The 72,089-nt window shown below is 40.8% G+C and overlaps 2 protein-coding genes across 6 annotated transcripts in view; one reads left to right on the top strand and one right to left on the bottom strand.

Annotated features, from left to right (window-relative positions):
- Positions 1-14,232: 14,232 nt before the first annotated feature.
- On the bottom strand, positions 14,233-45,850 carry LOC132761254 (visual pigment-like receptor peropsin). 2 transcript variants are annotated; one of them, XM_060753967.2, is made up of 7 exons: positions 45,542-45,606; positions 43,419-43,539; positions 41,905-42,110; positions 22,367-22,466; positions 20,912-21,016; positions 17,940-18,163; positions 14,233-15,963 (listed from the first exon to the last, which is right to left on the bottom strand). In XM_060753967.2, the coding sequence occupies exons 3-7, from the start codon at positions 42,103-42,105 to the stop codon at positions 15,520-15,522; spliced, it is 1,074 nt and encodes a 357-aa protein (XP_060609950.2). In that variant the 5' UTR covers positions 42,106-42,110; positions 43,419-43,539; positions 45,542-45,606; the 3' UTR covers positions 14,233-15,519. The 2 variants fall into 2 exon arrangements, with proteins under 2 accessions (XP_060609950.2, XP_060609949.2); XM_060753966.2 differs by lacking the exon at positions 43,419-43,539 and having other exon boundaries at positions 45,542-45,850.
- Positions 45,851-66,254: 20,404 nt separating this feature from the next.
- Positions 66,255-72,089, top strand: part of LOC132761252 (microtubule cross-linking factor 3-like) — a 44,608-nt gene continuing 38,773 nt past the window's right edge. For all 4 annotated transcript variants that reach the window (XR_009629947.2, XR_009629948.2, XR_010909334.1 and 1 more), the window contains exons 1-2: positions 66,255-66,929; positions 70,843-71,067. Coding sequence is in view for 1 of the 4 variants with exons in the window: in XM_060753965.2 (XP_060609948.2) it covers positions 66,270-66,929; positions 70,843-71,067 (885 nt within the window). In the remaining 3 variants the exon portion in view is untranslated. The remainder of the gene's footprint in view (positions 66,930-70,842; positions 71,068-72,089) is intronic.

A 72,089-nucleotide genomic window follows, 5' to 3' on the forward strand; every position in this document is an offset into this window, starting at 1 on the left:
TTCAAGCAAATGTGTTTGGAGAAAATCTGATTTTTGCCTTCAATCTGTCTGTATCTTATCTGGTCCTTTGGAGGCTTGGCACTTTGGGCCTCAAACCCACAGTTGTAGCAGAGCTGAAATTACATAACAGATGGAGACTCCACCACACTCCTAAGTGGCATAATACACAGCTGACCAGCTCTTACCTTTAAGATGATTTTCCTAATATTTAGTCCCTGGACAAGTTTGGAGAAGAATCAGGCTAAATCTCCATAGCCAGACATGAAATGATTATGGCAAAACAGAAACCTGCAGTGGACTTTGGTGGATATCTGTGTTAATGTAATCACTTTGTGTCTGGCTATGGGGGCATAAGTTGCCTCTCTGACCCTTCTTGAGGTACAGAGTAATCATACAGGGAGGCTTCAGAGGCTGCATGTGCAGGGGGTGGTGGTGGTGGTACCTAATGTTATGTCCATAGGGATACTAAGGTACTTGTTTATAATGCTAATGTCCTCCTAACCTTGCTATATGCCTGTGAAACGTGGACTATCTACAGACATCACATGCAACTCCTGGAATGATTCCATCAGCGTTGCCACTAAAAATCCTGCAAATCTCTTTGGAAGACAGTGGATAAATGTCAGCATGCTGGAAGAAGCAAAGACCACCAGCACTGAAGCGATGATCTTCTGCCATCATCTCCACTGGACTGGCCACATTGTCCAAACGCCCGATCACCGTCTCCCAAAACAGTTGCTCTACTCTGAACTCAAGAATGGAAAATGGCATGTTGGAGGACAGAAAAAGAGATTTTAAAATGCGCTCAAAGCTAACCTTAAAAACTGTGGCAGAGGCACTGAGAAGTAGGAAGCCCTGGTCCTTCAGCGCTCTAGCTGGAAGTCAGCTGTGACCAGCAGTGCTGTAGAATTTGAAGAGGCACTAATGGAGGGCAAAAGAGAGAAACGTGCCAAGAGGAAGGCATATCAAGCAAACCCCGGCTAGTAGCGCCTTCCATCTGGAAACTGATGCCCTCACTGCCGGGTAACATGCAGGTCAAGAATAGGGCTCCTTAGACACTTACGTCCCACCACCACGACACCGAACTTGGAGGACAATCTTACTTGGACAATGAGGGATCGCCTAAGTAAGTAAGTTAGTAAGTAATGGGGGCCTTTCTGACACTCCTTGAGGTACAGTCAGAGTAATCATATAGGGAGGCTTCAGAGGCTGCATGTGGGCGAGGTGGTGGTGGTGGTACCTAATGTTATGTTTGCATGCCAAACTACTACACTACATTACACTGGTTCATAAAGGGTTGCACCTAATGCCTTGTAGTCTCCCAAACTAACTTTTACAACATTGTGGATGTATTGATGACTGCAACAAATTGCTATCTAACCAAGACATTGCACACATCTTTATTTGCTAACCACAAATTTATTCTTCTAGAGTATGTTCTTACTTTGCCAAAGCTGTACCATTTATGAGGAAGATAGTATTTGTGTTTGAAACCTTGGTCATGTTGTGCTACTTTTTCTTGTAAGTCTACATTTAAGGAACATTCTTAATTTTCATTAATTTTCCATGACTAATTTTAACTATCCTAGACTTTGATATCATTGCTGTGATATGGTCAGATTTTGACTCATATTTGTATTTATATTGTTATATACATTGCTGTGTAAGCATATACTCTGAGGAGATCTGCAAATAAGTGTGTAGATCAATAAAAATTCCAGAGCCCTGTGGAAATACTAGACATGCCCTGGCAAGCTACACTTGTTGAGATCTAACTCAGAAACTATGAGAATGGCTAGCAGCACTCAGAAAATACAAAGCTAATTATGTAGGCAGAGTGGACATGAACAAAGAGTGTCACCTATTCTCAATTTAAATTCCACGTAAGGTGCTTAAAGGGATAAAAAAAGAGTTTGAAAGCCTTATTGGAAAGCTGACTTTGAAGATACCTGTTCCTTTGTTAGGTTTAGAAAGACTGAACACAGCGCTCCAAATCTTGTTAAAGGGATAAAACCTTCTAAATATGGCACCGGCCGACCTGTTCTGGCACTGGTCTCTGGGCTGACCGAGTATGTTAGACCAAGTGTCTCCTCAATTACAGTGTTCTGATAAATGCACTATCCCTGTCCTACACTGAAAGACTAATACAGATTGACACCACTTTCCTACTATTGCTTGATTTTATGGATCCTAGGATTTGTAGTTTGGGAAGGTAGCAGAACTCTTTAGAAAAGAAGCCTAAAGACGTTGGAAAGCAACAACTCTCATGAATTCATAACTGAGAACTTGTAGTTAAAATGAACAGCATTGGTTCTCCAATGTAGATGCACCCTTAAGCAACGAGAGAAGTCTCAGGTAGGATCAGACCTACAGCCTCAGGTAGCTAATTCTGGATATTGTATGGCAGGGCAATAATTTGCCAGTTAAAATACAGAGCTTGGAAAAGTTACTTTGTTACTACCAGAATCTTCCAGAATGACCAAAATGAGCAATTCTTTACAAACTGTAGGTGATTCTTGTCACCTACAGTTTATGAGTGGAATAACCACTCATTTTGGGTTTCTTCTTTGCATGACAAAAGAAAACAGCCAGCATTGGATATTATGAAATACGTTGTTTGACTGAGAGGTGACATTTGATGCTTTGCCTGAAGCACTAACCTGTCCAGCCCTGCTGGCATGCCCTCCATTATTTCACAGATGAAAATTGCAAATCAAGACACTTACAAATTGCTAAAGACCTTTAGCTGATAACCTACATGACAGAAAAAGTTTGTGGTAGGGTTGTTTTTCCCCCCCTTAAATCACATTTAAGAATTTTAATATTATTTTAATCTTGTTCTGAATTGTAATGTCATTTAATTATTTGAATAAATAATATTTTAGTTGTATTTTGGTTATTTTAAATGCTGTATCCTTTAACCCTTCCATCTATCATATGGAGAAAGGTGGGATATAAATAAAATAGAATAAATAATGATTGCAGCAAGTAGACCAATTGAATCAATTGTTGGATTTAGGTAAATCCAATTGGTGTAATGGTTTTACTCTTTTTTTAAAGCTTAATACAAGTACATGAACCCTGTTTACTCACCTTTAAACGCTAGTTTTAGGGCTACAGGAACCCTAGAAAAGTGGGAAAATGTAAAATAAAAATTCTGTTTCTTTGTGACAGAATATCACTTTAAATTATTCACAGAGTTGTACCTAGAGTCCTAGAGATATCATATTCATCAAATCCTTAAAAAAAGAACCAGAAAATGTGGAGGACCAACTGTACATCCATTGCACATGGGCCAAAACGTACAACCAGAGGTTTCACATATGTGTATGACAGCAATAGGATTCTGATCATTTTTTTTTACATGTGTGCTATACTTTCAATGGCCTTCAATGGACTTTAACAAGATCTACTGTCATTGATCTTGTGAATTCATAGAATCATAGAATCAAAGAGTTGGAAGAGACCTCATGGGCCATCCAGTCCAACCCCCTGCCAAGAAGCAGGAATATTGCATTCAAAGCACCCCTGACAGATGGCCATCCAGCCTCTGTTTAAAAGCTTCTAAAGAAGGAGCCTCCACCACACTCCGGGGCAGAGAGTTCCACTGCTGAATGGCTTTCACAGTCAGGAAGTTCTTCCTCGTGTTCAGATGGAATCTCCTCTCTTGTTGTTTGAAGCCACTGTTCCGGATCCTTGTCTCCAAGGAAGCAGAAAACAAGCTTGCTCCCTCCTCCCTGTGGCTTCCTCTCACATATTTATACATGGCTATCATATCTCCTCTCAGCCTTCTCTTCTTCAGGCTAAACATGCCCAGCTCCTTAAGCCGCTCCTCATAGGGCTTGTTCTCCAGACCCTTGATCATTTTAGTCGCCCTCCTCTGGACACATTCCAGCTTGTCAATATCTCTCTTGAATTGTGGTGCCCAGAATTGGACACAATATTCCAGGTGTGGTCTAACCAAAGCAGAATAGAGGGGTAGCATTACTTCCCTAGATCTAGACACTATGCTCCTATTGATGCAGGCCAAAATCCCATTGGCTTTTTTTGCCGCCACATCACATTGTTGGCTCATGTTTAACTTGTTGTCCACGAGGACTCCAAGATCTTTTTCACACATACTGCTCTCGAGCCAGGCCTCCCCCATTCTGTATCTTTGCATTTCGTTGATTCACACAACTGCTGTTGTGTGCTTCTCTTTGATCTCTCCATGGATGGAATGATAGTATGTTGAACGCACCTCCTCAAGCATCAGCCTCAAAGAGTGCTTTACAATATTTGCTGAGGTCATTCATTCACGATAACGTAAATGCCAGCTAATCCAGCCTTCTTTGCAATTTGTTACCAGCTCTCCTGCACAGCGGGAGATTTTCTAAATGGCATTCATGTGAAGTCTTTCACGTTGCTTCAGTGTAATTGAAAATCCCTCCCACTCCCTTAACCTCAGCTCCTCCCAACCCTTTTCACAAGGATAACAGCACTATGGACAAGCCACAGAGAGAAAAATGAAATGAATAATTCTGCCTTTCATTTACAAGATGTCTTGAGCTATAGTTATAGCTTTCAAACATTAGACACATGTCAGGCGAAATCATGGCAGAATCCTCGTTGGAAGGTGATCTGGAACTTCCTTTGCGAAGCTGCACAGAGGAAAAACCACCTTCAGATATTGGGAACATAGAAACACAGAATTGAAAGGGACCACAAGGGCCATCCAGGCCAGCCCCATACCACACAGAAATACACAATCAGTGCTCAAGGAGGCAACCAATATTACTTCCACAATACCCCTTCCCCTTCTTCGTATAATTGTAGCCAGTGGACATCTGGGTGCACACCAAAGCCAGTCAGTGATTGGGCAGGGTGCAAAGCAGTAGCTAAGCATTCCTCCATGGAATTTTATTCTGCCAGGAAGTATACCACAAATGCAGCTGAGCAAAGGTTGTCTGTTCAGCTGTAGTCCATGGGTGTCTGGATGTAGCTCTGTTACCTGGCAGCAGACTGATCATGGCTGGATGCATCTACTTGACTTCTTTCTAGGGCTGCACAAATAGGAGAAGCAGCAGGTGGGAGCACCAGAGGCAGTATTCTGGGACAGTTATGCACTCTACCAGTAGTACAATAGTAGTACTGCCTTAGCCTTGACTTGATTTTTCTGAAGCTGTTCCATTCTGTCATCAGTACTCTTGGACAATTCTACAGTGCTTTCAGTGCAAATATCTGGCCCCAATTCCAATTTGGACCATGACAGATGTCTCTCATACCTAATCCATAGTCACATTCTGTCTCTCATACCCAATGTCTCTCATATCCAATCCATAATCACACTCTGTGTCAACTCGTAACTGAGAAAAAATTACTATGCCAACTGATGCAATTGTATGTCTTAAAGGTAGGTGGGTTGAGAGGCACAGCCATCATGCCCTTCATTATCTAAAGGTGAAGGCTAAGAGAGACTTGGCAAGATGATATGTCTTGGAATCCCTGAAGCAAAACAATCAGCAGCCAAAATGAGATACATTTCATGGAAGTCTTTTCATGCAAATAGTACCCATTGATATCAAATGATAGAAAGGGAATATAATATTTATTTGTGTACTAATGCATAACTGTGCATTAAAATGCTCTGTAAGTAATCAAAGATAGAGACAAACATTATTGCATAGTAAGAAAGAATTGAGTGAAACTCTGTAAAAGAAAAAATGTGAAGCAGCCAAGCAAGAATGCTTGATAATGAAGTTCCTGTCTTTTATTTGTAGTTTGTTATGCAGAAAGTTGGATGTCATTCACAGTGTCAAACATTACTTTCTGACTTCTAGGAAAGCCAAACACACACAGAAAGAATTGTTCCACCTGTATGGTCTGTTGGCCTATCTGTTGCTTAGTTGTGATGCTCTTTGCTGCGCTCCATTAAGAAGCCTGTTGAGTGTGCTTGATAAAGCTTTTCCTTGGGATCTATAAGTAAATCAGTACAGGTCAGGAGTGCTTTCCCTACTTAACCTGGACTCCTGCTGATTTTTTTACACAGCTGGGCAGACAGCCCTGTCACAACATTGTAAGGCCAATTAACATCCCTGCTGGAGAGTGCAAGATATCATGCCGGGGCTTTTTCATCAAGCAACAAAAAATTCTTACAAGGCATTTGGAGGTTTAGTGAAATGATTGTATTGGGAGAAAGGATTGCAAAGACCTCTTAACGTGTTATGTGACTAGATGTTGCCATTTTAAAAACAGTTTTGGACTACAACTCCCAGAATCTTTCATACCAAGTCAGAGAGGCTGTGAACTGGGAATAAAAAAAAATAGTTCCAAGGTCCAAGTTCAAGTATGAAATTTAACTGAGGTTATGAGTAAAAAGACTGTGAAGCCCAAATCCTATTACTAGTCAAAACAAGAGTAAAACTGTTAAATCAATTGTTGAATAATAATTCAAAGCTTATAAAAAGTCTGTTCCTACTTTATTATGATCATCTTGAGGCTGCTGTGGCTGCAAAACACAAACTGCCAAAAAGTCTGCAATTTGTATGAAGAGTGATACAGTGCTTTAAAAAAGTCCCAGGAAAGTCCAAGTTCAGCCAAAAATGTGTTGAAGCTGATTCCTGCAAATTGGTTTGGCCTATGATAAATGTAATCACTTTCTCAGCCTCAAATTTGTTTCAGGCATGGCAGTTTGATCAATCTGCAACAGGCTTGAAGCTGGGTTTATAGTATCAGCACAGAAATGCCTTTGCAGACAGTTTCATTGTCCAAAGGTGGAAGGTGCAAAAAGGGGATCAGGTAGTTTAGATGTGCTTCTCACTCACAGTGATAATATGGTTAATCAGGTGTAAGTAGCAGAATCTTTAGGTGGGAGTGACCATGTCTTCCTGGAGTTTCTTTTACAATGGAAAGGGAAAGCCAAGTAAAGAATCTACATGATAGATTATAAGAAAACTGAATTCAGTAAAAATAGGGAAACACTGGATGGCCTATGATCAGGAATACCAAAAGAAAAGGGAGTTCATGGTGATGAGCATTTCTTAAGACTATGATACTGAAAGGCACAGTTTCAAACAGTTTGAGTGAGGGGGACAAATTGAAGGAAACTAAAGAAACCAGAATTAAAAGGACATGTACAAGAAATGGAAAAGTGGAGGGATCATCAAATAGGAATTCAAGCAAATAACCAGCATATGTAGGGAAAAAGTCAAAACAGCTAAAGAGAGATGGAAACCAAGAAAAAGGACGTTTTCGTGTCTGTAGCAAAAGGAATAACAAGAAAATGTTAAGATCACTGCATGGAGAAGATAGAAAAAATGCTAAAAGGGGACAGAGAAAAAGCAGAACTATCTCTTGCCTCCTTTGCTTCAGTCTTCTCACAAAAGGAAAATAACCTGAAGAAAACGGAGCAGATCATGTAATAGGGGAAAATGTAGCATTTGAAAAGTTCAGGAAGTTTAGGGCTTCTCCATATGAATTCTTCGGGGACAGATGAAACATATCCAAAGGTAATAAAATAACTGGAAGAAGCAATATCTGAAGCACTAATAATAATCTCTTAGAATTCCACAAGAATAGGAATGGTCCCAGCAGATTGGAGATCATATGTTGTCCTCATCTTGACATAAATACCAGGCTTACAACCCTGTCTCCATTTTCCACAATATTGAACAAAAGCTGTGGTTCACAAAAGCTGGTATTTCTTAGTAGTTTACTAGTGGCCATTGGCTTGAATCTTTAGGGGGGAAAATGGAGTCAATTGCTGTGAATTGTTGAACTGAGAGGAATGTGACTACTGGGGTTTGTCTGATTAAAGTTCAGCACATCTACTCCTCCTACTTTGTTTTTGACTACCAGAGAAATGTAATGGCTTTGCCTATTGTGGAAGTCAAACAGCAGCCACACTGTTAAGTTAAATAAGGAAGACTTCTCAAGTAACCTTTTTCCAGGGATTCTTTCCACAAAGGAGGTGCTACTCCATTCCCAAATACTCCCAAGCACTTTTACACTCTGCTTCTCTCATTAATTGGATTATTTGTTTTCAAGCATCTTGCTGAGAGAGTCAAGTTGTCCCACGCCTGGTTAGCAAAAGCCAAGCATTAATTTGCAGTGGGTTCAAAATGGTCTTAAAGAGGGTGAGTAGCCAACGCAGGAAGGCTTGCTCTGGTTCCAGAGCCTGCTGTGTCCATTTAGATCATGCTGAGCTCATCCAGAGGCCCGGACATCTGAATCAGCTGTTCAGTGGCTTAACCATCATGTATGATCAACATGAAGACCCAGTTCTAAAGAGGAAAGGAATCCAATTGAACAGCTACTGGGAATTCTAGAATTAACTACTTCATGGAAGAAAAAGAAATTCATGAAATGGAGATGGTGGTCATGCTAAATCAATGTCAGCAATGGATCCTGGAATGTGAAAATAGAAGGCTGAAAACTCCAAAACAAGGTTAAGTGTTGTGTCACCCCTCGTCTGGTTGAATTGGGACACAAGACCCTGTCCACTTTTCACGAGGACCTAAAAACGTGGATGTTCCATTGTGCCTATGATTAAATAGTTCAACAGATAATTGGTCCCTAATTGTAAGTTACCATAGGTTCCTGTACTTTATCACTGCCCCTGCCTTATAGACCTGGTGTTAAAATGCCAAATGACATTACCTTTCCAGACCTAACTATTATCGGCTTTTGCACTTCTCCACCAGCCCCTGTCCTGAAATTATCACACAAGCTCTCCAAGCTCAGTATTTATTACTGTTCAGACTATGGATTGTTTTATGATGTGTTGTGTTGCATTATTGTGATGTGTTTATTTTATTTTTTTATTTTATTGCATCGTGTTTCAATCTATGTTTGTCCAGGTTCATCACCATGTAAGCCACCCCAAGTCCCTTCAGGGACATGGAGGCGTGGTATAAAGATTAAGTTATTGTTCTATGCAGTTGTCAGCATTTTCAAACCCATAATGGCAAACAACCGTCGAGATCCTTGATGGGAAAACATTGAAAAGTTCCACACAGGTGGACTGATGGAACACTTCCCCTCTCATCAAGCCTCGCTTTTTAACAGATGCTGGCCTCTCCCCACCATGCCTACTTATTGGCTGATGTGAAAGTGGGAAAGCAGCAGAAGGCGTTAAACTGGGTTTCTGTAGCTGGGTACACAACGACAAGTAATTCCCTATCACATCTTGAGTTCTGGATGGAGATGTTCTGGATGAAGATGTTAGGCCTGTATGTCCACATACTGCTGCTGCCCAGTGGTATCAATATGGTTGATGTCACCCTCCATGTCCTCTTCCCATATCAGAACATATCACAATAATGATTTAAAATCAGGCACTTTCTCACAGGACATAATGAGACTATGATTCCACTTTAGCTGCCATTGTTCTGTCTTTTGGAATCCTGAATTTTGCAGTTTAGGGAGAAGTTTTTAGAATCCTCAGATAGAGAGCTCCAGTGCTTCACCAAACTATAGGCCTCAAGATCCCATAGGATGTTACCTTCTCGTCTTTTCATGATGTTTACGGCATCCTTACTACCACTGTTACAACCTTAAAACTCACTGCACAATCAGGGTTGCTTTGTGCTTTTCTTGCATGGCAGGGGGTTGAACTTGATATCCCATGCAGTCTCTCCGATTCTCCCCTTGTCAGGGCCTAAAGCAACAGAGCCCCTGCTTTCTATCCAGAGTTTTTCCTGCTTTGGGTAGTGGTAATTGCATAACAGGGATGGTAGTGGTGCTGGTTTTTAGCCTTGGGGATAGGTATCACTGATGACACCAAACTCTTTTTTATGTTGTTATTGTTGTGTGCCTTCAGGTTGTTGAGACCCTAAGGTGACCCTATTATATGGTTTTCTAGGGTTGAGAATGAGACTCACCCAAGGACACCCAGTGGGTTTTCATAGCTGAGTGAGGACTCAAACCCTGATCTCTAGAATTACAAGCAAATGCTCAAACCACTATACCACTCTGGTTTATTATTTTTCTTATTCCCATCTAATTCCAAGGAAGCTATTTCAGTGCTGAAGTAGTGTCTGCTGTCAGTAATGGACTGGATGAGGATGAATCCACTGAAGTTTAATCCACACAAACAAGATGGTGAGGCTCCCGGTCAGCTGAAAGGCAGATCAGGGAAAAGAAATTCAATGTATTGTCGAAGGCTTTCATGGCCGGAATCACTGGGTAGTTGTAGGTTTTTCCGGGCTATATGGCCATGTTCTGGAGGCAAAGCAAAACAACAGAGGGGAAACAAACAGGCACATAAAATCACTCTCAACAAAAGATTCCCCCCAGGCACTTCCAAGCCATTGAATGCTAATCAAGGTGATCAGCTGAAACATTCACACCTAGCCCCAGCAGACAAAAGTCCTTTGTCTCACCCTGGTCATTCCACAGATATATAAACCCATTTTTCCTACTTCCAACAGACCTCACTACCTCTGAGGATGCTTGCCATAGATGCAGGCGAAACGTCAGGAGAAAAATTGCCTCCAGAACATGGCCATATAGCCCGGAAAAACCTACAACAACCCAAAAGAGATTCAGTTTGTGTTTGAGAAGGTTATATTTTCTCTGAAATCTCAGGCTTGCAGCTTGAGTGAACTCTTGGATTCAGCCCTGAGTCTGGATGCCCAGGTTGAAGCACTGGCCAAAAGTGCATTTGCACAGTCAAAACTAGGACAGTTAAGAATACGTGCATTGATTACAACCCATTTGGATAACTGTAATGTACTCTTCACAGGGCTGCCTTTGGAAACTGTTTGTAAATGTCAGTGGGTCAGAATGCTGTCGGGGCCAGTTACAGAGAACACATAACACTCCTGTTGAAACAGCTTTACTGGCCACCAGCTCATTTCTACAGGAAATTCAAAGTACTTGTACAATTTAGTCCAGACTATATGAACAATCTTGTCTCAACTTTCCATGGTGCTGGACTCTGTTCCTCCAAGCACAATAACTCCCTTTAAAATTCAGGCTAAACCTGAAATGGATTCACTATTCCACAAGCATAGGAGACACCAAACATCATTGCTACTAGAATCTCCTTGTTGAGATCTTACTTCGGTGAAGGACAAGAGTTGGCTGTTGCTGCCACTATGGGTTCCATTAGCTCTTGATATAATCATGGGCAGCTCCAACTAGGAAGAAACATGCTATCTATTAGTTTTTCATTAGTCATGGTAATTAAGGCCAAGAAATACAGAAACTTACATTACATACATGCACACGCAGAGACAGGGACATTTTCCGCCAAAAACTAAATATGCTTCCAGTCTGTCTATAGCTATAAATGAAAGAAATCAGTAGTTCTCTTTCTTATTGCTTAGAAAGTTTATTTGTTTAAAATTGAAATTAGAGATGATAATCTCAGAACAAATATGCCAAGGGAGGAAAAGAAGGTGGGTTTTTTTTTTGTAACCATCCCAACAAATACAAATTGAAAAAGGTTAATTTTGCAAAAACAGATTAGCCTGCCTCCCTCTTTGGAGACTGTAAAATTCCACAGGTTTACAAAAATGTTAGCAACTTCCCCCCCTCCCCACCACCCCTCAATTAATAGCCAAAGGCAAAAATGTCAGTCCTTGGATACATATTTCCATGCAAACAATACAGTACAAGCCATGTATCTGAAGGATATATGTTCCCAGACTTCACATGGAAACGCCAAATCTCAGAAAATAGTGACCCCTATTGAAATGAAGGCCTTCTGGTTGAAGGATACTGTAGAATTGTGCTAAAAGACTTAGAAAATGTCTAGAGTAGGAGATATTTTGTACAGCATGGATAAATGAAATCACAGATACTGATCCTGCAAATACTGGGGCCTACTGTATTTCAGAGAGCATATCTTTTTCAGATATACCTCTTCATTTATACCAGGCATGGACAAACTTTATAACTTGGGGGCTGCATGATGGGCCAGAGAAGGGTGGGTGGGCCAGAAGAGAGGAGGTTCTCCCCAAGTCCCCTCCCTGCCCTTTTCACCCCTTCCTCTTCTCTTTCAGAGGCAGAAAGTGAAGGAAAGACAGGAAAAGTTTGGATCCTAAAAAGGATGGTCTTGGTTAGGATGAGATGGTGGACAGGAGAGAAAAAGTGTATCCATTAGACCCCGTATTACCTAGAATCCGAGAATTGGAAGAGACCCTCAAGGGCCATCCAGTCCAACCCCCCTGCCATGCAGGAAGGCACAATCAAAGCACTCCTGATAAACAGCCTCTGCAGAAAAGTCTCCAGAAGGCTCCACCACACTCTGAGGCATCCTACACAGTGGTAGGAGTTCCAACAGCTCTTACTCTTAGGAAGTTCTTCCTAGTCTTTTCAGTCAAATCACTTTCTCTGCCATTTGAACACATTGCTCCCTTGTGCCCCGCTCTCTAGAACAGCTGAAAACCAGCCCCCCCTCCCCCATCCTCAATGGGACATCCCTTTAAATTTTGAAACATAGTTCTCATGTTCCCTCTCTACCTTCTCTTCTCCCAGCTAAACATCCTCCCAGGAGGAAAAGCGGAAGGAAAAAGAAAAGGAAGGAAGAGAAGGATGGATGGAAGGAGGGAAGAAAAGGTGGAAGGGAATGGAGGGAGAGAGGAAAGACAAAAGGGAAGAAAGGAAGGAGGGAGAAAGAGAGACAGGGAAGGAGGGAGAAAAGAGGGAAGGAAGGAGGAAGAGAGAAAGAGGGAGGGAGAAAAGAGAGAAGGAAGGAAGGATAGGTTGGTGTGAGAAGAGGGGCTGAGAAAAGAGTCGAAGGGGCTGCATCCGGCACCTGGGACTGGGTTTTCTCATACCTGATTTATACTGTGATATTGTGGAAGCTTTGTATGAATTCTCTAAATGGAGCAGGCAATGTAAAACACTGAAATATTTCTTTTCTCTCTCTCTATGTATATTGCAGGGACATACTTTTTGTTCCTTGGGACTTGGCTTAGATTCTTTGGCTTAGAAGAGTTTTCAGAAAGAAGGGAAAGTACCAGAAAAATACGTGTTTCAAAGAAGTTGGGTATTATTGCTGGCCAACTATAGTAGTTGTTCCTACTAGTCTTAGCACCACTTGTAGAACTTGGAAAAAATGTAAGTTATTTTTGTACTACAACTCCTATTATCCATCAGCCAGAATGACCATTTTTTAGAGCTCCATCTCTATGTTTTGGTTACTTCCCCACCCAACATGAGTAATGCTTTCCTTTTAGATGAATGCAAGATCAGCCCTACTATTGGGCAGAGTGAGGTAAGTGCCTCTGGGGGTAAATGCTGCCCACCTCCAGCTCTTTCTTTTGAGCTCTTTGTTCATTTTCCTATTTTGGAGAGCAATATCTACTATGTCCCCTACGCTAACCTTCAAGTAAGATTCAGCTGTATGTGTGTTTTTCCATTTTGTCCTTTGCCTCATGCAACACATTTTCTGGGGATGGCCCAAGCTAAATAGATGAATTATATAAGACCCAGACACTCATAACTAGGAATATTATGGCCTTGCCCTGCTTGGCAAAAGAAAGTGTAAAAATAAATCATTCCCCCCATCACGGTTTGCTATGAATCAATTTCTTCAATCAGAGCAGGAATTCCTTTTGCTTGCCTGTATCTGCCATTTCAATCCCTGTTTTAAAAATTAGCATGGTAAAGGAAGAAGCCAGTGTGGCATAATGGTTTCAGCCTAGGACTACAACTTTGTGGAGACCAGGGTTCAAACCCCGGCTTGGCCATGGAAACCCATTAGAATCATAGAATCATAGAATCAAAGAGTTGGAAGAGATCTCATGGGCCATCCAGTCCAACCCCCTGCCAAGAAGCAGGAATATTGCATTCAAATCAGCCCTGACAGATGGCCATCCAGCCTCTGTTTAAAAGCTTCCAAAGAAGGAGCCTCCACCACACTCCGGGGCAGAGAGTTCCACTGCTGAACGGCACTAGGACAGGCATGGGCAAACTTCAGCCCTCCAGGTGTTTTGGACTTCAACTCACACAATTCCTAACAGCCTACTGGCTGTTAGGAATTGTGGGAGTTGAATTCCAAAACACCTGGAGGGCCGGTTTGTCTATGCCTGCACTAGGAGATCTTGAGCAAGTAAGGACAAACCCCCTCTGAACAAATCTTGCCAAGAAAACCTTGTGATAAATTTATCTTAGAATTGCCCTAAGTCGGAAATGACTTGAAGGCACACAACAGCAACAACAAAAGGAAAGTATACTTTTGATTTTTCTTCAGGAGCAAAAAAACGGGATGCCAGAAGGCATAAAGAAGAATGCCAGAAGGAATAAGGAGCATCAAGGCTGTACCTTTATTACTGCCTACCCTCTGCTGGCTGAATGTGAAGCAGCATCCCTGTGTTATTGGGGAAAAACTTGCTTTTCCAACTAATTGTCCCTTGACTATATACTAGTCATGGGCCTGAAATTTGTCCCAGCCATTTGATTTGTGTTTCTGTTTCATTCCATCCATTCGGATGACACAAAATGGGAAGGCCCATCCTGGAATGAAAATAGACTCAAAATGAAAGGCAGCCAGAACCAGGTACCGGCTCCAAGCTTGCTTTTCTGATCAATTGCCTGGGCCTGGCAGGGCTTTCAGCTGAGCGCCAAGTAAGGAGTGTTCCTTACTCAGCACTCAGCTGCAGGCCCTGCTAGGCCTGGGCACGTAGTCCCAAAGCCTGCACCTGTTGGACCAAAGTGTCGGGGAGTATGGGTATAGGCTTTAGGTCTATGCACGTGGGCCTGGCAGGGACTGCACCCAAGCGCCAAGTAAGGAGTGTTCCTTGCTCGGTGCTCGGCTACAGGCCATGCCAGGCCCGTGTGCAGAGGCCCAAATCCTGCACCCATAGGCTCGGACACCCCCCCCCCCCAATAAAGGGCCAAATGGATCTTTCAGCCCCGAAAACAAAAAAACAAATATTTGACCTCTCTATTTCAGGAGGCTCAGATGAAACAGATCGGGGGGCCCATCGAAAGCTGGGACACAAAACGGATGAAGCTAAGTCCCGAATACACATGACTACTAAATACACTGTTTGAGAGCTGAGAGAAAACTGAGTGAAGTCAGAATTCTGGGTGAGGAATAGAAATTGTAGAAAAATATATAACTTCAAATTATATTATTAGATAGGGAAATAATTAGTAATTTCTTTTACATGCCAACAGGTGGATTTTCTACAAAAGTCTTTCAGGCTTGCAGCTGGAAAGGGGAAAATGAATCCCTATGCATACAAGGTATTCCACCCTCCTTCAGGTTTAATCGTCTACATAGCAATTTTATAACCCTCCTACATACTCTGCACATGTGTTTTTTTTCCATTTCCAGACAAACTAGTGTATGTCATATTCATACCTATGGAAGAGATAGAGATGAAAGGTAATTTTTGGCCAATCAGTACTCCAGCCAGAGGATCTCCAGATGTGTTGCACTACAATTCCCATCACCCAGACACTGATTGGTGTGGGTTGATGGCTACTGTAGCCCAACACACATGTAGGGGACCTCAACTGGAGGAGGCAAGCATGTTCTATTGGATGTATTCCCTGGGTGGACCATATGAGAAGAGAGTGCGCTCACAGTCTATCACATTCAACATCAGGATTGTTGGAAAAGTTATCAAAAGCACCGAAATACACTTCCCTGTTTACTGGAGGAGGAGTGTTTGAACGACTCCCTACCCCAGAATCAGGGCTTAGAGCAGGCTGGACATCTGCAGCGTATTTTTCTTCTCTTTGAGAAGGTGAAACTTCCTGTTTCTGCTTGAGGTTCTTGAACCGTTTGAGCTTCACAGGATCCTTGATCTCTTTGGCACAGTGGAGCAAGACAAAGATGTCCCTTCGGAATTTGGAGCTCATTCCAAAGTAAATGATGGGATTGTAAAAGCTGGCAGACTTCGCAAAAAGGCTGGCAAGGATGCTAGTTAAATTGGGCACAGCGTAACCATAGGCAGACCACATGGAAATGACAGCATACGGGGACCAGGCCGTGATAAAGGCAGTGCAGATCACGACGGAAACCTGGATGAGATGAAAAAAATTAGGTGTGAGGCTTCTTTGTTTCCATTTTAATACTCAACAGTTGCAAAGAAAAATCAGAGTTGGAAATTAGAAGAATTGGACAATATTTACAAATTACTTATTGATCTACTGATAAAATCAATTATGGATTTCAACCCTTATGAATTCTCTATCTCTCAACTAATATGTCATTATGGACAAGCTAAACATTGCCAACATATTATATTAGAGATCAGCAACCAGAGGCTTTAAGGCAAATATCCCCTATTGAATACTATGGGTTGCAACCCAGATGGCTTATTTGCTGCCCTGACATGGAGGCTTCTTTTCAACATATCTGTACCATGATGCCAATCTATGGGACAGAGAACTGGCTGGTGAGATTTTCTGATGTACATGAAAGCACACATTCGGCAGCTGTGCCATTGGAGCCAATGCCTCCTACACATTCTGTTGTTATTCGATTACTCTTTACTCATTACTCTTTGCAGCAGACTGCATTGACTATGTTGGGCATGAAAATCTGAAACAATGCTTCAGATATGGAAGTTTGAATTCAAACAAGAAACATGTGAGGAATAATTGTGGCTGCATGGGCAGGGACCACAGAGCTGATCTAAGACAGTTTGCTGCCTGAAGAAGAGCAGCATATGGTACCTGCCTCCACATATAACAATCAAGATCATGGTATATAACATATGGGGTTCAAGCACTTCTCATTTGCCCTGGCAGTAAAACTCCAGCAAAAAACAAAGCCATCCAGCCATTTGCTTTATTTACTCTACTTAATAATTGAACTGGCCCTAGGAAGTCAGATTCAGAGGGAGAAATCCCACTGATTGTCTATTTGAAAAAGGACTCCTGCTTTCCTTTTGAAGAATTACATCGCTTTCTCTTCTTGAATAGGTGGGATCTTTTCCTCACTCTCCATTTTGTAAGAGCTTTGGCAGTTGGATCAGGAGGAAAACTGTAGGGCAGTGGTTCTCAATCTGTGGGTCCCCAGATGTTTTGGCCTTCAACTCCCAGAAATCCTAATATTTGGTAAACTGGCTTGGATTTCTTGGAGTTGTGGGCAAAAACATCTGGGGACCCACAGGTTGCAAACCACTGATGTAGGGGAGGACAAATTTCTGGGTGCCATTCAGAGATTTGGCTCTAGGAGGGCAACATGAGGGCATTGCCCCCAAACAAGAATTCTGCCCTGAATTTCTTGCACTGAAGTAACTCAAAACTTCAGTGGAACATTTAGAAATACAGCTTAGGTATTCAAAGAAAATGGCAGGAATGTATAAATGTTCTAGGTGCTGATGACTTTCAATGTTTGATCACTGTGATGCTAAAAACTTGAGGATTGAAGAAAAATCAATGGGGAAATAAAATGTTTCTGGAGAGGAGGGGATCCCCTGGTACCATCTAGCTAGTGCTTACCTCCTATCCTTTTGGGTCCCATAACTATAGGTCAATTAAACTCAATCGGAGATAGTTTAAGCCTGCTGCTGATAATCCGATGGAATGTTATGTTGTTCTCTCGCATCTTCTTTTCTCAACTCACAATTTGTCTCTTTTGTGTGTGTGTGTTTTGACTTACGTCCACCTTGCCACTGTGACTTAGACTCAAAAGTAAAAGAGTTGCTTCTACCCCCTCACCATGCTATCTCTGCTATTGCAGTAACCCCTATGTAAGCACAGGGTCAGGAGCGTGAGCTGTGGATTGTACATTGCCTTTAGACCCCACTTTTGTGGGTTTCAAAGTCCCCTGGAAATTGGAAGTTGTAGACACCATATAAAAACATAGTAAGCCATCTCCCATCCTTCCCTTTGATTTCTCAGTAAGGGAAGAACATGTTTTATTATGATGACTTGGCAGCCACTACAGAATTTGAGTGGTTGTTTTGCATCCCCTGCTACATTCCATGATGTTCGGTGCTGCCTTCCCCAAATCCTGGAAGACACCCTCAAAAGAAGTTCAGACTGACCCTTGTGACACTTCGTTCCATACGCCTCTGCCTCTCTGTTGGATCACCCACTCCACTTAGAGTGTGGCTTGACTTGACTGTATTAATGATGGATACATAGGAAAAAACCATGACAGACACAGGTAGGAAAAAACAGCAGATGAATATGGACACAATGTAAGACTTGTAGATTGTTGAGAAGTTGGCTTTTGCCCAGTCGATTTCACAAGTTCCATACATGCGATCTACAAAGCAAAGGAATTTAGCCATCAATTAATTTTTGTTTTTAAAAAGCAGATTGCTATATTTTTGCAGTTTTAAAACAATTTCAGGGAGGCTTCTCATTAGGATTTTAAATTTGTGTGTGGAAAGGGCAATGGCATTTTTACTATCATCTTGGTTTGATTCAGTTTCTTTCTTTGCAGAAGCCTATTCTCTGCTTTGATCAAGATAGAAATGGCAACTCATTTGGTCACAATAAATAACAAAGTAGCACTTGCAGACACATTAGTATCACAGTATGGAAGTAACTCATTACAAATAATGTGTTACAAGTAATTACTTTTTTGTAATAACTGAAACATAAAGAACTTGCATTAAGGTTGCAATGCAACAAGAGATAACTTTATATATTCTCTCTATTTTAATTGATGTATCAATGTGTTATGCAGCCTTGCACTTTATCCCACACCCTTATCCCATGGGAGCCCCTGGTGGCACAATGGGTTAAACCCGTGTGCTGGCAGGACTGAAGACTGACAGGTTGCAGATTTGAATCTGGGGAGAGCGCAGATGAGTTCCCTCTGTCAGCTCCGGCTCCCCATGTGGGGACATGAGAGGAGCCTCCCATAAGGATGGCAAAACATCAAAACATCTGGGCGTTCCCTGGGCAACGTCCTTGCAGACGGCCAATTCTCTCACACCAGAAGAGACTTGCAGTTTATCAAGTCACTCATGACCACAAAAAAAAAAAAAATCCCATGGTTACAGCTCTGTACTTTCCCCATTCCCTGGCCCTAGTGTTTACAGTCTGGCCAAGTTTGCATTAGCTATCACTACTGACAGATGTGCGCTGATTCGTTCTGAGTTTTATCTTGTTGTTACATGTTCATATGTTTTATTCAATTGCATTTGTTTTATGTCATGTGTTGTTTTAGGCATTTTGTGCCTTGTGTAAGCTGCCCCGAATCTCTTTGGGGAGATGGTGGCGGGATATAAGAATAAAGTTATTATTATATTATTATTTTAGTTACTTTTGCATTTGCATGGCATATGTGACCTCATTGTCTAGTTTATTTTGTTCCAGAGGGCAACAGTTTTGCTGCTCTAGGATTTCTTTAAAAACCCTCATTACCTAAAACCCAACTATCCAGAGTGCAATTCTGTCTAGCGAAGATGGCTAAGAAACAGATGAACCAATAGTAGGTTCGCTGATGCTAGACTGACTCCCCCAGTTTAGGACTATCCTTACTTTGCCTTGGTGCCAGAATTGGATTTGACATAAACCAACTTTTTTCTTCCCTTGCCCTTCTTTTCTCTCTTTTCAGCAGTTCTACCATCTGCACAGTTCTGCTAACAGATTACTCTATCAGCAGAGCTGTCAGATCAGTGAGCAAAAAAATGACTCTGACAGCAGGAGGAAATTCCTGCTAGCAGAAGGGGATTATGCCTAATCCTGGCCCTTATGTTTGCAGCATCTTTGAGTGAAGATAGTCTTGCATGTTACCCAGAAATCTCTAGTTCCTCCAAAACAATTCTATGTTAACTTCAGCTGCTTGACAACCTACAAATGTGTTCACTCTGGGAATCTGTACCCCCCCCCCCCCGGTACAGCTCTATGGCCAGAAGTTGACCATAGAGTTTTGCTGGAGGATCTGGAAATTCTTAGAGAAAACATAATATCAAATTCATACATATTTAAATCTGCAAAGGTCAAACCTGGAGGGCTGATTGAATAGGATCTAGTCTATATAAATGGACTAAGTCTGCAGTTTCACATCATCTGTTTTCAACAAGGTTCTGCTGTAACATAACTACATGGGGAGGGGAGGCTGTGAAGTGATCAATTGGCATCATTTTCAAGGCACAACTTTTTTTGTCATGTCAGGAGCGACTTGAGAAACTGCAAGTCACTTCTGGTGTGAGAATATTATGCGAGAAGTTGCCCTGGGGATGCCCAGATGTTTTGATGTTTTACCACCCTTATGGGAGGCTTCTCTCATTTCCCCGCATGGAGAGCTGAAGCTGATAGACGGAGCTCATCCATGCTCTCCCTGGATTCGAACCTCAGACTTGTCGGTCTTCAGTCCTGCCGGCAGAGGGGTTTAACTGACTGCACCACCGGGGCTCCTGATGTGCATCGCATCAGTCCTGGATTGCAATAGGTGCTAATGCTCAACTAGCAATCCTATTGCAGAACAATAAGGTGCTGATCAATAGAACCCAATGACATTGGCAAACTCTCATTGATGCCACGATACACATCTCCACAATTCACTGGAAAGGTTCTATAGTCCCTCTATTATGAAGCTAAAAATTTTGACCAATCAAAATTAAATTGAGTACTTGATGAAGATATGAGGGCTATTTTTATAGCAACAGTGCAATCTTACACACATCTATTTTGAAATAATCCCATTGCATTCAGTGAAGTTAATCGGATTATTTTACCCTTCAAATCTTTGAATGCAGTAAGACCGTTCTTAGCAGCGCCTGTGGAAAAATTGCCTTTCTAGGCATTTTCTAGATTCTACGGATACTTCTATGGTTTGCCTCTCACAGAAATTGACAGTTTTGCATTGGAGGACCTAGCAAATTCCAAGAGGAGATGTCTCTCTGTTGAATGCAGGGACCAGTGATGAGGCAACTTAATGATGTTGGTAATATCCTCCATTTCACAGAGAGAGATCCGTTCAGACAGGTAAGCTGGGCCAAAACTGTTTAGGCCACATTCCCATAAATACCTAGTTCAAGCTGAGAGAAAACTCTCTTACCTGTATAACTGCCCCATCCCAGGACTGGAGCCACCGACCAGAAGAAAGCTGCAATCCATATCAGACAAAGGGCCACAGAGATGCTGCTATTGCTGATACACTGTCCTAGAACACACATCAGGAGAGAATGGCACTTAGCATGTTCCAAAGTTAGATGATGAAGATATACCATTGTATTTGCACCATGAAGACACATAAGAAAATGGAGAGCATTACCACACCACAATGATATGTTGGTTGTTTGTTTGTTTGGTGTTACATTGTGATCACAGTGTGCCTTACCATTCTGCTGTCACAATGAGAATAAATAATCATGAAGCAACAGGAGGGTATAATCAGTAATGATGCCATTAATGACTACCACAATTGCCTATGCAATTGTGGTAAAATTGCATAGGCAATTTTTGTAGTAAAATTGCTACAAGGATGTGATAGAGAGTCAACAAGCAGCTATCCTCATGAGGAAGTATGGAGAACTCCCCAAACTCTGGGGAGGCCCTGCTCTCGATCCCACCAGCATCGCAGGTGCGGTTGGTGGGGACGAGAGAGGGCCTTTTCGGTGATGGCCCCTCAACTCTGGAACTCACTCCCTCACTCACTAATGTGACATGAAAGACTGATGTGGTAAAGGCCTGAGAAAGTTAGAGGACCAGGAGTCCATTTGCTCAATTACGCTATATACTCAAATATAAGCTGAGTTTTTTAGCCCTCTTTTTAGGCTGAAAAGGCCCCCTTGGCTTATATTTGAGTCAATGTTATTTATTATTTTACTTTGTTATTATTATTTTTATTACATTTATTATTTTTATTCTATTTCTTCTTATTATTATTACATTTACATTATTTTACTCTATTATTATTACATTTATTAGTTTATTCCATTTATTATTGTTATTATTACATTTATTATTTTACTCTATTATTACTGTTACGATTACATTTGCATTATTTTACTCTATTATTATTATTATTATTATTACATTTATTACTTTACTTTCTATTATTATCGCAATGATACATAAGCACATTTACATTGAAGAAGGTTAGAATAATGGTTTAATCAGAGTTGGACAGTCTTATCTTAAATTAGTTTTATGGAAATATTCAAAAACATTTAACCTACTGATGCCACAATTAATGGAAATTTATTGGTATCTATTTTTGTTTTGAAATTTACTAGTAGCTGCTCAATTTCCCACCCTTGGCTTATAGTCAAGTCAATAAGTTTTCCCAGTTTTTTGTGGTAAAATTTGGTGCCTCGGATTATATTCGGGTCAGCTTATACTCGGGTATATATGGTAAATACCACAATTTCTTGAAAACCAAACATATTTCAGTTTAAAAGACTATTAGAAATATAGGTTGTTATTCTGGTTATTATTCTGTGGCTGTGAGAGAGATATTAGACCCTAACAGAAAGAGAGCCTGAAGTTTGTGTTCTCCAAAACATCTTACCTCGGTCAGGATGGCATCCTTTTATATACCGGGTCACACTAATCACTGTCAGTGTATTAATGCTTGCAAGACCAAACAGTAGTGTCAGAAATCCATCCACCTGGAAGAATAAACAGCAAAGGAGTTGTTACCACAGCTCAGCTTCAGAATGCCAAGAGCAACAACAAATATTGGGATTGTTCCAATGATTCCTTATTAATATTCTCTGGAGCGTAGAAGCATTTTACATAAGTATCAGTGAAATATTACATGTCAAAGGGAGTTATCATCTACATGATCAGTGAATATGTAAGCATCTGAAAACTCAGGGGTGCATCCTGTGGATGAGGTGCAAATGAAATGAACAAGTAAATGCATGCATAAACACACACCCTCAACTGTTGAAATAAAGATAGATTTTTAAATAGAGCATGAAGCAGCTAAAGCTAAACATTTTTTTCCAAGGATGGAAACTGGTTGAGTCAATGGAACTTCCAGGGCTTAGCCTTGGATGGATTTTCACCAAAATAAATAATCAGACAGAAATCAAACTGTAAGTGAAACAATCCTTTTCTCTGTATTGTTGAAGGCTTTCATGGCTGGAATCTCACAACCTCACAACTTCTGAGGATGCTTGTCATAGACACAGGTGAAACGTCAGAAGAGAATGCCTCTAGAACATGGCCATATAGCCCAAAAAACCTACAACAACCCAGTGATCCCTTTCTCTTATCCCTGCATCGGGAAAAGATTTGCCTACTAAACGCCTCCTGCTCAAACCACAAGGAAAGCCCTGTGAAGCTGAGACTGTCCTTCCAGAATACATCCAGGTTTTGCACCTCTGATAGAGCAGCTATTTCCCTTTTCATACACTGCTCATGAAAATGTAATTTAAATAACCAAATAACCAAACCATATCTAAAGTTGACCAAAAACTAATTCGTAACCCTTTTGGTACCAATGTTGGAGAGTGGTCCCTGGTCAAAATGGTCTCTGGTCAAGTAGTCTCTGGTCAAAAAAGATTGGGAACCACTGCTCTATGAGATTGCAAGGACCCAATCCCATACCTTAGCTTTGGACCCTGAATCCTCAGGAAATGGGATACTGGTGAATTGGGAACTCTGCTCTGTGAAAGAGTTAGAAACATCTAAATAAGACTTTGCAAAGGAGAACACTAATGAGCATGTATGAGAAGCTGAAACAAATAAGGAGATAAAACCCACATGTTGATAGATTGTCACTTGCTTTATTTGTACGGGTGCAACTGGCGCAATTGGCGCACATGTTTTAACTGTGCAAATGCTCCCCTGGTCACCGCTGAAACCTGAGGTTCCAGGCTCAGCGATGAATCCAGGATCACACCCAAGACACAGGTTCACACCTTGGGCGTGATCCTGGACTCATCACTGAGCCTGGAACCTCAGGTTTCGGTGGTGACCAGGGGAGCATTTGCACAGCTAAAACGTGTGTGCCAGCTGTGCTTGTACCTTGGGAAGTCTGGCCTGGCCACGGTAGTCCACACTCTGGTTACATCCCATATAGACTACTGCAATGCTCTCTACATAGGGTTGCCTTTGAACACTGCCCAGAAGCTTCAAATGGTCCAACGGAGAGCAGCCAGATTGCTAACAGGAGCGGCGCTCAGGGAGCATACAACTCCTCTGTTGTGCCAACTCCACTGGCTACCAATTTGCTGCTGGGCACAATTCAAAGTGCTGGCTTTAGCCTATTAAACCCTAAGCGGTTCTGGCTCAACCTACCTGTCCAAACGCATCTCCCCTTATAAACCATCTAGGACCTTAAGATCATCTGGGGAGGCCCTGCTCTTGAGTCCGCCTTTGTCACAAGTATGCCTGGTGGGGATGAGAGACAGGGCCTTCTCAGTGGTGGCCCCTCGGCAATGGAACATCCTCCCTAGGGATATCAGATAGGCCCCCTCCCTTTTAACATTTTGGAAAAAAGTCAAGATGTGGCTTTTTGAGCAAGCGTTTGCAAATGGAGAGTAACTGACGCAGGAAAATGGAATGACTAGATGATGGGACTGGACAATGTTTTAACAAGGAGATGCTAATGATTTATGTTTGTATTGATTCTGTTGTGGTTTTATATTATATATTAATGTTTTCAATTATATTTATGATATTGTGAACATCGAATTGTTGCCTTGTAAACCGCTTTGAGTCGCCTGCAGACTGAGGAAGGCGGTATACAAATACAGTAAATAAATAAATACATTTGGTTTTTGCCCACTACCAGATTTGCTCTTCCTCAGGGGCTTCACTAACAAACACAAACATAATTCCATTTAATACATTAGCAAGGACAATACAATATTAGTTATATTCATAATAAGTGCAGATGTTTCTGGAATAATATACTTGCCAAAGAAATGGACCATTAAGCAAAGAGAACACAAGACTATCATCCCTGGATGTTTATGTTTGAACACGGGTAGTCAGGAATGACAACATTTCAATGGTTTCTTTGAGATTGGTCAGACACATATCTAATACAATCATCCTAAATGTTATCGCAGTTTTCTGCCCTGTCTTCACAAAACCCTTTATATTAGAGGTTCTAAATTCAAATCTTCCTTGTGGATTGTCTCAAAAATGCATCTCTGAAACTGAATGTCACTTAAAAATATTTGACTAAATGAGCACCCACCTTTTTATTTATGAAGTTTGAAAGGTGCTCGCTTGACTGGGCTGAAAAATGCGGTATAGAAATAAAGCAAATAAGATAAATATTCTTCATTGAACAAGACTGGCTAACAGGAGATGTGTGAAACAGTCCATCCATGTTTGGCTTTTCTTGATCTCATTGCACTCTAGATAGACCTTTGGGTCTGCTGGTATCTGCCCAAGCCTTCATAATGGGCTAGTTCTTTGGTTTTTCCCTCACGTGACTTACCCAAATGGTATGTTGAGTTCTGCCTCTTAGACCTTCCTTTCGGATAGTCTTTACATGCTTCCTTTGCTGAGTCTGCATGACTGACATTGACTTTTTAGTCACTCTTTATCCCTTCTACACAGCCCTATATCCCAGAATATCAAGGCAGAAAATCCCACATTATCTGAGTGTGGACTCAGATAACCCAGTTCAAAGCAGATATTGTGGGATTCTCTGCCTTGATATTCTGGGATATAGGGCTGTGTGCAAGGGCCCTCTGGTCTTTGCAATGCCTCTCTGCCATGTCCTGGAATTGCTGCCACTTTAATGGGTATTTGCAGGCCATAACCATAATATTAAGAGCTCTTCTCCAATGCTAGTTAATAACTACATGAAACTTCATGGTAGGTGAAGATGTGGCTGTACTAAACTAGTCCATGGGTATAGTATGGGACTGACTTTTAAGTAATCTCTGAGCTCCAAAGTGCTTTTTTATTGACTTCAGGTGATAAGTGAGCTATACAACCACTCCTAGGTGGAGGTAGATTGTCTATAATTACTTGTGCCTTGTTCCTCCCCCTTCCCCAGTCCCACTCCCATTTAGATGACTGCAATCCATTATACTGTGGTTGCCTCCGTCACTGGTTTGGAAATTGGCTGTCGTTCAGAATAGTGCAGCCAGATGATTAACTGGAGCTGGGCAATTTAACTGTACAATATTACACCTGTCAGCTCCATTAGTTCCCAAGCCATCCAAACTGAACTAAAATACCCTTTCATTTAAGCACAGTTGCACAAACGTTTGCCCTTTGGCTGACATAATGTTAAGTAGTTATAGGCTCATAAATCAGATTTACAACCTCATAACTTTTTGAATTTATGGTAATGATTCTTAACAATCAATGTGGTCCTAAAAGACTACCTTTTCAATCCAATGATACCCAAAGCAAAGGGTTTAGGGCACTGGGAAGCTGCTGGAAACCACCTCAGTTGCTGTGAGTTTTCAGGGCCGTATGGCCATGTTCCAAAAGCATTCTCTCCTGATGTTTCACCCACATCTATGGCAGGCATCCTCAGAGGTTGTGAGGTTTGTTGGAATCAAGTCAAGTGGAGTTTATACATCTGCAGAATGTCCAGGGTGGGAGAAAGAAGACTCATCCCTGCAGAAGTCTACTGTAGGCCATGCAGCTGTGGACAAGTCTACAAAGGGACCACCAAACACAGCATTGCCCAAACACGAATCAAGGAACACGAAAGGCAATGCAGACTAATTCAACCAGAGAAGTCAGCCATAGCAGCGCACTTGATGAACCAACCTGGACACAACATATTATTTGAGAGTGCATCAATGCTGGACCACTCTAACAACTACCATGTCAGACTACACAAAGAAGTCATTGAAATCCACAAGCATGTAGACAATTTCAACAGAAAGGAGGAAACCACGAAGATGAACAAAATCTGGCTACCAGTATTTTTTTTTAAAAAAACCTCTAAAATAAGGACAGTAAATAAAAAAACAATACTCTGGGCCCTTCCACACAGCCATGTAACCCAGAATATCAAGGCAGAAAAATCCCACAATATCTGTGTTGAACTGGGAAATCTGAGTCCACACTGCCATATATTCCAGTTCAAAGCAGATAATCTGGGATTTTACTCAGCTGTGTGGAAGGGACCTCAAAAACAGGGGAATTCCAGACAAGAAACAATCAGGGCCAGCTAATCACTTCCCAACAAATTATTCCCCCAGGCAGGGAACAGCCAAGCCTTGAAGCTGCAAGGCTATTCTATGCACTTTTCTGGTTAGCCTTTTTTCTAACCTGTTTGCACTCCAGCCCGCCTCCCATAATGAGACTTGAAGTATGTCCTTGGTTGTTGCTTACAGTGTTTGTTTTATTGTTCTATTATTGGTATAATGTTGTTTTTATGTTTTATATTACTGTTATAGTTTATATGCTATATTTTAACTCTGTGTTACTGGGCTTGGCCCCATGTAAGCCACCCCGAGTCCCTTCGGGGAGATGGAGGCGGGGTATAAAAATAAAGTTGTTGTTATTATTATTATTATTATTATTATTGTTATTATTATGCTAATCAAGGTGATCAGTTGTGACATTCACACTTGCCTCAAGCAGACAAGAGTTCTTTTTTCCACCCTGGACATTCCACAGATATATAAAAACCCCACTTGCTTTGTTTCCAAGAAACCTCACAACCTCTGAAGATGCCTGAAATAGATATGGGTGAAATGTCAGGAGAGAATGCTTCTTGAACATGGCCCTACAGCCCAAAAAACTCACAGCAACCCAGTGATTCCAGCCATGAAAGCCTTCAACAATACAACCACTTCACTCCTTGATAAATGCACATTTACTGTAATTATGTCACTATGTGATGAAACCTAATCCAACACGCCCCATCTTTACTTAACAAGAAGCAGCCACTGTGATTGATGGGGATCCACTCTCCCTGTCACCCAGGAAATAGGTAATATTCCCACTCCTTCCCAGAAGCAATCTCTGTTGTGACATGCAGAGTAATTCCCCACCAGCATTGGATGTTGCTTGTGAAAAAGGTGATAGGAATATCAATCTTCTGCTTCCGGGGGACTTTCATGGTCCCTCCTTACATGTCCCCTAAACAAGGGAGTACATAAGAATCACAAATATTGAACAGTGATGAATGAGTAATTCTAGATTACAGATGCATAATTGCCCAAGTGGATTCCAGCCAATGCCTATTATTTTGCAGCAATAGTTTGAAATAACACAATAGGCAGATTACAAATTAACATACTTAACACAACATGCATAATTTTAAACAGTAATAAGAATAAGCACAGAGTTTATTAGTTCTCTTTTCTGACTTCTCAACATGCATAGTGATTGAAAGCTTTTTAAAGGTTTTGCAGTAAAGCATAATCTGGAGGCAACCGTGGACAACAAACTATGATTTCTTGGAAAGAGCTCTTGGAAGTAATGCATTAAAGTAATGGTGGCATTAACAATTCATTGCAACTTTTAAAAAAATGGACTCAGTGCCAATACTGCTGCTTTTAAATGTTCATCAGTGTTAGAATTTTTCTATGAGGAACATTGACTCCAAAAGTTTAGGGCCTTTGGATTTTTTAAAACTTTAAAATTAGTCATGAACAATGTAATTATGCTATTTGTCACTCACAAATAATGTGTAATATTTTACTTTTGTGTAAACTCAGAAACTCATTGGATATGGGTCTAAATACCCTAAACTCACTGATCTTGGGAGATACTACAAAGACAAAGTTTTGTAGGTTATACTGTGTCCCATCCTGATATGTAGGCTGGTATGGATGCACACACACATTGTCGCCATGTAATAACATGGGGTGCGATCAACTGAGTGTTTTTTGTCATCTGCAGTGGGTCCCAGAACTGATCCCCTGTGGATCTGGAGGGCCCACTCCATTTCAGAGGGAAGAAACGGCAAGTATTCCTTGTTGAAGAAAAACCTATGAAATTTACAGTCAACAGCCATCAGCTATGGATGCAAAGACATATATATATACATACATGCACAACAGATTGGGATAGGGGAGACAAATAATGCTTTCTTCAGCACAGCAGGTTAATCACCAGCTGCAGCAAAGCTTGCCAACCAAAAGGTTGACAGTTCAAAGCGGGGTCAGGGTGAGCTCCTGACCTTCAGCCCTACTCTTCCACCAAACTAACGGATTAAAAACAGCAATGTGAGTAGACGAATAGGAACTGCAACTGGGGAGGTATTTTAGGCACTGCGTTTTGGAGGAAACTTAGCAAACAAAGAAAGCTCTTTGGCAAGGAGATGGACCCACACCACTCCCTTGTGGTCAGAATCGAGCACAGCCTCCAAAAGATGCTGAATTATGAGAAAATGTCTAAATATACCTCTATCTGTTGTCTGTCTTGTCACTATATAATCGGCATTGAATCTTTGCTGTATATGTGTTCTGTGATCTGCCCTGAGTCTCCTTCAGGGTGAGAAGGGCAGAACATAAGTAATGTAAATAAATAAATAATGATTATGAGCTGATTGTAAATTAATAACAAATTATTGAGCATGGAAAAAGGAGAGAATGCTCAGTGATTGTTCTTATAATACCAAACACCATGAACTGGTGTGATATCTGAACAGCTCCATTTGGTGACTAGAATTTCTTGGATCTTTGAGCAGTTTTCCTACCTAATAAAGAGTGGAATAAAATAACTACCTTGGCCACTAAGCTGGTAAATTATTTCGGACAAGTGAAAATAACAACAACAACAAACACATCTGCACATCAAGTATATTTAACCAATGTTATTACTGACTCTTGTCAGCTTTTCCTCTTGCCAATTAGACAATATTAGCAGATTGTTTTGCTTCTACTCTCAGCATTACATCAGGACTGTTGTGTCTCTAATTTAAGCAGCAATTAAGTTTTGTTCATTGATTACCTGCATCTCAAGGCATGAACACAATAAAATGTCATAGTAGGCCTTCCTTATCATGCCATATTTGCAACTGTCTTTTATTGTACCTAAAGGCAAGAGTATGAATAGCATTTTAGATGATAATTTCTAGAATTTTTTCATGATTACCATGTAAATTCTGGATGGTGCAGTCCAAAAAGTAACATTTTTACTTCAGCAGAAGACTAAAATTTAGGACTAAAGAGCAGGCCATATTTTCTCATCCAACAACTTTCTGTAATATCCCATCATTTGCTGCTTGAGGCAGCTCTTTTATTCTGCCTAATGGTACAGCCAGCCCTGCTTTGAGAAGGCAAATAGTCTCAAATCCACAATGTGTGCTATCAATCCCATACAGTCTTTTGTCCACACACATTTTTGCTTTTTTGTGACTTATTAAAATTCCGTTGAGTCTGAGAAAAAGCTGAACTTAGTTTTCCCTGCATTGTTAGTTCCCTGTATGTGTCTACTGAGAAAGTACTATATATACTCATGTACAAATTGACTCATGTATACATTGGGGATATGTTTTGGGGACAAAATTACGAATGTTGATATGACCTGTGAATAAGTCCAGGGCAATTTTATGGAGAGGAGAAAGCATCTGCGTAAACTCAAGGGATCAGCTATCCTTGGCTACTGCATTTTCCCACCTAGGAATTCAAAAACGCCATAAGAGAGGAGAAATAGTTGGTGCTTCTTTTAGGTCCTCCTGGGAAGCTCTTAGCTTCTACTAGTATACTCAAAGAAGGGAATGATTTCTTTTTATAAAGAAGTGTTGTACATACACTGACCCATGGATAAGTTGACCCAGTTTTGGGAAGGGTCATTTTTAAACTAAAATTTCTAGACTTATATGCAAGTATATTCAGTATATGACATTTAATGTATGATACCGCCAGTTAAATCCTTATCATTAGTGTGCATAGCGGAAATGGGCAAATGCTGAGGGTTGATAGACCAATCATATCTTTGCTGCACCCTTTGTAGTTTGCAATGTCCTAAAAGAGACTGGATGTGACTTTCCAAGACTTGGAAATCATCTTGGGTTGCTTTTTTGGATATTTCTATGGCTGTTTTTGGATATTTTGGGGTGAAAGACTCCTGAGACAACAGCAGCAGCAGCAGAAAAACTGCACCAGGCGCCAAAGGCTTAGCAGCCAAAATCCTCATTTCTGTTAGCCAAAAAATTAAACAAGGGATTGTACAGAAGTTATTGATACTGTGTATATGTTTAACTGTTAGAATATGTTCGAGTGGTAACAGTAGCTGAAAGCTAGAGTTAACTGGTTGTATCCACAGGAGGTTGCCAAGGAAACCAAGCAGGCTAGCTCAGAGAGTGAGAAGTGGGCGGAGCCTAGCAAGAGAATGTTTTCTGCGTTTTTGTAAAGAAGCAGTTCAGTTGGGAGTTAGGAGTTCGGAGTTAGCAGTTGAGAGAGGAGAGTGGAGAGTGGAGAAGCAGTGTGTGTGACTAGCCAGAGGTTTCTTCAGTCTAGGAAGGCTGAAGGGGGAAACCTAATTAGTTTCATTAGTCAGAAAGGACTAAGGGAAACTTGTTTAGATCATTAGTTAAGAAAGAACTAGAGAACTAGGATTTGATCAAGAAAGGATCAAATAGGAAGGCTATTCACCTCAAGAAACACTGTTTAATAAAGTGCTTCACTTCAGTAAAAGACAATCAAAAGTTGTATCATCTAGAAGTGTGAACTGTATTTGCAAACTAAGTTACATTTAAAGTTCTCTAAGTTATTCCAAGTTAACTACCAGCCTGCAACCATATGCTTTGTACAAAATAAACTTATGAACTATTGTTGAAGATTGTGTCATCTCCATTTATCTGCGTCTGGGGAGCCAGTTCTCATCGGCAATACCTCATGTTGGTGGCAGTTACCTTAATTACATCCATAATTATCCCCACCTGTATAATTGGTGGCAGAATTTAAGAACAGTTTGTAGAATTGGTGACAGAGGGTGGGTTCTTTAAAGTTAAAAACCCTATACCCGGTCTGTTGTTGGAATTGCAGCACCTTAGCAGTTAGCACAATTGTACAACGGGTGCGTGCAGACTTCGCAAATTGATGGCAGCTCTATACAATTGGCGTACAACCTTTACAATTGGCTAGCGTCTTCGCAAATTTGGTGTCAGAGGTGGGATAGATCATCACAGGGATATTTAAACAATGAGTTTTCAGAGGGAGCTTAGGGGTGTCAGGAGTCACCTAGTATTATTGGAAGGTCTGTGCTCAGCCCACAAACCATATGGATCTCATCACAAAGGCAGATACTTCATCCACAGAGCCCGCCAACTCCAATAAAATGATGAGTGAAGTAGGGTGGAGCTGGTGCATGCTGTCGTCATGGCAACACAGGAGGCTTCCCATGTTGCCATTGGAATCCATGGGAGGAAGCCATGTGATCGACACTTCACCCCATGGGATCACCCCCAACTGGATGCGGGACATGGGGCGCTGGGTTCCCCACACACCCCAACAATATGTAATGTTCCCACTGGCCATGTAAGATAGTAGGAATGCTATCAGCCAAAAAGATCCCAATACTATCAAGATATGGCTCATAAATTCCATTTTTTCCACTTTCACTGGGTTTTTTTTTTCTAGTAAATAAAAAATTGTAGAGGTAGTGGCAGAAAAACAGGTGGATTTCAAATGGAAGACCTATAATTATACAATTAGCAACATGATTGCATGAGAAAAATATCATATGGAAGCAGCATTCACCACTGAACCACTAACTCCTTTTCAACAGTAGTTTGCTACATTTAGAGGCTTTTGCAATAATCCACCACATTCAGGTTTCTAAGATGAAAAACACTTTGGCTTAGTAGTAAACATTAAGGTCTAACACAAGACGATTAGAGAGTCTGAGTCCTGGCTTGAGAACCAATTATACTCGGCACTGCTAATACACTCACCCTTCTGGCTGCGGAAGGGAAAGAGGTCCTTCTTCTTAATAAACAGTAATACTAGTCATATTATCACAGTTAGTCACTAGTTTGAGGCATGCTTAGCAGAGAGTCAACAAACACAATAGAATTATCATTAAGCAGTGTGAAATAGTTACCCCTGAAACCATCCTGGTGGACGAAGCTGACAATGACTATTTTATGACACCCTGTCCTCCACTGCCCTGCTCAGGTCTTGCAGAGTTAACACTTCCCTAGAGTTTGTTTTGGTGTCTGTGGCCCTATTCAGAAGACTTCCTCTCACTTTCTGTGCTTGTGATAATTGGATTTTGAGAAAAATGGCTTGTTGTGGAAACTAGGATTGGTGAGAAATTTTCAATGGAGACCATTTTCTCGCATGATAACTCTTTCAGGAGTGAATTCCCCTTCTTAGGGGTAGATTTTGTTGCAGTAAGTCATAGCAGGACCAAGTGTGTGTGTTGAAGAAAAACCTTATGATGGTAATTATGTACAGCTGGTAATGTAGGTCAACCAGCAAGCTTGGACCACACCTAATGGGGTATATCTGTATGGGTTTTTAAAAAAAGAATATCGGTGTGGGTGGTAGAGAGCTTTTTCTCTGAAGAGATCTATGCTCAAAGGCTTTGCGCTGGGGAGCAGCATGGAGAAGCTACTCTGAAGGAGGCTATGGTGAAATAGCTATTTACTCAAGGTTTATTTTTGCTCTCTCATTTGATGTAAGATGAAGATGCCTTATTTTGTGTTACTTACAAAGACTATGTAGGTTTCTTGCACTGTTTGATTTTTGATTGCAACATTGCAAGTGTATGTTCCATCTCTGCTATTAAGAGTAAAGGTTTTTCTGTTCATTTTTTACTCTTGTCTGTGAGTCTATTGCATTTGGACTTTGGGTGCTGGGTAAAATCCGCTGCTGCGCAACAGATTTCTCTTCTTGTTGTCTCACCTTCTTAACTACTGGCCTCATCAGATTTGCTATCGGAATTGGCACGCATTGTGTTGAATCCTTCGGTGCCCAACAGTGTGGGGAAGCCATCGCCCCACACCCTGAATCACCCAACTCACTCATCATCCAATTCCACGGGGGGGGGGGGGGAGGGAAGTGTTGGTTACCCAGCTTCTCCCCGTTGATCCAACATGGAAAACCTCTACGTTGTGGGATGGGAGCCAGTGGGCTCCATCGCAAAAGTACTGATGAATCAGCACATGCTGCCAAGAAGTACCGTACCTTGTGTAATGAGGTTGCAAGAGTTGTTTATAAGTCGGATGTTTATAACTTGGGGACTGCCTGTATTTTCATTTGTGAAATATTGGAGTGTATGCTGATTCATCATTACTTTTGCGATGGAGCCCACTGGCTCCCATCCCACAACGTAGAGGTTTTCCATGTTGGATCAACGGGGAGAAGCTGGGGTAGTCCACGCTCTGGTTACATCCTGTTTAGACTACTGCAACGCTCTCTATGTGGGGTTGCCCTTGAAGACGGCCCGGAAGCTTCAATTGGTCCAACGTGCGGCAGCCATGTTACTAACAGGAGCGGGACGCAGGGAGAATACAACGCCCTTGTTGTACCAGCTCCACTGGCTGCCGATTTGCTACTGGGCTCAATTCAAGGTGCTGGCGTTGGCCTATAAAGCCCTAAACGGTTCCAGCCCAAGATACCTATCTGACCGCATCTCGACCTACGAGCCCACCAGGACTTTGAGATCATCTGGGGAGGCCCTGCTCTCGATCCCGCCTGCCTCACAGGCACGCCTGGCGGGGACGAGAGACAGGGCCTTCTCGGTGGTGGGTCCTCGGCTGTGGAACACCCTTCCCGTGGACATCAGACTGGCTCCTTCCCTGATGATATTCCGCAGGAAATTAAAGACTTGGCTGTTCAAGAAGGCGTTCGAACAAGAAGTGCAATAATTGGTAATGACGACAGGAATGGAACAACGGAAAATGATACTGGATTGTGGTTTAAACGATGAGACGACGTGGAATGGCTTTTTGTATTATTGATATTGTTGATGTTTGATGATGATGTTTTTGGTTATTGCTAGATTGACATTTTAGATTGTGTCTTGAATTTTGAACCTTGTTCTCTCTATGTTGTACACCGCTGTGAGTCGCCCCCGGGCTGAGAACAGCGGTATATAAGCAAAGTAAATAAATAAATAATAAATAAATAAATGTATGCACAGTTGGCTATCAGGCCACTTCCTGTTGTAGTTTGTGAGATGACCAGTACTATTGAGCAGAGAGGGCAAAGACTTTGTAAAATACAGCTCCCATCATTGCATAGCATTGAGTGATAGCAGATAAAGTAGAATCAAATTGCGTTAATTCTAAATGTAATTGCACCTCCTGGTGCTATCTGTGCATGAACTGCATTGAACACCTTTAATGGTTGCCAAAATCTAGAGATACTGCCACTTTTTTTTAAAGGGAAGGCAAAGAGTTGCCATAATTTTATTTGATATTTACATCAATATTTGGAAAGTCAAATTCTGGAAGGAAGTACATTTTCATCTCTTTTTAGATGCAGAAAATGGGGAACATCACAGAGTAAAAAGCTTTCTGGGTTTCCCTGCCTTCCTCTGCTAGTCTGAATAAAGTCAATGTTCAGCTGGGATGTTGAGAGAAGCTGAATAAATTAAGAGTGTATCACCTCTGCACTTTTACCACCTGTTTTATCTGGTAATGCTCTTAGAGCTGTCAGAGACAGGGTTTGGCACTCAGGTATTTCTACCTTAAAGAAATGTCAGGAAGAATAAACTATATATAGGCATGAATCTCCAGGAATACCTGTGCACCAGCTGTTACTTTGTGAAATCTATGAGCTTCTAGTTCTCAGTCCACCATTGCATGCAAACGCAAGGTTGGCACCATATTCTTCAGTCAAATTCCTCTGCATTTACAGGAGACATTATTCACATATACTTACATATACATCTAGAAATTTTAGTCCAAAATTCGACCCCAAAAAACTGGGCCGATTTATCCACAGGTCAATGTAAATAACTCTTAACACTGATCTCTTTCTCTGAGTAAAATGGCAAAGATGTCAGCTCAGTCTGTCCCAGGATAATGAATCCCCTCTACTCTCTCTGCCATGGCACTACTTCTAGATTTTCTGAATATGTAAGTGGGGACATGGAAGCATATATGGCCACATATGGTTGACCCCCTGAAGTGGCACTGGTGTTTTCCCCTCAACCGATCCACTGGCCATATAAAAATTCTTAATTTTGGTCTTATACATTTTGATTTATACATGAGATTGATTTATATAAGAGTATAATACTGTAATTAACCCATGTTAGCAGTCTCTGCTAAGGCAAAAGTTTAGATATGGTTGAAAATGAACTGTACTTGAGGACTCATGGCCAGATTTGATGCACACTCGGGGGTGTAGCTGGAGGTTGGGGAAGGAGGGCATTGTCCCCCAAGTAAGAATTCTGCCATACCCACCACCATGAAGTGATCCTTCCATGGAAAAATGTCTAAAATTGCAGTAACTTAGAATTTCACTTGAACATTTAGCAATGTAGTTTAGGTATCTAAAGAAATGGGAATGTGAACAGATACAATAAATATAAATCTTTTATGTAGGAATGGTTTTCAGTGACTCACTCTCCACAATGTTAGATATTTGGGACTAAACATTTTGTGGAAGGAAGAGGACAGATTTCTTATTTGGGTAGTCAATACTCTTATTTCATCCCCACTCTGGCACAGTGACTACACATTAGCACACTGGGGTTTTAAAGTGGACAGCCCTGTTCTTCTGGCACTTGCAGAATTCTGGGCCTTTTGAATGCACACTTAGAGAGGTCCTTGCCTTCCCAAACTACATTTCCCAGTTTGATAAGTATGCTAGGTGGTCTGTGGACCCAAATGGAGCTGAACTTGGAGTGGCTTAAAAAGAATTATTTGATTGATTTTTTTATCAGACTGGTCATACCATTAAGCACATTTGGGTGGATACAAGTGGAGCAAATTGTTATCTACATAGTTTGTTGCTACTGTATTTATCCTGCCAAGGCAGTGGCAGATGTTCCTGGGATTTTCTGTTTTATTTGCCAAAATAACTTGGCTGGATTTAGGCATTATAGCTCTTGATTTGAGTGGGTGGAGATGCCCTGTTTCACTCTCCTTAAGGCAGCAAAACGTCTTATGTGAGCCTGGCTTTGATCCATTGCCAGGACAGGAGATAGATTTATCATCAAGTTCTACATAGGAGACATTTGCTTAAGATGAAAATACTGCTTTTCTGCTTTTCCTGGATAGTGGAGCTTCTTGCCCTTTAAACAGACCCCCACAAGTGATTGTTAAAATCTTTTAAAATCTCAACTCTTAAAATCTCAACTGGGAGCATTCCCTAAACTTCAATACATGTCTTGTGTTGCCAACTGGTTATAATTTCATTGGCTCAGCAGGACTCTAATCCCCTTGGATGACTCCTGGAGCAGCATTCTGTACATTCAAACAGGAAAGTGCTCGGTCAGGATTTCCCCCATATTCACTATGAGGTAGCATTTACTCAAATCTAATGCTTACTTTTTTTGGCTAAATCACCTTACCAAAATTAGGGTGCGCGTTAGATTCAGGTAATGCGGTAATCTTAGTGCTGAGCCAACGCAATAGCGGAAGCTGCTTCAGGAGTACTGAAGCTACCATTTGAGAGACGTTGTTTCTAATTTAATTGTTATAGATAAATGCTATATAATCCTGGGATTTGTAGTTTGGTGAGGCAGCCTCACTCTTTGGCAGAGAAAGTTCAAGGTCTTGTAAAACTACAGCTCCCATTATCTCAAAGTATTGAACCAAGGCTGATAAAGTGAGATCATTCTACAGCAGGAATACACCCCCAAGATTTTATTTTCCATTGCTCAAAGCTTTGGTTTTCTAACACTTTTGTGTTTTAAAGAAGGAACTCTAAGCAGGCAACAACTGTAATGGCCAAATTATAATGAGTGCACCGTTTTGCTGCTGCATATTACATTCACCAGAAAATGCTTTTTTTAGTTTCAGTTTTGGAAATTGAAATGTGCATTTTATTTGATGACTCATTAGACCCAAGAAAATACAGTATTTTGAGGAGCATCACCATTTGAAGAAGGAAAACATGCACTGCCCTCCTGTCTTTAGAGAATGTATTTCCTACATTCTCCAAGTCTCCCCATAAATGTGTGAATGTCCATGGATCTTACAAAAATCATTGTCAACAGCATGTCCTAGCAGAAGTCCAGATTCAGAAGTCCTGCATGAACTCATCTTCATCATAAGCATTAAAACTACTGGATGTTTTCCTTACGGTGACCATCAATCAGTAGAGAAGTATCAGTCCTGCCGAGCAGGAATTCCCTAATAGCCAATCAGAATCTGCTTTCACTTGGGACCAAAGGCTTACCAAACCTGACACCAGTCTAAGGAAGGGAATTCGACAACTGAGGGCCCTTCCACACAGCCATATAATCCAGTATATCAAGGCAGGTAATCCACAATATCGGCTTTGAACTGGGTTATCTGAGTCCACATTGCCTTATAATCTAGTTCATTGTGGATTTTATACAGCTGTGTGGAAGGGGCCTGTTAGAGTACATTTTTGTTTTCAGAAGTGTTAGCAAAACCACTGTTTTTTTAAAAGAAACAATGGGCAATGGCTGTTATGTGCATGCAGTCACGTTGATAAAATATTTACACAGTTCTTTAACAAATATTTTGCAAATACCAATAAAAACACATTTGTTTTATAATCCTCAACAAATGTAGCACATTTTTGATTTGCAGTGATAAATCATAAAACTCTTACACAGGTATAGAATTTTTCTCTGATTTTCATGGCGTACCAGTGACAGCAGCTGAGTATGAAATGAATAATCCCCTGCTCAAAAAGTAGCAAACAGGAGCAGCTGCATTCATTCTGTTTACATAAGTGCTATTGACTTCAATTGAATTGCAGCAGTCTTAACTGTACACAGAATTGCAGCCAGAAACAAGAGCTTTGAAATTCAGTCCTAGTATCTTTTACAATTTCCTTGGCTCTAAAGGAGGCAGTGGGGTGGGGGGAAATGATGCAGTGTTCTAATTTGTTAGCAAAAACCAATGTTAAAGTGTTATAGTGTGCAGTTGAAAAAGTTGCATTGATATTATTTGGCTATAGCACCTGGAGAAAAAAGTCACACATTTGCTAGATCCCTCCAGTGCAATGCTATGCTGTGCTTCCCTAGAACTCAACATAGTGGACTGGAGGACTTAGCAAATGCCTGCAAAGGATGCCCCTCTAGCAAGCTCTAGGTCCTCCAGTGCATCTCTGTGGTATACTGGGACCAGAAGTTGTTTATTTGTAATGGCGTTTTGAATGATCTGCAATTTCTGATAACTACAGTTCAATGGTATTTCCCATAGTAACCTGTGGATGTGAGAGCTGGACCATAAGGAAGGGTGAGCTAAGGAAGATAGACGCTTTTGAACTGTGGTGCTGGAGGAAAATTCTGAGAGTGCTTTGGACTGTGAGAAGATCCAACCAGTCCCTATTTCAGGAAATAAAGCCCAACTGCTCATTGGAGGGAAGGATATTAGAGGCAAAGATGAAATACTTTGGCCACATAATGAGAAAACAGGAAAGCTTGGAGAAGACAATGATGCTGGGAAAAATGGAAGGAAAAAGGAAGAGGGGCCGACCAAAGGCAAGATGGATGGTGTCCTTGAAGTGACTGGCTTATTTTGAAGGAACTGGGGGTGGCGATAGCCAACAGGGAGCTATGGCATGGGCTGGTCCATGAGGTCATGAAGAGTCAGAAGCGACTGAACGAATAAACAACAACAGTCCACCCAGAAATGTAACTGTGGATATCAGGTCTTATTGTTGTTGAGCAAGTGAAGGTGAGGGATATTGCTTGAAAAAAATAAGTTCTGATTCAGTCTAGTGTCACCTCTCATTCACCCCCCTCCAGACACTGATCAACATAATTGCCTATAAACTTGCAACTAGAGTAGTTTACAAAGCCTATTAAGAGGTCATAGAACCACAGAATTGGAAAAGACCATAAGGGCCATCCAGTTAAGCCCTTTGCCACACACAGAATCAAGCCATTGGGAGAAAGATTGCCACTACTCTAAATTCACACAAACAAGGGTGGCATGGTATGCTAAGTAGAATTAGCAGTTTAGTAATAGGGAGAGGTTAGGCATTGCCACCCATGAAATTTTCATTCAGACCCTGAGTTTCTGGCATTGTAGTAACTTAAATCTTAAGTTCACTAGTTAGAAATACAGTTTGGCATCTAAGGACATCCAGCATGGTCTCATGGTTTGAATGTTGGACTGGGATTGTAGGAGACAAAGGTTTGAATCCGTGCTTGGCCCTGTGTGACGTTGGGCAGGTCACACTTTCTTAATTTCAAAGGAACACAGTGACAACTCTCCTCTGAACAATTCTTGCTATGAAAACCTTGTGATAATGTTGCCATAAATGAGGAACAATTTGGATGGACGCAATGGCAAAGAATCTCCAAATGAATCTCTTTTACAGTCACCTTCTGCCCAGTCCACGTTTTTGTCTTTGCTCCCTTGTGAATATTGTCTTCATGTATCACTGAGAAGAGAAACTATTTAAGATACCAAGCCTACATGTATAACAAGCAGATGGAAATATTGTTGCATATTTAGCTTATGCTTTTTGATGCAGATTTATCTCCCTGATCCAGCCCACTTAGCATCCAGTTTTCTTTTTAACAATCATTCCGTATATAAAGATTGTGCTGAGCTTATAAAATACAATACAAGTAGGGGCCCTTCCAGACTAGCCCTATATCCCAGGATCTGATCCCAGGTTTTCCATTTATCCCAGATTATCTGGCAGTGTGGACTCATATAATCCAGTTTAAAGCAAAAATAAATAAATAAAACCAACCTAGGATCGGATCCTGGGATATAGACCCTGTCTGGAAGTGCCGTAAGAGGTAGGAAAGTGCTAACTCTTTGTCCCAAGCAAGCAATTGAAAACAAATAAGATAAAATGAAAAATAGTAGCTATGAATCCACACACATACACATACACAAAGACATTAAGATTCAGTGGGAAAGAAGAGTGATAAGGTAATAAATCCTACCTTTTTTTAAAAAAAGTATATTAATTTGTTTCTGCTGCTTTGGTTTGTCTACAAACACAGCCTTACAGCTATGTATTATGGCTTGCCAGATCTTGACAAATTCTCCTGCTTTTGTTCCCTTGGGCATGCAGTACAATGGAGGGCTTATTAAGTGCCAAATTGATAGCAAGTGATCTACATCAGCTTTGGAAAATTGCTTTCTGCTATGAGCTAGATTTAGGAGTACACCTGGCAGAGATAAACCATGCCCCATTTCCTATTTCCAATTCCTATTTAACCAGGAATAGCCATATAGTTCATGTGGATTGAAGCAGGTGTGATTTTGTGGATCCTGGTACTCTGCTAAGACACGTGGCAAGGTTTGGGACGATGGCACATGCAGCAGCCCGAGGAGGGCTTGTTTTGGTGGCCCATATCTCATCCTCTGTGTAGCCCTGCTCTTAACCAGGGTTTGAAAATCATATTTAAAACCTAGTTAGGATGGAAACCATGGTTAGTACTAGTTCAGATGTAGCTCAAAATTTATAAGGGAAGGAACTGAGGTTTGCAGTAGAGATAATTTTTTAAAATTGTGTCAGAACTGACTTGAGAATTACCTGTCCGCAGAGACATTGCCCAGGGGACACCCACATGTGTTACCATCCTGTGGGAGGCTTCTCCCATGTCCAAGCTCACCCAGTCTCATGAATTCAAACTGCTGACCTTTAGGTCAATTTTTTTTAAATTTCAAATATTTATACCCTCAGGACTCAGGACGGCTTACAGCTTTTTGATGCCCCTATATACAATAATTATATATAAATAAAACACTAAATCAATTCAGTTTACAAAACTGTTTAAAACATTACAGCCTGGTGGCCTAATCTAAGCTGAATTCTGTGACCAGAGGTCAACAGTTCAGCCGGCACAAGGGTTTAGCCCATTGCACCACCGTGGCTCCTAGTAGAGAGAATGAGTATATATAAGTGACAAAATTATACCTGCACTTTAGAGAACATGGAAACGTTACTTCTTATGACACATTTTTCTGAATCCCACATATGGTGGGGCCATAGTCATCTTAAAAAAGACAAGCTCTGGTCCTTCTCTTAGATGGTACTAATATTTATTTTCTATTACTGTGTGATCCACCAAAACTCAGATCCTACCTACCTGGCACGTCCATATTGATGTGATTAGGAATCCATCATCTCTGAATACGTTGAAGATTTCTATTATCCCCCGGGAATAACCAAAAACAGAGACACTGGCATCAGATACAGCCAGGTTAAATGTCAGGTAATCTGTCGGCTGAAGTGCAGCTCGCTGTCTGTACAGTACAAAGATTACAATGCTGTTACCAAACCAAGACATCCAACCTGTAAAATAAAACAAAACAAAATAATTAAATATCATTAAAATCCTTTGCAAAAAAAGAAAAGAAAAAGGAGAAAGCACTGTTCACATCACAAATACAGAATGAGTATCCCTTATCTAGAATTCCAAAATCTGAAATCCAAAATTGTCTCTATGGATACCTGAGAGGTGACATCTTTGCTTTGTCACAAACTTTCATGCACACAATTATTTAAAAATATTGCATTAAATTACCTTCAGACTACATGTATATGGTGTATATGAAACATAAATACATTTTGTGTTTAGATTTGGGTCCATCTCCAAGATATCTCATTGTGTACATATATGCAAACACAATATTCCAAAATTTTAAATAACCCTAAAATCCGAAACAATTCTGATCCCAAATATTTAGGATAAAGCGTATTCAACATAGGGTTTGCAATAGTTTCCTCAATCTTGTACCCTACAGATGTCTTAAACTACAATTAGCATCATTGCCAACCTGAGAAATTCCTGGGATGTTTCTATTTTGGGATTTTAGCTTACAGATTTTCTTTTCTTTATGTTTCTTGCCTGACTCCAGGTAGATTGATAAGAGCCTCCCTTGGCCACAAGACAGGATTTAGGAAGCTGTACATTACATTCAGTCTGCAAATGGGAACCATCTGTTCATCAAGAAGCTTACCACTAACGAGAAGTTTAAATAAATGTTTTTGGACTCAAGGTGTTTGGTTGTATTAGTTAACCGGTTAGGAATTGTGGGAGTTGCAGTCCAAAACACCTGGAGGGCCAAAGTTTGCCCATGCCTGCATTAGATGGTCTTAAATGGATCTTACAAGGGGGTGGTTTTGTGCTGGAACTTGTAACATTTGAGATAAATGTTCTATGCTTGCCTTTGCTTCTCAGTGGTCCAAAAACACCAGCACTTTCTCCCATTGCTGCCTCTAGATACATTTTGAAGTCTGAAAATCAAACTCAACAAGCTTCATTCCAGTGAGATATCATTGTAGTTTGCAATTGTGCTGCATTGGCAGCTTCTGGTACAGATGACTATCAAATTTGTTACTCATCCTTGACCTAAACTGAGATTTCTTTTTTTTGATATTTTACATCAAATCACCTGTCTTCCAGGTTATGCTGCGTGCTGCAAGAAACATTTTATGGTTATGGAAAGTAATTATGCTTAACAAATAATTTACTTACTCAGCAATTCAGTATCCTTAGGCTATACAATTATGCTTAATATGGAGCAATTAAAATGGTTTGCTTTTACTAGCACTGATACATCGAGTTCTGCATGAATAAAGATTAAAATAACCACTTGCATTTCCAAATCTGGATATCTGAAAACTTGTCACATCAATGGCAGATGTAGTGTGTGACAGGGAGGTTGTGGACATGATTGGGATGTTGTTTCATTTCTTGAGGGAAGTCCATATTTCTAAGCTAAAAGTGAAAAGATATAATGGTGATAGTCTGTATTGATATGCAAAGAGATAGTACCTTTGGCAAACTTCTTTTGAAGTTTGAAGCAGAATCATCATTGACCAAGTGTGCATCTACACTGCAGAATTAATGCATGGCTCAATGATATGGAGTCCTTGAATTTGTAGCTTGTTGAGGTACCAGCACTCTTCAGCAGTGAAGGCTATAAGGAAAAAACCACAACTCCCAGGATTCCATACCATTGAGTCAGGGCAGCTCAAATGGTGTTGAACTGCATTAATTATACAATGTGTAGATGCATTTTAAGTCAACAACCCTGCTACAAAAATTAAAGGGGTGCCTAACTAAAGGGGTTTCCTTCAAAATGAAGTATAAAAAGATCCTTATAGTGTTGGAGTTCTCAGTCATTTAAATATATCAGTTTTTTTTTAAGAAAAGAATCTGATTTTCAAACTTTCCTGTCAGATTGGAATAATTTTTCCCTAGTTATTTATCAATGAGCAATTTAATATCAATGCAGCAGTAATCCCAAATAATTGCACACCCCTTCATTTAGCTGTGTAAATCCTGAATCAACCTAATTTGAGGTACAAAGCAATATGGCCAGTTAATGGCTTGATAAACCCAGTTGTTTTACAAACAGAAAGTCTTTTCACAAGCTTTTTTTTTCAGTAGCTTTGCTAAATTGAAAACAAATTGCTCCAAACTGTTTAAGTCATGATCTTTGCATATTTTACAAGTAATGTAACAATCAAAGTGAAATGTTTAATATTAGATTAGGTTTGGGAAATTCTAAGGTTCGAACACCTTTTGTTTATGAAACAAGAGATAATCCTGCGGATTCTTCTTTTTATGTAAACCAGCAAACAATTCTCAGATTTGAACAATTTAGAACCTGAGTCTTCCCAACCTCATGTTCACTTTTTGATAAAAAAAGCAGTGGTTCCCAACCTTTTTTTGACCAAGGACCACTTGATCAGGGACCACTTGGCCAGGGACCACTTTGACTGGGGACCATTCTGCAGCATTAGTACCGAAAGGGTTACTAATCAGTTTTTGGTCAACTTTAGATTTGGTTTGGTTATTTAGGGTGCGGATTCAGAAAATTGCATTGGATACATTACATCAGCTCTAGTTTCTGATACAGAACATATGCCATCCTGTAGTTGCCATCTGCTCGCCCACAGAAAACCATATTCAATAAGCCTCAGCACTGTAAGAGAGTTGCACAAAACCAGATGCTCTTGTTTCAGTGGTGTAGTATGATGAGGCCATGGACCATATTTTAGTTCTTGCGAACCACTGGTGGTCCATGGACCACAGGTTGGGAACCACTGCTCTAAAGAGACTATTAACTGATTTTTTTGTTCCCTCAGATAAACCTTCAATTGCAGTTTAGCAGAGGCTGGAGCAGCCTGGATTATATGCAACCTTCTTAACCCCATGTCTTTAGATCCAAACCAGTTTAATCTCTTTGGGATGAATGGAACCTAATCAGTTTACAGCCTAGTATCACTGCTTACTTGAATAGTAGTCTGGATTTTCTGTACCCTCTTCCCACCTTCTTCATTTCCAAAAGCTTGAATATTCTCAATAAAAATACATAAATACTTTATTTATTATTGTGAATCCTTTATTTATTTGATTTCCTTAAAAGAAACTCACAACACAATTCTAACAAATAAAACACTTATAAGAGCGTTAATACTCTAACGTCAGCAGATCCCATCTGATCTTGATCTAAGCATGATCAGACCTGGTTAATACTAGGAAGGCAGACCATCAAACAATACTAGGTGCTCTAGGCTATATTCCAGAAGAAGGCAATCCCAAACCTCTAAATATTCCTTGGTTAACAAAACTTCATGAAATGTATGAGCTCACTTGAAGACACAAACACACATACACACAGAATGCCAAATCAAACTCCATAAAATTCCCCTTTCAGCTTGGTAGATATGTTTCATTTCATAAACATGACAGTCACTGTCCCCATACTTACCTAGAGCCAGAAGATAGAAGCCAATAATAGTCTCTCCTTGTTCAGAGACAGGAACCTCTTTGTTTGAAAAAGTGACATTGTTGTTCCTCCACGGCGCCTGGGGAGAAACCTGGAGAGACATTTTCTGCAGCCCGCAACCCAGAAGGTGCCCTTCCTCCTAAGTCCTGGGTACAAACAGAAAGAAATTGACCTCTGCCTTTCTCACCCCCTTGCTCTCTCCCTCTGTTCTACGGAGCTGAGCCCTGAGACTCATAAAGCAGCAGGGAATCTTAAGGAGACAAGTAGGAGCTTTGCATCCTGCTGTCCTGCTTGCAATGGTTAATCCTCTCTATTAATACTAGTGATCACCAATCTGTGACCAGACATAGATGTTAGAGTTCTGTCATTTACCTGGGGCTGCTCCCTGGAACCACATTTTAATTCATGAGCAATATGTATCTTGCCTAAGAAACCAGATCTGTATTAGAAGAATAACATATGCATGCAATCTGAAGACAGAAGAAGGGTTTTGCTACACCAGACCTTTGGAAGCTGTGTGTTGAGAAATGTTAGTGTGTTGGCTGTAGTGCATTTGTGTTGCACGAACATAATGAGGAACCACTGCATTTGTGTGAAATAAGCAATATATATATATATATATATATATATATATATATATATATATGAAAAGTTTTCCTGATGTGTCCCCATACATATTATTGTTACAATTCATGTATGCATCCACATCTATTGTAAGGGTTTGTTAACCTCTGGTTTGCCAGTGAAACTGAATTATTGTGTTGCAAAATGATGGTCTAAAAAGGTATGTCACCAATATGAAATGTTTGAAAAGTTCTGCTCTACATGGATTTAAAATGGTACCCACCTCGTAGGTAAAGTGTTACTGACACACAACGTTCTTGACAATTGCTTGCAATGTGTTTCTTTAGGATTTAATTTAGCCCCCATTTGTGCAGTGGGTTAAACTCTTGTGCCGCTGACCGACAGGTCAGTGGTTCGAATACAGGGGGAGCGGGTTGAGCTCCCTCTGTCAGCTCCCCATAGCTTGAGCTCCCTCTGAAGCCTCCGACAAGGATGGTAAAACATCAAACATCAGGGCGTCCCCTGGGCAGTGTCCTTGCAGACGGCTAATTCTCTCACACCAGAAGCGACTTGCAGTTTCTCAAGTTACTCCTGACATGATTTTTTAAAATAAAAACATGACTTTAATGGCTGAGTTCCATTGCCTCCCATTTCTGGACTCCTTAGATTACCTGAAGAAAGAACCATTTCCATAAGTACAAACAGATACTACAAACAGTACACACACCAACACATTTATTTCTTGGTTCCTGGTTTTTAGGCCTGTTTCTGGGGTTATTTGAGGCACTGATTCGGAAAATTGCATTAGATAGACTGCATCAACTCTAGTTTTTTAGATATGGTTATCGTGTTTTTTTATGGACCAGATAGTGACTGGTAGGTGGCATATGTCCAGTATCTCAAAAATGAGAGCTGATAGGGGAAAACTGATGACATTTTTGGAATCAGCAGGTCACATACATCCAGAAACAGGGTTAACATTTGAGTCATCAAATTGTATGACATCTGAGTAGTTTGGGGATGCACTAAGCACACCCCAGGGATAGTTTGGATTGCTAACACTCATTTTTATAATTGCATAATTTGTTTGCAAAAACTGCCATTGCAACTCGCTGCTTCTGATGAAACATATACTTTATACTGCCTTAGGATTTCTGGTTTGTGCCTTCACTGGTGGGTGGTCAACTTTTTTTGTTCTGTTTTGTTTTTGTTTCCTGACAAAGAGACTATTTATCATGTATTTTCCCTCAAAACACTGAGCTGATGGAATTGTTCCAATTTGGCATTCTCCATTTAGAATAGCTTTCAATGATTTTATTATAGTTTTCTGGCTCAACACTTACTGCTTTAAACCAATGGTTCTACACACCCATTTATAGGCTTGGTGTTCTGGGAGATATTCCAAAAAGTCACTTTTCTGACCTCTGCTAATGATAGAGTTCATTTGTTGAAGAAAATCTGAGAAGGAGGTTTCATACTGACATTCTAGAAACCCAGAGGGAATGGTGTTTCTGGGCATCCATTTTTCTTCATCTTTCTCATTGTTTGATCAATATCGATAGTAGCAGGTTTCCAATGAAATGGGTGAGGTGGTAGTGCTTTGTGATATACATTTTTTTTCTTGGGAGAAGGTGATGATTTACAGTGTCATAACCTGCTGACAGGTCTTTGAAGACAGCTCCTGTAATTTGCTGTCTTTCAAAACCATCTTCTATATGCTGAGTCAGGTTCAACACTTGTGATGTGCAGCTTTTGCCTTTCCTGAAGCCAGCTTGTTGTGGGATCATATATGTATCTATTTTTTCCATAATTATATGCAAAATAATTCTCCCCAGAACTTTGTAAAGATGGCACAACAAGGAGATTGGTCTATAGCATTTTGCATCATTATAGTCTTTGCCTGGTTTCAGGATGGCTATGACTCTTGCTTTCCTCCAGATTTTGGGGATCTGACAGGATGCACTGCAGTTGCTCAGCTTCAGGAGCCAGCACCTTCCTTTTGGACCAAAGTTTGTTCCATCCGTAGATCATCCAGGCCAGTTGCTTTGCCATTTTTACATTTATTGAGAGCCATGTCCAATTCAGTCGATGTAAAAGGTTCATGAAGGTGGTTGTTCTCATTTTCTGATTGTCTGACTATTGGTTTCCCTCCTACATTGATGGCAAGGTTGGGTTTCCCATTCTTCAGAAGTTGCTGCAATATCTGATCTGCCTTTATGTTGGCATGGGTATTCGTTTGTGAGGGGTTATTGCTCAACTGTCTTAGCAGCCTCCATGCCTTCTGGCTCCTCCTGTCCATGGGGGACATGAGAGAAGCCTACCTACAGGATTGCAACACATCCGGGAATCCCCTAGGCAACATTTTGTAGACAAGAAGCAACCAGAAGTGGCTTGCAGCATGCAACCAAATATTGATAGTGCCGTTTCTGGAAAACTGAATGGGGATTTGGCCTTCGGCAGCCCCTAGTTCTTCTGTGTGGCTACCAGAAGGACCCAAGAACCTGAGCTGTGTAGTAAAGAATATGAAATATTTCATCATATGGACAGTTTAATAGAAGCACCATTATGTCACAGAAAGAATATAAACATTTATGTAGACACTTCATTCTGTCAAAACATTCACACTGGGTGTTTTATAGCACCCAGATTTTTTGCCAATATAGGATAAATGCAACATTTTATAACCAAACTAATAGTCTGTCCTTTGTAGGAGGGAGCAAATGCATCACTGAAAACATGTCTGATGGCATTTTCTGGAGAGACCCAGAAACCATTAGCCTTTGTCGTAATTAATGGGATACCAATGGGCCAGTTCAACAAACTAAATCATTCTATGAAAGCAGTCTACCCTCAATTTGGGATGTATTTCTCTGAACCATGATGTGAAGTGGCTCTTTTTGTAAACTTTGGCATAGCCAAGACATTCATGGTAGAAAGCAATTCATCCTTATAGCTATTAGCTTGCAGGAGGAAACACTTTGTGCCAAGCTGCTGAAAACTGTACCTCGAAATTGCACCTGTCAGAATGGGTGCCAAAACCAGTGATGGCTACTTTGGCAGCCTGTGCTGACAGGTGTGCACAGCTGGGGAGGGGGAAATTCCAACTTGGAGAATCCATATTGCTTTGGAAGTAGTGCTGTCCATTCTGCTTGTTTGCTATATAAAATATAGGTTTGGTAGTAAAAAAAAAACCCTGAGAAATATAAAAATGTCTAGCCCACACATTTAAAGTTAACTCTCTCTTAAATTGGTGCCATGAATCTTCCCTGCTCTGAAAAGGGAACCCGCCAAATATTATTCTGAGTTCTGCTATATATCTTCTCCTTTAGTATTTGCATTATTAATGGATTTTATATTCATGAACTTTATATTAAAGGATTTGTATTAAGGTGTTTTAGAAGCCTAAGAGGAACATTATAAAGCACCATCCCCAACATTTATAATCTTCAAAATTTTACCATAGCAATTTTCAGGCTGCAGACAATAGCTGGTGTAGAGTTTGTGTTAGACATGCATACCTTCATGGGGAATGCACATATCCAATATTGTGCATTCTCACTTCAGAGTTGGAAAGCTGTGAAAGTTATGGTCAATCTTGTGGGGACACAAAATTGAAGGCAAATCTGTATGAACCCAGTGATCACATAATTCCTCACAGTTGTGTGTGCATCAGCAAATAGACTTACAAATTAGGCTCATATTAAAATTGCTGCAATCAATACTAACTTGTATGTGCACGTGCCTTCAAGTTCCCTATCAACTTATGGTGACCCCATGAAACTCAAAGAATTTCTTAGGTGAGGGATACTCCGAGGTGGTTTTGCCAGTCCCTATAGCATGTAAGGTTTGTTGGTGATCTTCTTTTCAAGTACTAACCAGAACTGATCCTGCTTAGTTTCCAAAATCAGATGGGATTGGGTCTCTTTAGGGTATTTAGGCCCTAATACTAAAATGAAGCACCCCCTGGTAGCGCACCAGGTTAAACCACTGAACTGCTGAACTTGCTGGCCAAAAGGTCAGCAATTCGAATCCGGGGAGCAGGGTGAGCTCCTGCTGTTAGCCCCAGGTTCTGCCAGCCTAGCAATTCAAAAACATGCAAATGTGAGTAGATCAATAGGTACTGCTTCTTCATGAAGGTAACAGCACTCCATGCAGTCATGCTGGCCACAGGACCTTGGAGGCATCTATGGATAACTCCGGCTCTTTGGCTTAGAAATGGAGATGAGCACCACCCCTCAGAGTTGGACACGACTAAACTTAATGTTTAGGGGAAACCTTTACCTTACTAAAATGAAGCATGCTAAATGGGCAAGGAAAAACATGTCCTGTGTGTAAGACAATTTTTTCAGTATTTGGGACAGGTTCTTTTTAGCACAGGCCACTTATAGTTAGGATCCTAGCATTGTGGTTGGTGGGAGTAAATAAGAGCGGCAAGAGCCTTTTCTTGACCCCTTTTGAGGTTGGAAAGTATGGCAGAAATTCTGTGTTGTTTCTCTTAGTTTTGTAGCCCAAAATAAACCAAATGTTGAAGTCAGGATGCCTCAAGAGAATGAAAATATCCATGCTCTATTCTATCAAAAGTTTTCTTTACATAACTAGAAAAGTGGTTGACCATGATGGTTGGCTTAGGTGTTCTCCATCGGGTCAGATTATTTCTTTAAAATGTTTTACTCTAATAAAGTTATATCAAATTGAGAATGATCAATCCTGTTTTGAGCCAGTTCTATCTTCATCACCACCCACCCATATTTTTCAAGATGTTGTTGTATGCCTTCAAATAATTTCTGATTCATAGTGGCCCTAAGATGAACTTCTCAGAGAGAGGTTCCCCTTGACTTCTTGTGAAGCTGAGGGTGTGACTTATCCAAGGTCACCCAAGACTTTCCATGGCCAATGGGTACTTGAACCTAGTCTCCTGATGTCCTTGTCCAACACTCACATCACTATGCTGGCTCACTTTCTCAAGATGTATGAATTCAATAATTATTGCTAGTCTGACATTACACTCTTTATGCTGCCGTCAAAGTCCATATTTTGTTGGAGGGATAGGAACAGAGTAGTGGACAGAATAACTAAGGCAACACAAAGCTTTATCATTATTTTAATCTCATTTTAATGATGAAGCTTTCAACTCATCCAAGCCTGTCTTCCCTATATCTTTGATGTTAGTGCCCTCTAGAGTTTGAGTGCATCTTCTGCAATCCTCTCAAATTGCAGTTGCTCTTCACTCTTACCTTCCTGGTTCGCATCTGAGGTTACTTTGTCCAGAACAAAAATGTCTTCTGGCTACTTGTGTTTTTATTGTCTCACTTCTTCCTTACAGCCTTTGCCAGAGTTTGATCAGATATTGCACAAATTAGTCCAAATAGATTTGAGTTCAGGATTTGGCCAAAATTTGAATAGCTTTTTAGTGTAGCATGACTTTTCAGACAGATTGTTGTTTTAGGCTGGATCTACACTGCCATATAATCCAGTTCAATACTCTTAATTTGCATTCTGAAATTGGATTAAATGGCAGTGGAGATCCAGTTTTAGTTATATGTTTTCCTCCTATCTTGGGGAAGCTAGTTTTATCCACATATATTTATTTATTGATATTTATTTACTTATTTACTTTGCTTAAATACCGCTGTTCTCAGCCCGGGGGCGACTCACAGCGGTGTACAACACAGAAAGAACAAGGTTCAAAATTCAAGACACAATCTAAAATATCAATCTAGCAATAACCAAAAACATCATCATCAAAAACATCAACAATATCAATAATACAAAAAGCCATTGTGTGTGTGTGTGTGTATCTCTCTGTGCATACCTATCCATATATCATCTATCTATCTATCTATCTTAAAGGGGGAACTCAATATGATGAGCACACAATACCAACATTACTTAAAGTACTAACTTCCAATTCCTTGATTATACAAAGATCATAAAAGCATTAACAATTTATTACCACATATGCTTGATATTTAATTTATAACCAGCTTTTATCCTATAGGGGACCCAAAGTAGCTTATAAATTTAATATCGATGGCTTCACTTACCCATTCTCCCAAAGGTATTGCATTGCAAAGTGTTTGTAGGCCTGCTGGTGAAAAGATAGGTAAGGAGGGCAACTGAGCCTCCTGTGGCAGAGTTTCTCATCCTGGGAGCAGCTACCAAGAAAGTTCTCTTCTCACCAGCCAGACCTGTAATAATGGTGAGACATATAATGAAGACTGTCAAATCAGATAATTCATATGATCTGCTTTGAACTGGATTATATGAGTCTACATTGCTATATAATCCAGGGCCCTTCCAGACACTGCAGAAACCCAGGAGGAAGTGGGTTAAAATATTTTTTTTTCCTGGGGTTTCTTTCTTTTTTTTAATTTTTATTGATTTATCACAATTATTACATACTATTGCATTTTATACATCAACCTCTTTAACATGTTGTTTTGTTGTTTTGCTTTGACATTTCCTCCCCTTTTTTCTTTTTTCTTTTTCCCCCTTTTTCACCTCAGTGCTCCCCTCCACCCGTCTCAAGCCACATTTCTTACATTTCATCTGTCCAAAATTTCATTTCTTCTTGTGACGGTAATTTTCCTTCCTTATTTTTTAATCCATTTATCACAAATTTTCCCCATATAGCATCAAAATCACTTTGTTTCCATATACCTTTTTTAACCTTTAATATACATGTCAGTTTATCATTTAATGCTATTTTCCATGCTTCCTTATACCACTCCTCTATTCGTATATTCATTTCTTTTTTCCAATTCCTTGCTATGAGCAGTCTTGCTATAGTTAGTAAGTTTGTTATCGCTTCTTTATCCTCCTTTTTCAGTTGCTTATTGGTATATAATGATAATAAGGCTATACTAGGACTTTTGTCTATTTTCATATTCATTATACTTTCTATTTCTCTAAATACTTTCTCCCAAAAATTATTTACATATTTACATTGCCACCACATATGTATATATGTTCCTGGTTCTTTACACCCTCTCCAACAATTTGTTGAATTGTTTTTATTCATATATGCTATTCTTACTGGTGTTAAGTACCACTTCCATATTAACTTGTAATAATTTTCTTTAACACGTATCGATAGGTTTTTTAAATGTCTTTGTCCCCATAACTGTTGCCACTCTATTTCACTTATTTTTATCCCTAAATCCTCTTCCCAAATCTCCTTAAGGGTACTCTTTTTTGTTTTCCCATCCTTCATTTCAATTAGTATCTTATAGATTTTGCTAATTATACCTCTCAAGTTTTCATGTTCTTCTACTGCCCTTCCCTTCTGTATTATTTGTTCGAATTGATTGAGTTGGCTTCCGTTTCTTTTTTTTTTTTCCAGTTTATTAACCATTGTTCTAGTTGTATACAATGAAACCATGATAACTTTATTTCTTTAAACTCTTCCAACATTCTTTCCCTCTTCATTTCCACCTTCATCCAATCCCCTATTCTATCTAAGTTTATTTCCCTTACCTTTTTATCCATTGCTTTTTTAAAAAATTTTGGGAATTTCTTTTCCATCACTATTGGGGTTATAATTGATCCTTCCTTTATTAACCTCCCCTTGTATTTATTCCATACTTTCAGTATGTTGCTCAGCATTGGGTTTCTAATTTCCCTCAGTTCTTTTCTAGTAAGCTGTTTAAAAAATATATTCCAAGTTTCATCTTCCACTTTTCCTGATTCATTACTAAGCCAATCTATTCCCTCTTTTTTAACCACTCCTTCTATAACCAAATTTAATCTACTTGCTTCATAATATTTTTTTTATATTAGGTAGTGCTAGTCCACCCTCCTTTTGCGATCTATACCATAACTGTTTGTTTAGCCTGTTTCTTTTACTTCCATTGCAGTACTTATTAATCATTTGTTGCCATCTAATTAGCTCTTCTTCTGTGATTTGAAGTGGTAACATTCTAAATATAAAATTTATTTTTGGAAGTATTTTCATTTTTACTAATGCTATTCTTCCAAACCAGGATAAATGTATACCTTCGTACTCTATTAACTTTTTCTGAACTTCTTTTCTTAAAGTTACTACATTTACTTCCTCTATCTCTTTTAAATCCTTAGTTATTATTACTCCCAAGTATTTTAATTTATTCTTAATTCTTATTCCCATTTTTCTCTGTTCTATAAATTTTTTTTCTTCTTCTCTTGTATAATTGAGTAGCATCATTTCTGACTTGTTCCAATTAACTTGTAAACCCGTTGCTTTCCCAAATATCTCCAAATGTTCTTTTATTCTATCTATTTTCTCCACTATATTTTCTATAAATAACAATGTATCGTCAGCGAATAAGCTCACCTTCTGTTTCTCCTTTTTTCCTAGTCCTTCTAAATTTTTATCGTTCCTTATATTATTAGCAAAAAGTTCTATCACCATAGCAAATAATATCGGGGACAAAGGGCACCCTTGTCTAGTTCCTCTAGTCACTTTTATTTCGTTTGTCACTCATCATTTATAGTTATCACTGCTGAGTTCTTTGAATAAAATTGTTTTAGTACTCCTTTTATTTTATTCCCCATTCCAAATTTATTCAATATTTCCCCTAGTGTCTCCCATTCCACACAATCGAACGCTTTAAAAATGTCTAATGATAGTATCCCTGCTTTTCCCTTCCCCTCTTTAACCCAATGAATTTTATTTAGTGCTCTCCCTATCAAATTTGACATTTGTCTTCCTTTTATAAACCCACACTGATCTTCTTTTATGTACTTATACATACATTTATTCATTCTATTAGCTAATATCGCAGACAATATCTTTGCATCCTGGTTTATTAATGATATGGGCCTATATGACCCTGGGTCTGTTAAGTCTTTGTCAGGTTTGGGTATTAATATTATTAATGATCTCCTCCATGAATCGGGTATTTTATCTCCCTTCATTATTCCATTATACAATTCCAATAATTTTGGGGTTAGAACTTCTCTAAAGCTTTTATAATACTCTGTCCCTAGACCATCCAGGCCTGGGGCTTTTCCTACTTTTAATTTATTAATGACTTCCTCTATTTCTTTTTTCTTAATAGGTTGGTCCAATAGCTCTTTATCTTTCTCCTCCAGCTTACTCTCCCAATTTTCTTCCACGTATTTCCTAATTGCCTCTATGGGACATGCTTTAGTTTGATATAGGTTTTTATAAAATTCCTCAAATACTTTCAATTTCTCTTTCATAGCTCTACATAATTTACCTGTTTTATCTTTTATCGTGTTTATCATTCCTTCCATTTTCTTTTTCTGTGTTGATTTGGCTAGGATCTTTGAATTCCTATCACTAAACTCAAAATATTCCCTCCTTAAATAAATTAAATTTTCTTGTACTTCGTCTATTTCCATTTTATCCAATTCCTCTTTTTTTGCTCTTAACCTAGCATAAATTCGTGTATCTCTCTTTATTACATATGCTTTTTCAATCTCTTCTATTTCTCTTTCTAAATTCCTTTTCCTTTCTTCTTGCCTTCTTTTTAAGTTAATTGTCTCTTTTATACATAACCCTCTGGTCACTGCTTTCATAGTATCCCATAGGACTCCTTTTGTCACCCCCTTTTCGTTGAAGCCCCATATTTCTTGCCATTCTGCTTGCACTTTATCTACTATCTCTTTATGATTTAGTATTCTTGTGTTTAACCTCCACCTTTTCATTTTATCATAATCACATTTCAACGCAATCTCAATTGAAACCAAAGCGTGATCCGAAATCTTAATCATACCTATATCAGCATTTAGCACTTTACTTGTCATATTCTTGGAGACAAAAATATAATCAATTCTTGTATACACCTTATGTACCGATGAATAATATGTATATCTACTTTCATTCCCTTTTACCAATCTCCACACATCCTTTAATTGCCATTTATTCATTACTCTGCTTAAATCCGTTGTTTCAATATTTCTAGCTTTTGATGCTATCGTAGTTTTATCCTTCTTTAAATCCATACAGCAATTACAATCTCCTCCAAATATTACATTTTGTTGATGATAATTCTCTATTTGCTCTAGCACTTTTTCATAAAATTCTTGCTGTTTCACATTTGGTGCGTATACATTTACTAATACATATTTTTCCTCCCCTATTTCCCCATATATTATTATATATCTTCCCTCTTCATCTTTCAATACCTTGTTTATGACAAAATTACATTTCTTTGCTATTATTATTGCTACTCCTCTTGACTTTGATGATCCAAAAGATGTTTCATAGTTCCTTATCCAGCTCGACTTTAGCTCGCTCGAGCCCTGTTTATTTTGATGTGTTTCCTGTAGGAAGATGGCGTCCGCCGCGTCCTTCTTCAGTAGAGATTCGATCCGCCTTCTCTTAATTACCGTCCCCAATCCCCTCGTGTTAAGCGTTGAAATTCTTAATTTATGGGACATCATTTCCCTTTCCCTTTAAAAACTTTTTTGTGGCTTGAAACAACGTGAACCCTTGACCCTTTCCCTCCCCTACCCTTAGTCCCCATTCCCCCCTCCCCCCCAATCCCCCCACTTCCCTCTTTCCCCCCTTCCTCCCCTTCCAATCTTCGGGACTTCTCGTCCCAATCATGGCCCCCGGCCTTCCCAATTGGGGAGGGGGGGGGGTGAAGTCATCCTGTGGCCCAGAGTCTCCCTCCCCCCGAGTGCTCATTTTAGATAAAAAATAAAAAAGAACGTTGTTGCAGTGTTTAATTTCTTCTTACATCTCGATTCCTCCAACGGCACCAATTAATTCCTCCAGTTCTCCTCCATCCGGATCCTTTTCCTCCTCCTCCTTCCGATCTCTTTCTTGTCTTCTTACTATTCCAAGCTCCTCCAGTAATTGATAACCTTGTTCCAGTGAATCTATTCTGTATCTCTTGCCTTTCCATTGGAACTTAGGAAAGATAGGGTATCCCCAAGTATACAAAATTCCAGCCTTCATTAACTGAATCGTAATAGGCTTCATTGAGTATCTCCAATTCTTGGTTTCTGGGCAGTAGTCGTTAAATATCTCCAATTTTGAATCACCCATCTTTAGGTAATCAGGATTCTTCTTAAGTATTTTCATCAGGTCTTCCTTCTTTGCAAAATTATGGAATCGAATTATTATATTTCTGGGTGTTATTTTATTTCTTCCAGCCGGGAGGCGATGAACTCTCTCTATATCCAATTCTGACCAGTTCAATACCGGCGTAGTCTTTTGCAGCCACTTCAGGATTTCAGCTTTCAGGTTTTCTTTTTTATTCCCTTCTGGATAATTTTTAATTATTGCATTATTCCTTCTTTGATTGTCTTGCATATAAACAAACTTTCTTTCCATATCTGAAAGTCTATTTTCATTTTGTTGTGTTTGCCGTTTAAGTACAAGTTGTTCCTGTTTGTTTTTTTCAATTTCTGCTTTATTCGTTTGTATTTCTCCATGTATTGTTTTCAAGGTTTGTTGTATTGCCTGGAATTTTTTATCTGAGCTTTTTCGTTCCATATCCAACTCTGATTTCATTTCTTTAGCACTGGTCAGGATATCTTGTTTTAATAGCTGAGTCTCACTTTTGATCAGATCTGCTATTTTATTTAACATTTGACTATTGCTCATTTCTTTCTCTGATTTCCCTGGTTCTTCCCTCTCACTTCTTCCTTCTGATCCAGCTGGTTTTGCAGTTAGACATGGCAATGATGTTGCGGTTCCGCTCCCTGATTGGGGAGGGGTACTTTTTAGCTGATTACCCTTTTGAAGGGGAGGGCTGCGTCTAACTGCACTCATGTCTTTAGGAAGCTGAGGAGCCTGGGGAGTTTCAAGATTTTCCAACCTGTCCAATCCAGTAAGCCTTGTAAGCCTTGCAAGAGATCTGTCTGAGGGCTTGGTACGTTCCCACAGAGGGTTTTTTGGAGTCTCACTTGGTGTGTCTTTCCCTTGGTGTGTCTTCCTACTCCTACTCATTCAGTCCATTCAGTCATTCAGCACAGTCCAAAAATTTCCAACCAAATATGTCTTGTATCACTTGCAACTTTTCCCTTATACCGAGGGATTTGCTCTAACTGATAATAATAACTCACTCCTTCTTCATAGGAAAGGCATGCCTTTAATCATTGCTTTGGTCATTGCTTTTGCCTTCCAAGTCATTTAATCCAGTCTCTCCAAAAGTTTTTCTTTAAGTAGGAAAGCTTATGACGCACTTGTAATTAAAAGGTTAGTTTCACTTTCGGCCGAAGCCGGCCAGCCAGCTTTCCAGAGTTCATAAATCAAAAGCAATTAAACGGCAGTAATTTACCTTTAGACTCCTCTTTTTTCAGCTCCTTAGACACACCACACTTTCGCCTCTTTTCCAGTCCATAAAGAGAAATCCTTGATCCATTTGTCACTGCATTCTGATCTTTTTGCTCGGGAGCTGCCAAGAAGACGTCTTCTACTCGGCCATGGTGGCTCCTCCCCCTCCTTCCTGGGGTTTCTATCCCCACTCCCAATCCAAACTGCGGGTTCTCCCTTGAGGGATGTCTAGATGCCATCCTGGGTCAACCAAAGCTTAACCCAGGATGGCTTCCAGCCCCCCTCCAGCCTCCCATTTTGCCCCCTAAAACTTACCAGAGGGGCTTGAGCAGTGAGCAGTACTGATTGCGAAGATGACATCAGAAGGTGTGGGGAGGAGGGAAATCCCTCCTCTCCTCACCTGACTTGCTATTTTATCCTCTAAGTTCAGGGGCAGGGCTGGAGGGGAGGGGGTGGGCATGGGTTGGCACTCTCCCATTCCTTTGGGCTTCAGGAGCCTGAACAGCCTGGATGGCTGTGTGGATTGACCCCCAGGACTATGGAAGCAATCCCTGGATTTAATCCCTACAGGCCCAGGATCTGGAAAGATCCGGACCTTAGTTTAAAGTTCGGATCTTTTCAGGTGTCAAATTAATGCAAAGCAAACTGGAAAACCCAGTTTTCTCCACATTAATTTGCCTTTACCTGAGACATTGTTTGGATGCCCCCAGTTCAAAGCAGATAATCTGCATTTTATATGACAGTGTAGAAAAGGCCTAGTGATCCTTCTACACTGCCAAATAACATCCAATTTATCTGCTTTGAACTGGATTATATGGCAGTGTAAACTCATATAATTCAGTTCAAATCAGATAATAAGGATTATCTGCTTTGACAATCTGGATTATATGGCAGTATAGAATGGGGCTGAGAAATAGCCCTCACCTGAAGGTCTTGAAGCTTAGGGTAGGCTAGTATAGGGAGACATGGACTTTCAGATATCTTGAACCTGGCCAGAGGGGCTAGTCCTCCTTCTGCTACCCCACCCCCCCATACAAGGCTATGCACATAATTTTCCTGATATATGTTGGAATGGGAGGGGGGGGGGATGCAGCATAGTTGTATGTAAGCATCATTTACACATGTAGAATGCACTGCTGTAATACACATATTTTCATTGTGTTTTTGTACACACAGTTTGGTTCTCAGTGTCAATTCAAATACAGGTATAAGATTACCAACAGTGTGGTGGAAATGCCGCGGAAGTTGGACTTTGACAGCACTAGAACAGAACACTAGAGGCAGTAGCATCTTAGGAATGCTTTTATCATATCAGAAAAACTTTCCCAATATATTTTAGGAAAAGGATTTCCATATAAAAATGGTGGGCCAGGCACACTATTGCCTAATGACAGCTATTCTAAACTCCAGAATATCCTTTTTGTTTGTTTGTTTGTTTTAAAATGGGGAAACAATAATTTTCAAACTTTTTGCTTTACAATGAGAAAACTATAATTTCTTTCCTGGAAATATCAAAACAGTAAAAATTCCTTCTCCTGAGAAAGAATGAACCATCTTATGAACCATCTAGGAACTTAAGATCATCTGGGGAGGCCTTGCTCTCGATCCCACCTTCCTTGCAAGCGCGAGTGGCGGGATGAGAGACAGGGCCTTCTCAGTTGTGGCGCCTCGGCTGTGGAGCTCCCTCCCTAGGGATATTAGATCACCCCCTCCCTCCTGATCTTCAGGAAAAAAAGTAAAAACTTGGCTTTTTGAACAAGCATTTGGAAATTCGGCAGAATAAATAATTATGAAATAGAAAGCATGAACACGGAATGGCTAGACGACGCTGCTGGATAATAATTTTAACAGGACGACACTGGTAATTATATGTTTTTAGTGGTTTTATATGTTTTTATAATATTAGGTTGAATGTTTTTACCTGTATTTTTATGTATGGCATCAAATTCTGCCATATATTCATAAATTCTGCCTTGAGACGCCATATGGCTGAGGAAGGCTGGCTACAAATGCCATAAATAAATAAAATAAATAAATGTATCAGTCACTAATATAACTTGATCCATTTGCCAAAAACACAGAAATACTACAAACCTAGATCAGGTGCTTATAAAACAAATAGGAAGAATAGTGGTTCCTTATTTTACCTCATATTTCAACTTTAACAAGGACTTGAGGTTTGTCTTATTTCTTAAAGCAAGGATATTTAGACATCCTCCCTTGCTTTAAATCAACCTAAGGGCAAGGTTTTTACATATTTGTTTACATATTTGTTTACAAATCATGACCTCATCACATGAAGTCAAAACAGTGCTTCCCTGTACTGGCGGCACAGAGTCCCCCAGAGGCCATCAGATGATGCAGGGACTCCAGCAGGACTCCATGATGGCAGCACAGAGATTTAGGTGTACGTCTGACCCCTCATAGAAGAAGATGGGGAAGATGTAGGAGGCAGTGGAGAAATGTTGTGGGAAGGGATCATGATGACCAACTATGGTAAGGGGATGAAGTGGCATACTGCCCCACGGTTTCACCTATTGTCTCCCAGCTTCTCGCCTTCCATAAGACAAGGTCCTCACTCTCAGTTGAGCTCAGTTAGTTCCCTCCTTTTTGCTGGAGCAACCAACTGACCATCAGTGATTTGCCCAGCTGCGTTACCTTTGCCAAAGCAATTAATATTTTTCCCTTGCGCAAAGATCAAATCTCTGGGTTTCCAAAGTAATATGTGAAGGTTAAAAACCCAATAATAAATGCTTATCTGTGATAAAGTATTAGTTGATTCAGCAGTGTAGAAATCCTTACACAAACAATAATATGTTCAGTTTGCATCTCCAAGGATCTGATGTCTTCATATTCCTGGAACAGACTTGATTCACAGAGTTATCTTTTCCCTATCGGCTCACTCTCTTTCTAATATCTGTCTTAATGACTGGTTCCTAGAAGGAATTCAAGTACACTTTTCTTCACCAATCATTGAGAATAAAAAAATATTTTCATCTTGACATATGGAGATAACTCTTTCTTGGAATCAGTTGGATGCATATTAAAAATATGAAAATCTATTTAATAAATCACTGCATGACAAAAATGTTTAGTAAGCCCCCCCCCCCACACACACCTCTAGATATAGTCCAATGAATGTATGGCACCATGAGAGTACCTTTCTATAGTGGTGAGATGGCATGCTTATGTGACGCAAAAAGCTGTGTGGGTGGTAGGAATGGTGCTGGTAGGGTCTCCCATGTCGGACAGGCTCAGTCTGAATATGTCAAACAACTACTGTGTAACAGTGGTAAAAAAAAAGTTAAAGGTTTCCTCTTGACATTAAGTCTAGTTGAGTCTGACTCTGGGGGGTGATGCTCATTTCCATTTCTAAGCCGAAGAGCCAGCATTGTCTGTATAGGATACGTTTTATTGATTGGCCTATTGGCCGTATCAAAACATTTAACACATAACACAATTAACACATAGTCATACATAGTCATACATACAACATACAACCCTCGGTATAAAAGAAGTTAAAATAAACAAGCTGTTAACAAGATCTCGTTCAGGTCAAATGTCTGCGTCACCCCAATTTATTCTAAATGTGCAATTCTCAGCTGTGTTGCTTTGAATAGAAAAAGGGCTGTTTTGTGTGTTATTTTAGGGTTCTGGCCGGCCAACAAAAATGAGGTTTTAATATATGGGTCCCAGTGTGTTTTTTGAATAATGTATGGTTCAAGGCAATGGTCTCTCTCTTTCTTATACAGCTCACAGTTGAACAATATATGTGTAATATCCTCCACCTCTGGTGCTCCACAAATACAAAATCGTTCGTTGTATGGGACTTGATTAAACCTTCCGTGCTTGTCCATTGTATCCAACTGTTCAAAACGAGCTCTGGTAAATACCCTCCTAAGGTGTTTAGGCATTTCTGTTTTTAGATATCGAGCTGTTTGGAAGGTATGTTTAAAGCGGCCTAACCATTTCAGTGAGCCAGCTTTACTGAGGGTAGCAATGTCTTTTTGGCCTTCTATATCCAATACTCGTTGAGCAACTATTTTTGGGTCTAACTCTTCTAAGAGATTCGGATACCGAGCCGGAAGTCCACAGCTCCTAATGTATTTTGTCAGGAGAACTAACCAAGAGGTCTGATGTTGATTTTCTATCTGCTCTAACAGGCACAGTTTTGGGAGTCTATCATTTTCCATGGCCATCAGTTTTGCCCAGTAGTTGTAGGCCCTGATTTTGGATAAGCCATCCACTGTGTGTACTCCCAGTTCCTCTCTTACTGCAGCAGCTGGGGTCGTCCTGTCCACTCCTAGGAAACTCCGCAGGTGCTGTGATTGTGCTTGCTCTAATAATGGTACCTGGTTTAGACCCCAAACTTCAGCTCCGTACAAGAGCATGGGAGTAACCTTTGCTTTATATACTTTGAGAAGTGGGTCTAAGGATCCTGGTTGGTTGTGATTTGTCAGTTTAAGTAGTTGATTTGCACGTACTCTTGCCCTAACTGAGCTTTTTTGATGGTGTGGTAGCCAAGAGCCGGTCTCAGAAAAAACAATTCCCAGATATGTGAAAGTGCAAACTTGCTCTATTGGTTCATCATCCAGGAACCATCTGTGTCTGTTACGTCGTTTGCCAAATACCATTGTTTTTAGCATTGTCTGTAGATGCCTCCAAGGTCATGTGGCCAGTATGACTGCATGGAGCGCCATTACCTTCCCGCCGAAGCAGTACCTATTGATCTACTCACCTTTCCATGTTTTCGAATTGCTAGGTTGGCAGAAGCTGGGGCTAGCAACAGGAGCTCACCCCATCCCACAGATTCAAACCGCTGACCTTCCAGTCAGCAAGTTCTGCATCTTAGCAATTTAATCCACTGCTCCACCGTGGCGCCTGCAACAGTGGTAGTGGTAGACAAGGCCTTCTATGTGGTGGCTCCTTGGCTGTGCAACTCCCCTCTCTCCTGGCTTTTCATAAAAACTGAACACCTGGCTGTGGGATCAAGCATTTGAGCAGTAGATGTAGCAACTAGGAAGAGAATGTTTTAAGTGAACACAGGAGACTGTCTTGGACTATGGTTTTGAACCGGCCGACGGCTTTAAATTGATGCTTACAATTGTTTTTACCTCCTGTTTTAATTGTAACTATTTTAATGTGTTGTTTGGCATCTAATGGTTGCCTATTGTAAGCCACCCTGAGTCCCTCTTCGGGGGTGAGAAGGACGAGATATAAATGCTTGAAATAAATAAATAAAAATGGAAGAGCATTTTTCAGAAACAATGGCAGTGGACCCATAGCTATTGCTTATTAGTTCTGTGCAGAAGGAGGCCTGATAAACATCTTTACTATGAAAACATATGATGAGACAATTCAAAACAAAATAAGAAACAATGCCAGAAGGGGATACGTCCTGGTTGGAAGGCACTTACCTGGAGTACGGCAGAAGACAACAACAGATATCATTATGACACAACTAGATTGAAGCTGTAACTGGTGACATACTCAAATGAAAAAGAAAATGTTGAAGCCACACAACACATTTTATAGAAATATGGAATGTGTGAAATGGGAATCATGGGAATATAGTAAAACAAGAAATAGAATGCATAAACACAGTGATACTTAGAGTGAGTGAACTAAAGAGAACATTTTTGAGTCAGAAAATTTCATGATGTTTTACAGAGGAAATGAAAATCTAAGAAGAAATTATCTGGCACTAATAGTGAGGACAGATGTAGCAAAAACAGTAAAAGCTTGATCAAATTATGAAAACTTGATCAAATTATGTTAATAACACTGTAGAGAAAATCTATCAATATAGTCATAATCCGAGTTTATGCTCTATCTATAGCAGTGGTTCTTAACCTGTGGGCCGCGGACCACCAGTGGGCCATGAGGATGAAAATCTGGTCCGCGAGCCTCCTTCCTCTTTATTTATTTATTTATTTAAAAAAATTATGTTCCTTTCACACCGCATGCCACTCCTTCCCTGTCTCTGACTGTGGCATATGTTCTATATCATCAACTAGTGCTGATGTGGTCTATCCAATGCAATTTTCTGAATCAGCACCCCAAACCGAATCTAAAGTTGACCAAAAACTGATTCATAACCCCTTTGGTACTGAAGTCCCTGGTCAAAGTGGTCCTTGGTCAAAAAAGGGTTGGGAACCACTGATCTATAGAGATAGAAGAAGAATAAATTGAAAGATTATGTGCTGGAGTCCAAAAGGAAACTGATCAAAACAGGCCTTTTGTATTCATAAGCGACTGAAATGCCAATGGCCTTGTGGTTGGAGTTTTGCTTTTGGTGTAGGAAAGAATGAGCAAGTTATATGAAATGGTCTTGGGGATTTAGGATCCCAATTTGAGTTTGTTGGTGGCAGTTCTGAAATTCTCTTTGATTTTCATATTGCATTATTTTTACTTTGCATATCTAAATATAGTTGTTATGACCTTCAACTATATCAATGGTACCTATTGATCTACTCACATTTGCATGTTTTCAAACTGCTAGGTTGGCAGGAGCTGGGACTGAGGCTAACAGCAGGAGCTCACCCTGCTCCCCAGATTTGAACCACCAACCTTTTGGTCAGCAAATTCAGCAGCTCAGTTGTTTAATCCACTAGGTACCATTCCGGCAGGAAGGTAGCAGTGCTCCATGCAGTCATGCCGACCACATGACCTTGGAAGCGCCTACGTACAACACCGACTCTTCAGCTTAGAAAAGGAGATGAGCATCACCCCCCAGTGTCAGACATGACTAGACTTAATGTCGAGGAGAAACCTTTACCTTTACTTTTACCTTTACCTTAACATATAACTATACATTGAAATCATTCAATGGATTCAAACATAAGATGTAAACAACATTTAAACATTAAAACAAAGTAATTAATTTATGCTTCATGAACACCTTAACCTAAGGGAATTGGGTATACATTTGTAATATTAATTTGCATGAAAGTCTATGTTCACCTATTCATTGGAAAGGAAAGGCATCACAAACTAAGCCACACAGGTGGACAATTTTGGATTTGGGAGCAGTTTCGAATTTTAGAGAAGGGATGCTCAGCCAGCCTTCCTAGAGGAAAGGGCCTGACACTGTTAGGAATGAAGGGAGTTGAAGTCCAAAACGCCTGGAGGACCCAAGCTTGCCCAGGTCTAATCTAGAGGGAAATAGACCCCAGGAGCTTCTGCATCTACATCTGTGGTGGGTGAACCCCCCCATTCTTCTGGGCTCTTAACCCCTGCGCTCAAATGCAGCTACACAGCTTCCAGAAGCTTTACTGAACTAAGAGGGCTGAGGAGGAGGAAGGAAGGAAGGCATGGGAGGGGGAAAGCGGTTGGATGCCTGACCTGACTTGGCAGTGCCTGGAGCCTCTGAGGAGGAGGAAAAAAAATAACAAGAGGAGGAGGAGGAAGAGGAGGAGGAATAGATGAAGTGGAAGAAAAAGTGAAGGAGAGATAGGGGAACAGGAGGAGAGAAAGAGGAGGAAAAAGAGGAGGAAGAGAAAGAGGAGGAAGAAGAGGAGGACAAGGAGGAAGAGTGGGAAGAAGAAGAAGAAGAGAAGGAGAGAAAGAGTAATAGGAGGAGAGAAAGAAGAGGAGGAAAAGAGGAAGAAGAGGAGGAGGAAGAAGAGGAGGACAAGAGGGAAGAGGAGGAAGAGGGGTAGAGGAAGAGGGGGAAGAGAAGGAGGGATAGAGGAATAGGAGGAGAAAAAGGAGGAGAAAAAGAGGTAGAAGAGAAGAAAGAGGACAAGGAGGAATAGATGAAGAGGGGGAAGAGAAGGGATAGAGAAAGAGGGAGAAGAGAAGAATGAGAAGAGGAGGAGGGATAGAGGAAGAGGAAGAAGAGAAAGAGGAATAGGAGGAGAGAAAGAGGAGGAAAAAAGAAAAAGGAAGAAGAGAAGGAAGAGGAGGACTAGGATGGATCGAGGAAGAGGGGGAAGAGAAGGAGGGATAGAGGAAGAAGAGGCGGAGAAAGTGGGAGGGGACGAGCGGTGGACAACGCAGCGCCGCCTCCCACACACAGCAGCGCAGGAGCCGGCGAGGAAGAAGGAGAGGAAGAGGAGGAGGGAGGGGAAGAGGAGGAGGAGGAGGAGAGAGGAGGCTCCGGCCCCGCCCAGGAGAGCAGGTGGCCGAGCGCGGCCCTCCTCCCGTTCCCTTCTGTGCGGGAAGGAAGAGGCCCTGCAATCGGGAGGAGCGGCGAAGCGGGCATCCGCAGCATCAGCACCAGGCGCAGCATCTCCTCCGGCAGAGCCTGCCTCTCTCCTTGGGAGGCCAAAGCGGCGGCGGGTGGCGTCCCCGGGAGCCCCTTGGTCTCTGGCCCAGATGCAGCGGGAAGGCAGCGGCTCGGGAGAGGAGGGCGAGGCCGGGCAGACCGAGACCAGCGCCGCCGCCGCCCTCACCGCCTCTCCTTCGCTAATGGCGCCGGCGGGGCCCGAGGAAGAGGAAGAGGAGGAGGAGGAGGAGGGAGGCGAAGGACGGAGCGGGCCCCCCGAAGGAGCCTCCAGCCTCAGCCCCCGGGAGCAGGTGGAGCTGCAGGAGGAAGTGGAGGGCCTGCGGGAGGAAAACGAGACCCTCAAGGTGAGATGGGGACCACAGGCCTCCATTCCCTTATTGAAGAGGAAAGGGAGGGGTTCGGGAGGGGGGCCAGGGACCCTGCTTGCATTGGGGGCAAAAAGCCTGGGCAGGGCTGGAAGGGATGTAGGAGCAGAAGCGCTCCTCTGTTGTGGGCCCTTTTGGGCCTCAATCTGAGCTCCCCTGTCCAGAGGAGGGCGACTAACATGATCAGGGGTCTGGAGAACAAGGCCTATGAGGGGTGGCTTAAAGAGCTGGGCGTGTTTAGCCTGAAGAAGAGAAGGCTGAGAGGAGATATGATGAAGACCATGTATAAATATGTGAGAGGAAGTCATAGGGAGGAGGGAGCAAGCTTGTTTTCTGCTGTCCTGGAGACTTGGATGTGAAGCAATGGCTTCAAACTACAAGAAAGGAGATTCTATCTGAACACTAGCAAGACCTTCCTAACTGAGAGCTGTTCAGCAGTGGAACTCTCTGCCCCAGAGTGTGGTAGAGGCGCCTTCTTTGGAAGCTTTTAAACTGAAGCTGGATGGCCATCTGTCGGGGGTGCTTTGAATGCAATTTTCCTGCTTCTTGGCAGAATGGGGTTGGACTGGATGGCCCATGAGGTCTCTTCCAACTCTGTGATTCTATGATTATTCCTTGGCACTGAGCCATGGCACTCAAAGTGGGGTCAAGACTTCATTTGATAGCAGGCAAGGGCAAACTTGGGCCCTCCAGGTGTTTTGGACTTCAACTCCCACAATTCCTAACAGCCTACCAGTTAGGGTTAGGGTTGTTAGGAATTGTGGGGGTTGAAGTCCAAAACACCTGGAGGGCCCAAGTTTGCCATGCCTCTTCTATAGTGCAGATGCACTCTATGCCTCTTCCCTTTAGATCAAAATATGGACAACACAGAGCACTCCAGAGGATGGCTGGTGCAGAAGTATCCTTGCTTCTGAATAGTAAATCTCTCATAGCTTTCTAAAGGGGATGCTTCAACAGGGCCTTCATTTCAGATATGGCCAGTGGTCTCTCCTTAGTTCACCTATCCCAAAAGCCACTCCATCTAAAAATCATGCACTGCTCCTATGAGGTGGAAGCGTAAGGGGCTGTCATATTTTACATGCATTTTAAGCTGTTAAGAAGGACACAGTTGGCCCTCTGTATCCCTGGACTCAGAAAGAGAGTGAAAACATGGCTTTAGGATCAAGTCTTGAGAGAAGAATTATAGTGCAGTGTTTCTCAGCCTGGGGGTTGGGACTCCTGGGGGGGTTGCAAGGAGGTATCAGAGGGGTTGCCGAAGACCATCAGAAAATACAGTATTTTCTGCTAGTCATGGGGGTTCTGGGTGGGAAGTTTGGCCCAGTTCTATTGTTGGTGGTGTTCAGAATATTCTTTGATTGTAGGTGAACTATAAATCCCAGTAACTACAACTCTCAAATGTCAAGGTCTATTTCAAGGGTCTTCAAACTAAGGCCGAAGGGCCAGATATGGCCCTCCAAGATCATTTACCTGGCCCTTGCTCAGGGTCGACAAGTCTGTAACGACTTGAAAGCACATAACAACAACAACAACAATCCTATCTCATCAGCCAAAAGCGGGCCCACACTTCCCATTGAAATACTAATAAGTTTATATTTGTTAAAATTGTTCTTCATTTTAATTATTGTATTGTTTTTGCACTACAACAATACACTACAAAAATATATATGTGCAGTGTGCATAGGAATTCATTTATGCTTTTTTCAAATTATAATCCGGTCCTCCAACAGTTTGAGGGATTGTGACCTGGCCCTTAGTTTAAAAAGTTTGAGACCCCTGGTCTACTTTCCCCAAACTCCACCAGTGTTCACATTTGGGCATATTGAGGATTCAGGCCAAGTTTGGTCCAGATCTGTCATTGTTTGAGTCCACGGTGCTCTCTGGATGTAGGTGAACTCCAACTCCAACACTCAAGGTCAATGCCCACCAAACCCTTCCAGTATTTTCTGTTGGCCTTGGGAGTTCTGTGTCCCAAGATTGGCTCAATCCAATCCTTGGTGGAGTTCAGAATGCTCTTTGATTGTAGATTAACTGTAAATCCCAGCAACTACAACATAATCCCTCCCCCAACCCCACTAGTATTCAAATTTGGGCGTATCGGGTGTTGGCCAAATTTGGTCCAGTGAATGAAAATACATTTTTCATATCAGATATTTACATTACGATTCATAACAGTAGCAAAATTACAGTTGTGAAGTAGCAACACAAATAATGCTATGCTTGGGGGTCTCCACAACATTAAGGGGTCGCGGCATTAGGAAGGTTGAGAATTACTGCTATAGTGCAATAGATGGACTGGAATTATGTGCAGTAACTACCGGAATGACCTGGACAATTCATTTATTTGTTTACCTCATTTATATCCCGCCCTTCTCAACCCCAAAGGGGAATCAGGGTGGCCTTACAAAGGCAATAATTCAATGCCATATATTCATACTTTGGTAAATAATAAAAACATTAAAACCAAACCCATTAAAAACACAGCATTAAAACATCAATTAAAGTCACATGATCCAAATTGTATTCCAGGACAGGTCCGAGTCATCATATATTAATTTGTAGTCTCGTATTTCACAACTCCCGTGTCTGGTTGAGAGCCTGATCCCAAAACCATGTTTTCCATTTTTTCCTGAAGGAGGGATGGGGCAGATCTAATTCCACTGGGGAGGGAGTTCCACAGACGAGGGGCCACTACTGAGAAGGCTCTGTCTCTTGTCCCCACCAGTTGTCCCCACCAGTTGTGCTATGATTGCGGATAGTGTGGTTTTATAGTGAATGTAATGTTTTTAAAATGTTTAAAGTATTTCAATTTTGATCTCAATTTTAATTTAAATGTTTATTGGGATTATATGGAGTGCTGATTCATACAATTGCAAAAGATAGACCACACCAGCTTTAGTTTCTTAGATATGATTATCATAATTTTCTATGGACGAGCAGATGGCAATGTGTTCTGTATCTCAAAAACTAGAGCTGACCCTGCTGCCATTTTTGAAATTAGCAGGTCAGATCTACCCAGAACTAGGTCTATCTTGATCTACCAACACACTAAATGTGTGGTGGTCAGTGTAGTCATTACTATGATTTGTGAAGTGTAATGACTGTGTTGAGCATTCCCCTTGACAGGCTGCTTACCTTTGCAGATATGCTCTCCTCCACTTTATAAAACCAGTGAGTTACACAAGAACTACCAATGCCACTGACTACTTGTGACTTTATAGTGATGAAAAGGGAACAGCCTAGTGGCAGTATTGGCAAACTTAAGCGGTTGAGGGGGAAAAGGAAGGGGCCTGAGGCTGTGAGGAATGGTGGGAGTTGAAGTCCAAAACACCTGGAGGACTTAATAATAATAATACACTTTATTTGTACCCCGCTCCATCTCCCCGATGGGGACTCGGTGCGGCTTACATGAGTCCAAGCCCAAAACAACAATTACATGAAATAAAACAAAACTGAAAACGCAAATAATAAACAATAAAGTTTGCCAAGGCCTGACCTAGTGTGTACTTGGCAAGTTATATTATGTGCAGGTGGTGGGGAAAATGTTTCCCCTTCCTGCCATTGCTAGATAATTATGGCCTGCCTGTAATTTTTTCATGGAAAATTAAATACATGAGAAATAGTCACTAGGACACATAGTTGTCCTACTTGTGTCTTACTTAAATACATTGAAATGAATGTGATTTAAGTCATGCAAGAGAAGCCTAACTGTTTTACTTGGACTGCTTCCAAGTATGTTCTTAATTCAAGACTCAGCCTATTTGGTGTGGAAGTTTAAGCCTATCATTTGTACATCTGTCTGAAAGGCATCCATAGCTTGTCTTAATCCATACTTCCTTTTTGTTTGTGGACTAATGTGGTGTGTTTCTGTCCTTTCCTTATGCTTGGATGCCAGAATGAAATAGATGAGCTGCGAAATGAGATGGATGAGATGAGAGACAGTTTCTTCGAGGAGGACGCCTGCCAGTTACAGGAAATGCGGCGCGAGTTGGAGAGGGCCAACAAAAATTGCCGGATTCTTCAGTACCGTCTTCGAAAGGCAGAACGCAAGCGGCTTCGCTATGCTCAAACTGGGGAGATTGATGGAGAACTTCTCCGTAGTTTGGAGCAGGACTTGAAGGTAAGGCAGGCTCAGGGATTCATAAAGCAGCTCAGGCATGATCGTAAGAAGATCTGTCATGAAAGCAGTATAACCTGGGATCTTTTCACACTATACTGTTTTAGCACTTGGATTCCACTCATGGCCAAGTATGATTATCTTCCAAGGATAATGTGGGGAGAACTCATAGGGAGGAGGGAGCAAGCTTGTTTTCTGCTGCCCTGGAGACTAGGATGCAGAACAATGGTTTCAAACTACAGGAAAGGAGATTACATCTGAACATTAGGAAGAACTTCCTAACTGTGAGAGCTGTTCAGCAGTGGAACCCCCTGCCCAGGAGGGTGGGGGAAGCTCCTTTTTTGGAAGCTTCTAAACAGAAAATGCATGGCCATCTGTCGGGGGTGCGTTGAAGGCAATTTTCCTGCTTCTTGCCAGGGAGTTGAATTGGTTGGCCCACAAGGTCTCTTCCAACTCAATGATTCTATGATAGTCTTGGCGATGGGTTTGTAAGTATCTATGAAGACCAACTCTGGATCCACATGGTCTTTCACACCAAGTGCTATAGCTGTATAGTGTGAAATGATGTTGGTTTTTCAATGTAACAAAGAAGCAGCCAGATGTTAGAACAGCCCCATTATTTCTAGTGTGAGTTTGATTTTGTAGATCTTAATCCTTGAAACTTAATCCTCGAAAATGCTCAGCATTTTCCCATTCCTAATTTGATAGTATACAGATACCAGAGACTCTCTGGGATTCATTTGTGTGTGCAGTGATAACCAGAACACAAGAAAGTTCTACTTTTTGGGATCACCTTCCAGGGTTTCTGTTGTTGTTTTAGTCTTAGAATATGAAGGATCAGTTACCATACCAATGAATACTTAGTATGGAAGAAGAATATTTATCTGGTCAACTAGTCATAATGTAGGAGGTAACATTCTAGGTCAGGCATGGGCAAACTTTGGCCCTCCAGATGTTTTGGACTTCAACTCCCATAATTCCTAACAGCCTACTGACTATTAGGAATTGTGGGAGCTGAAGTCCAA

This window comes from Anolis sagrei, chromosome 1 (genome assembly GCF_037176765.1).
Source record: "Anolis sagrei isolate rAnoSag1 chromosome 1, rAnoSag1.mat, whole genome shotgun sequence".
Classification (NCBI taxonomy): Eukaryota; Metazoa; Chordata; class Lepidosauria; order Squamata; family Dactyloidae; genus Anolis; species Anolis sagrei.

Excerpts from the sequence above, each read along its gene's own strand:
- LOC132761254 (XM_060753966.2), bottom strand. The coding sequence starts at position 45,662 with ATGTCTCTCCAGGTTTCTCCCCAGGCGCCGTGGAGGAACAACAATGTC. Across the intron at positions 22,467-41,904 it reads CATCAATATGGACGTGCCAG|GTGGATGGATTTCTGACACT; the intron begins GTAGGTAGGATC and ends TTATTCTTCCAG. Across the intron at positions 21,017-22,366 it reads AGGATGCCATCCTGACCGAG|GACAGTGTATCAGCAATAGC; the intron begins GTAAGATGTTTT and ends TGTGTGTTCTAG.